The 72,089-nt window shown below is 36.0% G+C and overlaps 1 long non-coding RNA gene across 1 annotated transcript; it reads left to right on the plus strand.

The window, feature by feature from the left end:
- Window positions 1-15,532: 15,532 nt before the first annotated feature.
- On the plus strand, window positions 15,533-45,146 carry LOC125805040 (uncharacterized). Its single transcript, XR_007441315.1, has 2 exons — window positions 15,533-15,874; window positions 44,581-45,146. It is a non-coding gene; the product is annotated as an uncharacterized LOC125805040 (long non-coding RNA).
- Window positions 45,147-72,089: the final 26,943 nt, after the last annotated feature.

Raw genomic sequence — 72,089 nt, forward strand, 5'->3', positions numbered from 1 at the left:
ATGATGCTAGACAAATTGTCCCAGGCTGAATTACTGTATGGAGACAAATTGGTAACAGTTTTATAATAACTTTCATTAATATATGTTTAACTAATGATCAGTAGATGTGAACAAAGCAGTAGCTCATCAGAGTTTGAATATTAACCAATGCTTAGACATGACACTTATTTATCAGATTGGATATTTATATCCAATATATTGCAATACTGTAAGCAAGGTGATATATTGTAATTGTTGAAATTTGAGAAATTTTAGTAAAAGATATGTAAAAACTGTCATAGTGTAACAACACTAATATATTAGTAAAATCTGAATATGAAATGTTCATGAGGATGATAATTTTCAGGCTACAAGCCTCAGTAAAACTGCAGACTGATCAACACAGACTTTGTGTTGTCTGAGAGAAATACAGTTTCTCGCACCGTGTTGCTCCGAGAGGCGACGACGTGTTGCTTTGGTGATACGGACTGCAGGGATATCAGGCGTGCACGTCCAGCACTGCTGAGATAATGCCACCCCTGACACACATTTCCCTAAAGGGAGCAAAATACCACTTGTGTGTCTGTCAGGCTGGCTAATTGATGATTTGGGAGAGGAGATAAAAAAACAGCTTTTTTGGAGCAAAGCTTGTCATGGGCTCCGCAGTGGCCTGTCGCCGGTGGCAATTACCGTCCCCGACTCGTCCGTGCTCTACGTTCATCCCGCTTGTAGGTGTGGATATCATATCTACAATAACTTCAGTTGTGTGCAAAAGGCTAAATAAATGATACACTCTTATAATGCTTTATATCATTTAAAGCTTCAGTACATTATATATACACTAAACAAACCCATGAGGTGGAGTGGTAAGTCAAATGAGGAATCATAAATAATCCCTTGCTGTGAAAAAGTATCTTTTTTATCATACTTACATTTTTCAGATTATCAAACGAACTCTAATATTAGACAAAGAGAGTAAATATATATATAAAAAAAACACTTTTTAAATGATGATTTAATTTACTAAAGTAAAAAAAAAATCTATTAAAATCAACTTGGCCCAACTTGGTAAAAAAGTATTTGCCCCTAAACCTAATAACTTAGTTGTGCTACTCTTGGCAGCATCAACTGCAATCAAGCTTTACTGATAACTGGCAGTCAGTCTTTCACATCTAGAAATCTTGGCTCCACTTTTCTTGGCAGAATTGTTTTAATTCAGACACTTTGAAGGGTTTTTACAGCATGAACTGCTTGTTTAAGATCATGCCACAGCATTTCAATCAAATTTTAGACTGACTAGGCCACTTCAAAACCTTCATTTATTTATTTTTTTTTGCCATTAGGAGGCGTGCATTGGATCATTAACCTGCTGCAGAACCTAATTACGTCTGAGCCATAGACTGTGTATAGCTGGACAGAGCATCGTCTCTCAAAAGTGAAGCCACCACAGGTCGGGCGCCCCCTGCTGTTCGGTTTCAGAAAGCTGAGTAACCCCACCCATCCCCATAGGTTTCAATGGCAAAACAGACAACTTTCAATCACGTTTTTTTCCAATATACTGTAATTCTATTCTAAATGTGTATATCCTGACAGAATTAGTTTCTTAAAATGTTATTCAACTCTATTTAAAAAGGTGTGCTTATTGTAAAAGGGTTGGGTTACACCTAGCCGGGGTGGGACCAATGACTGTATGGGTACGACCATAGACTGTGTGAGCTCTGTAGAGGCAGCCCTCAGAGCGGGTTTATTTAAATGAGTAGGCTGTCTCTCCACAGTCTTTCTCCCTCCTCTGGTCTCTACTGCACAGAATCAGGATCGCCAACATGGCGGAAGATTTTGGCTTCATTTTCATTGAATGAATAGAAACGGCGACACGGCATCCATTTTTTTTACAGTCTCTGGTCTGAGCTTAAAATCATAAACTGTAAAATAGTCAAAATAGCAAAAAAGACACTTTCAGACCACAAATAATGCAAAGAATAATGTGATAATCACAGCAGCCCTGTAACACACCATGAGGGGAAAATGCTCCTATCCCTCCGAGCTTCTTAAACTGGCAGCCTTTTAATATTACGACTTTTCATGGTAGGCTACTTTATTATTTTTAACCAGCCATGTCGCAGCACTGTTTGCGGTATGTAACATTGTTTGTGCAATGAAAAGTGCAGCTTATAGTCAGGTGTGGCCTGTATATGTAAAAAAAAAAGTTGGTATGGCTTACATTCAGGTGGAAATAACGATATATATCATTAATAATAGGATCATTCTTGAATTTAAATTAATGGTTGTCACTGATGCCTGGTCTCCTCAACAAAGCCTCAACAAAATGTTCTTCTGTCCATATGGTCTACAGTATTCTTCAGTATAGACTTCACCAAAGCACATCCTACTTTCTGTAAATCACCCTGAGGATGAACTCCAATACCCATAATGCACTTCTCTGCCCTAGTTTCTCAAGATGACTTGCCTGCCTCGGGGCTGAGCCATTTGACTCAGTCCTCCTGTGCCCTGTCACCTGCAAAAACATGACTTATGAGACGCTAAACAAGCAATCTGGATCATCACATCACGTTTCAAGGCCAGCGGAACTGAAGGTGCCGGGGAGGGGGAATGTTGTGACGCATGGATGTAAACGGCATTACTAGACTTGTCTCTTCATTTTTCCTTTGTCGTGTTCCGTTGACATGTTGTCTCAACAAACCCTCGACTGTCGCCTGGGAAATTGTGCGCCTGGGAGATTGAACGACGTCAACAAAAAAATCTAAACTAAGTCGCTCGCAAATTCATAGGGCACGTTCATCAAGCCCCGGCCTGTCTGTGTGTGTTCGTTATCATCAAATACGGTTGAAACAAGGGCCGTCTGGAGTCTCCAACCCTCTGCCAGCCCTTCCGCTCCGACACCTAGAGTTCCTCTGGGTCATCCTCTGGAGGACTTGGCGTGCCACGTCACCTGACCCTGCTCCCCTACCCAGAGTGCTCTGCGTAAGGCCCTCCCTGTTGTGGTTCTGAACTAAGCCTTGGTCCTGCTCCGTTCAGGCGGAAGACCGCTTGATGGATGCAGTGCGACAGCACAGTGACCTACAACTCAACTCTCTTATGAGCTGCCGTCGCTTCCACGGGGACAGACGGGTGGAACTAGGTCCAAATGCCAGCGCCTGGTCAATTGGGATAGGTTTATTCACTTGATAGTTTTTAGAATAAGAAATAAAACCTTTTAAGGCAGTGTGTTTCATTCACACTCACTCCAGCTCTAAAGGTGAAGACCATCTTGTTTAAGATTCAACTGATTAGTTACTGATTAATCTGGTGTGTTGGAAGATGGTAAAACCATACATTTGCAGGGAATTCAGGATCGGAAAAACCTGCCTTAAGTTTTTTTTTTTTAACTTGATAGCGAAGGAGGCCAGCGTTTAAAAAAATGTGCCACAGAGAGTTCCTTGAGCAATTCCTTTTCCTAAGATTCCTAAAGTAGCAGTTCTCAAATCGTTCCTCAGAAACGAGTCCTCAGGAAGCTATGAACTAGGGTGGAACAAAAAAAATCATCATTTACCGTCTAGGCGAGCTCAAGTGAATCAGAGACAGCAGTGCTGCTGGAGTTTTTAAACACCCATGTCGTCAGGGTCGTGGTCCAATACACTACTTCTGCCCTGGCTAGTGAATTGGGACAAATTGGCTTGGAAAAAATGCCTTTATAAGGAGATAGGGAGCCCAAGAATAGGCAGCGGAAACTAAAGTCACAACAAGCGCGACAGAGGGAGGTATGTAAACAAAAGCTCGCCCGAGAACCATTTTATTTATTTAATTAGTTTTCATTATCAATCATTATAGTTCAAACAACCTCACGGACCAGATGTTTCATGCTTGTGGGCCACATCTGGCTCATAGGCTGCCTATTGCCAACCCTTGCTGTAGCCAATGCCTTAGCCCAATGTGCACCTCCCCAGAAATATAACTACATGTTGCGTGATGTGTGTGTGAACAGCAGCTATGATTGGTCCATTGAGCCGCCCACACATTCCTGCCTTTATGTGGTTAAAACTGAAGCGAAGGACAAAGACATGGACACAAACACAGAAGTATTGTAAACGCAAAGACGATGCATTGACTTGACGCAAAAGTAAAAATTGGACTTTTGTGTCAATGCAGTGCTGAGAATGACCCACCACCCAAGCAATAGCCGCTCTGTGGTGGTCCTGTTGGTTCCTGACCATTGAAGAACAGGGTGAAAAGGGGATTATAAAGTGTGCTGATATATAGTTCCTTACATGTAGCACATTGTTATAGCACTTGACCACGTGTATGGGCTTAAAGTGGACATGCCAACATTCCATTTTATAATTCTAAGGATGAATGAAGAAGCAGCTGTGCATGTAATTATGGACATGTGGTCAGGGATTTTTTGTACTGTGCACAGATGATAAACGCATTATTTTACTGGCTATATGGGAACGGCATGTGTGTTTGTGGACAGCTACCAGCAGTTGTGAGCTTCTTGTCCAACAGTAATCAACTTGCGTTGGACATACAAATGGAATATGGCCTCCCCCTTTAACTCATCCATGCTGTAAACACATATATACAGTGGTGGTAGCCTGATGAATATGGTTACCAAACCCATTTGTATGAATATGTACAGTATGTACAGGCTGTTCTGGACTCAGATGTGGCAGATGTGGATTTGGCACTATAGGGAGACCAATTATTACATGATAGACAGAGGCCACCTGGGTCAGAAGTACAGAACAGTCACATCAGTGCTGAACTTTAACCAGAACCTTAATTTTCAGGAAAAAATTTGTTCTTTTTGGTCATCTGTGGTTTTCACCATGGAACTTTCCCATGGATACCATTTTCGCCCAGTCTCTTCCTTATTATTAAATAATCAACACTGAACTGTACTGAGGCAAATGAGACCTGAAGTTCTTTAAATATGGTTCTGGGTTCTTTTGTGACCTCCTGGATGAGCTACTCATGTCCTTTTGGAGTTATTTTGGTAGAATGGTAAATTCTGGGAAGGATCACATGTGTTTCAGCTCGCACTGTGGTCCACTGGAGTCTTTAAGCCTTCACAACATCCCAGCATGCTCACTCACCAGACTTGCCTGACTCTCCTGATCGCCGAGCTTCTGATTGCTCACACCTGGACCGCCTTGTATATATGTTCCCTAGCTCTTCTACTAAGCATTTCTTTTGATTGTTTTTCCATTTCTGTAAGCCTTTCCCCTGTGTGAATAGATTGTTTGACTGGTATCTGCATTTGTCTGTCCCTGGTTTGGCTCATGTGACAGCTTCTAAATATATTTACACCAATGGACCTGGTAATCTCTGACATTTTGCTATCTTGACAACGAAAAACACAGGTGCACCACTGACTGAAATTAACCTAGATAGACATCTACAGTCATTAAGACGTTCATTGCTATCTTGCCAGTAAATTGTGAACACAGGCATAGCAGGTCAGTTTCCACTGTTGAGAAGCATTGGGCATGTCCAGGTAGCTGCACCACTGAAATAGCAATCTGCCAAAGTCAGAACACACCTGGTTCTTAAAGAGAATAGCAAGTGACACGCTGACTGGTTTATTTAATGCTATGCCCAAAACACACCCATGATCATTAAGAACGTTAGTACAGTATGCCTTTTGTGCATTTAAAGCTGCTCAAGTTGTACTTTTCCTGTTGTTATGATAGTAAAGACACCCTGACATGCCCTCCTAAATCATGCTGCATGGTGCGTGATCAATGGCTCGACTATTGATCGCTAAAATAGGGCCCTGAATTCTTAATAATGTATTATTCCTGGTAACCTTTATCTCTTTTAGAATAGATTCTTTGATGATACATGCATTTCTATACTCAATGTGGAGCTGCTCCCTGATCTGTAGTCTTTACAATAGCTGTTTGATCGGTAATTATGGGCTCAAGCAGATTTTCATCTGTTCTCAGAGAGAGAGAAAGAGAGAGAGGCCCAGTGTGGGGTGTTTTACTGCGCTGTGTCTACAGTAATTAGAGCAGGCCATAAAACTTTTACTGTAGACCGCTCCAACAATCATTATCCCAGTGCACTCAGCTCATGACCAGACAACACACACTCATATACATACACACAATATTTGTTTTTTTTTATACAGCTCTGTTTACATACAGCACTGGAAAAAATTAAGAGACCATTTCAGTTTCTGAATTAGATTCTCTGATCTATTTATAGGTATACGTTTGAGTAAAATGAACATTGTTAAGAACAACGTTTTTCCCAAATTCCAAATAAATTCCAAATAAAAATATTGCCATTTAGAGCATTTATTTGTAAAAAATGAGAAATGGCTGAAATAACAAAAAAAGATGCAGAGCTTTCAGACCTCAAATAATACAAAGAAAACAAGTTTATATTCATAAAGTTTTAGAGTTCAAAAATGAATTTTTGGTGGAATAACCCTGTTTTTTAATCACAGTTTTCATGCATCTTGGCATGTTCTCCTCCACCAGTCTTACACACTGCTTTTGGATAGCTTGTAGCTATGTTAATTCAACATGTTAGGGGGTTTTGTTTTCTTCGTTTCATCTACATCAAAGTTATCGAGTAATAAAGGATATATATTTTAAAAATAGAACTGAACGCATCAATCTCAGACATTTTTTTAACAGTACTGTATTTCATTATTTGACCTTTTCCTTTAAGCCGTTGTCCCTCACACCAACCATACACACTCCAACACTCACGCGACACACGATAAGTGCCACGATGAAAAAAAAGGAAAAACAGAAATACAGTAATAATAAAGTAAGACCACTGCTGGGACAGCTAAATGACAGCAACCAGTAGCAGCTCTTAAAAGCCAAGAGGGGGGTTTAATTATTTACAAAGTGCTTCTAAATTATTCCGAGTGAAATGTCAAGCAGCAGGACGCCAGCAGCGTCCTTCCCTCCGTCCACCTTTTCTCGGCAGCCGCACACGAGAAATCGCTTTAATTGGACCGGCTCGGCCCCCATACGCGGCGCGGGCGACACCGGCTCTGGAGCTCTGGGGAAAAACGAGGAGGGATGTTTATGGTCAAAGATGCACGAGGTTCTGAGAGATTCAACTCTGACTGAAAGAAAGTCAAAAACAGTGCTAATGAAAGGGTAAAATTCTGTTTCGGCAGGAAGATATGTTTGGTAGAGGCAGATTTGTACACTGATGGCAAGGTGCCAGTGGTGGCACTGGTTCTGAGTTTAATGTACAGAATAAAGAACCTTATATAAATCAAATTTTACTTGGACGATCTATTTTTGATTCTCATACCACAAGTGTTGAATCAACTTGAATCAGATACTGTAGGTCAAAATAATGCAGACTTCAGGATATGAAAATACAAAACTTAAATGTTGTTAACACGATTTAATAAAAGTTTACAAAAAAGTAGAAATATTTATTACACTATATATACTATTTTTTTAAATCATATTAAAACGACAGAATGGCACTGTTTATTAAATGTGTTTTGATTTTAATAGAAAATAGTCTGTATAAATCAAATATGTGAATTGCTTTTAAATGGCAGTTCTGACAAAAAGAAAAATAAATACATCAATAATACTTTCTGTAATTAATTTAATGTCATTTTTTGTAGTTAATTAAATTATGTTAATTCTGATATTTTACAGTCAAAATCAGTTAGGAAATAGATTAAAAATATTTTTTAGCGGGGGTGCTAAAAATGCATTTCTACATTTAAATTAGTTAACAGTAAACTGCTGGGCTATATACTATATACACTATATACACTATATTTTTTAAAATCATATTAAAATGACAGAAATGCACTCTTCAATAAATGTGTTTTAATTTTAAATATAATAAATGCATAAATAGAATATATTCATTTCTTTTAAAAATGCATGAATAACACTTTTTGTAGCTTTACGTAAATGTACTGTTTTAATGCTAATATTTTGCTTGATTAAATTATGTTAATTATGATATTTTACTGTCAAAATCAGTATCAGAAAATGCGTTAAAAGAACTGATAGCAGGGCTGCCTGAAAATAGTCATATTGTAAAGATATGTTCTTTTTACATTTTCTCTCTATTTTATTTGCTTATAATTGCATTACTACATTATACATTTCTACATTGACAATAGTTAACAGTAAACTGCTGGCCTTCTTTATATCATAGGTCCTGCTGGGTTGCACTGATCCAGCATCACTGAAATATATACATATATATATATATATATATATATATATATATATATATATATATATATACGTATATATATATATATATATATATATATATATATATATATATATATATATATATATATACGTATATATATATATATATATATATATATATATATACGTATATATATATATATATATATATATATATACGTATATATATATATATATATATACGTATATATATATATATATAGCCTAAAACAATGGATCTTCATTGTGACTCAGCACTGCGGTCTAAATAAAATCTGCTTAATCCAGTTTGTTTTCATCTGCTGTTAATTACCTCTGATGATGAAGCTGTTGGCTGGGTTGTTGCTGTGTAACAGTTACTAATCCAGCAAACGGACTACACTAAAAACACAGGGGAAATAACCAAGTACCGTATAGTATCTGAACAAGCTAATTAATGGACAAATAAAAGAAACAACATGTTACATTTATGTTACTGAGATTTTAAGTTACTTAATGAGATTTAATGATATATTATGCATACATAATATTATATATATATATATATATATATATATATATATATATATTTTTTTTTTTTTTATCGTTTTGGCTAGATAACTTAAAGCTAATGCAATGTGAGCGGGCATCAAACGATGCAAAGCAAAGACTCATACTTTTTTTGGCTTAATATTTATTAAGTATTGTGGGTAAAATAAACATTACAATAAAAAAAGTAGTCCTGATGAGGGCCAGTTTAATCATAGTGTTTTTGATAGTCTTTGCATATGATTTTTTTTGTGTGTTATTAGTTTAAGCAGACTGTGTTTGTCTATTGTTGTGATTAAGATGAAAATCAGAACACAATTAATGACCAATTTATGCAGTAATCCGAGTAATCCCAAAGGGTTCACATACTTTTTATTGCAACTGAACACAGTTCATTGTGTATATTTCAGTACAGACTGATTGGGTAATTGACAGGATTAGGGGTACAGTTCATTATTCCGACCGGTGCAGGAGTGAACAAGTGATTGGATTGGACAAATGGCCCAAGAAAATGCTCTCTGTTACGTATCGAGTAACACACACCGCCACAGCCGCTCATACGTGCAGAGGAAGTCCTGACACGTGGCCAACAAACGAGCTCACGTGTTCAATTACACACCACAGCATTTCACAGCTCAGATCTGCAGCAGCATCCCCAATATCAGTCCATTTACATCACAGTATAATCAGCGCATCTCATTACCACTCTACACTGAGTAAACGCTATACAGGCTGTGGATGGATGAATGATGAATGAGTTCATACAGGAACACTGTTTATTTTGTAATTAGTCTATATTTTGTATGAGCATAATTAAGCATTAGGAGTCAATTAACTTTGGCCTTTTTCTCCCACTCAAACTTCAGCGAAATGTTCCCAACATCCAAAGCGCTCGTCGTAAAAATCACCGGAATTAATGAGACCTACAACCTGGAAAGTAATGCACAATTTGCATCCACAAACCTCGCGAGCTAACATGCTAAAAACAAAATCCGACACATAGCATGCCTCGTAGTGCTCCGGGTTGCCACTTAAATTTAATTGAATCCTATTTCACAGGTGCTGAATGCTGTTCATTTGCATGTTTATGTATTGAAATGTATTCAGCTCTTCTAAGTTTTCTCTTTTTTATTTTCACAGCTTCTCGTTTATTCACAATTCTCCCCGTAATGCACCAATAAAAATGTCATATTTCCCTCATTTTTGTGGTGTGCGTACACACACACACATCACGCCAGTCACACATTTATTTTTCACACATTTCACAGGTGTGTAAATATCATTATCTAATAAAAAGAATAATAAAAAAAAATGATTTAGTTATAGTGTTGACAAAGCATTGAAATAATATATATATATATATATATATACTTGATAATAATAGTCACAATAAACTGTATTTACAAGTATTAAATGTCTCAACTAATTATAATTGACATTAGTTAAGACACGATTAATCATTACTACTTGTATTGCTTGAAAATGCATTAAATGATAATTAATTGAGGTATTAGTTTAAAACATGTTGTAATGAATAATTAGTATAATAGGTCTTAACTAGGGTTAATTAATAATTAGTTAAGACATTCTGTCATAAGCACTGTGTTTAATGCAGTAATGTACACTTATAGTAAATTGTTGGCCAAATATATGAAACAAACTCCACAGGTCATTGCTGCAATGCCCTTTATAATAAGTGTCTCTAATAACTGTGTAGTTATATGTTAACAATTCATGTAATAACAGAGTAATTACTGGTGAAGTATGCAATGTAACAGATTTACTACAGTCGTGCAGGTTATGTAATTACTCATACATATCTGTTAAGTATTGAATATCAATATCAATATATATATATATATATATATATATATATATATATATATATATATATATATATATTTTTTTTTTTTTATGAGAGGTGTAAAATAAAAAAAATGTACAGTCATTTGTAATGTTTTAAACCACAACTTTTATATAATGTCAACAAGACTTACTTTCCATTTTTACACAGTTACCATATTTCCATATTGAGGTCAGTTTGAGGCTGCAATAGTTTAATTCAGAATTTTGGATCAGGTTCTCTTTGAACAAACTAGCAGGAGGGAGCTTTTCAGTTAATTTAGTTATTTATATATTAATAAATGAATTAATCAAACATACATACTGTAAAACAAAATTTACATTTTTAAATAAATTAAATATATCAGTTATATTCATATTAATGTGTTCAACTTATAAACATAATTTTGTTTTTTAAAAATGCTACAATTATTAAGGTTATTTCCTTACTGAACATAAAGTAAGCATCCTCTTTTCCTGCATTGTACTTAGGTGTTTTGATATCATTATAATTATTTACATTATGTTAAAATGTCATGGTGCATGGACCAATACAAATGATAAAAAATGTATAAAATGAAATGTCATAATAAATAATACAATTAAATTAAATTCCCAATAAAAACACAAAACAAATCAACTAAAAAAGAAGACATTGATATAAAAATTGATACATTTTATTTTGAACATGTTATGTGTAGTTAACTGTATATAGCATATTTGTTTTTAGATATTTTTTACACCAGGCACTGAAAACACGCCTTGTCTCCTCCACACTTCGCTCTACCTGCGATTTCCAGCCACAAGACTACACTACCCAGAACAGACCACTCAGTGACTCTCACGATCATGTGACGGCTTCAGGAAGCTGTTCGCCTGAGTACTTACACCTGGTGAGCTGGGTATATAAAACCACCCTGAACACAGCCTCGTTGATAAGTATTGTTTTGGTTCGTTCTGCATTACAACGCATGTCCCTGCTACTGTTTTTGATCTTCATGAATGACCCTTTTTCCGTGTACCACAACTGTTTATTTGACCCTGGTATGTGTTTCCCTGTATGCTTTAGTTTACTGGTTTTGACTCTGCTTCGTCTGACTACTCTTTATTAATTAAAAACCTCTATTTACATTTTTACGTTTGTCTGAGCCCTGTCTGAGTATGATAATATTGTATTTTTAATGTAATCTTACAGGCTCTTGTGCTTCAGTTCAGTAGACCTGGTCTGACCATTTTAACTACACTATGTGAAATGATTTCACTATGTTTACAATGCTCCATATGTACATCCAGTCAAACTCTCTCTCTCTCTCTCTCTCTCTTTCCCTCTCTCTTTGTCTCTGTGTCTCTCGCTCTTTAATCTGGTCTGCGGGGTCCTAATCAGGTCTGTTTCACATAACGCCCGATTAGTCTAACACGCACATCCTGTTCCACCACTGGGTGGGGGAGTGAGCCAGACAGAGAGAGAGAGAGAGAGAGAGAGAGAGAGAGAGAGAGAAAGAGAGAGTGGGCAGAGCATCAGAGCATCACGGCTTTAGCAGAGTGACAGAGATGACAGGTCAGAGACTGGCCTGCAGACACTCCCATTTTAGCTACCGTTGTACCGTTAGCTACAATCCCTGACCACTGCACTCTGAATGAACCCAGGAACGGCACAGAGACACAGAGAGAGAGAGATATACTGAACATAAACTTCTATGTGTAAATATATATATATATATATATAGCTCTGGAAAAAAAGAGACCTCTGAAAGCCAAACCAAACTGCTTGAATTTTTGCACCAGGAGTGACATAAAGTTAACCAAAAGCAGTGTGTAAGACTGGTGGAGGAGAACATGCCAATATGCATTAAATTTTGATTTCAAAAACAGTGTTATTCCACTGGTTTCTGAACTCTTAAAACTTTATGAATATGAACTTGTTTTCTTTGCATTATTTGAGGTCTGAAAGCTCTGCATCTTTTTTGTTATTTCAGCCATTTTTCATTTTCTCTAAATAAATGCTCTAAATGACAATATTTATATTTGGAATTTGGGAAAAATGCTGTCCGTAGTTTGTAGAATAAAACATCATTGTTCATTTTACTCAAACATATACCTATAAATATAAAAAAAAAATCAGAGAAACTGATACAGAAACTCAAATATTTTATTTGTTCAGTTACAGTGCTGTACTGGCCCGACAAGCTGCTTCTTATTTTCTCTAGTTTCCAATAGTTTTTAATTCTCTAAAGGAGAGAAAACTTTAATAGTTCCATCACAACAGACAAATGCTTTGTAAATTTACATTTTCTTAATTGAATTCTTTATTTATAAGCATTTTTTTCCTTATATTGTACCATAATGTCATGATAAATTAAACAGTATAAATGGTAAAAAATGCTATGAAAATGAAATATTTTACATTGACTTTTCTTTGGATATCTTTAGAAGGGTTTTTTTCCATAAGTTTTTTTTTCTGTTACACCAGTGGTAATAATATTTATATGTATAATATACATACATCTAATGCTACTAATTTTAGTATATTAATAAAATAATAATAATAATAATACACACAAATATAGTTGAGCAGAATTCATAAAAAATCTAATAAATTGGCTTATTTCAAAAAGTAATTTGTCACTTTTTAACATACAGCAAATTGATCAAATACTGTATAGCCCTTTAAGACAAATTATACTTAGACTAAGCTTTTATACAGTAAATATGTACAGCTGTGGAAAAAATTTAGAGACCATTTTAATGTCTGGATCATTTTTTTTATTCTGCTATTTATAGGTATATGCGTTAAACGATCATTGTTGTTTTATTCTATTTTATTATTCTATAACTACGGACAACATTTCTCCCAAATTTGAAATGAAAAAAAATATATATATATTAGAAATGGCTGAAATGATGAAAAAAAGATGCAGAGCTATCAGACCTAAAATAATGCAAAGAAATCAAGTTCTTTTTTCAAGTTTTAAGAGTTCAGAAATCAATATTTGGTGGAATAACCCTGGTTTTTAATCACAGTTTTCATACATCTTGGCATGATCTCCTCCACCAGTCTTACACACTGCTTTTGGATAACTTGGTGCAAAAATTCAAGAAGTTCCATCTTCCTCTTGATTATATTTTAAATTTGAATTTAAACTTGGTAAAATCAAAGAAACTCATCATTTTAAGTGGTCTCTTCTTATTGTTTTTTTTTTCCAGATCTGTATGTACAATTATTATTAAAGCTTATGTTATAACAGATAAGGCCAATGTAATTTTTCTAAGCCCAACTCTAAATCGATTTTCAAATTTCACCTCAGAAACCAAAAACAACAAAGAGAAACTTCTTTTTCTTCTTCTTCAAACAAAAAATGCACCAAAAATACCCCTGGCCCTCCCCCGTTGGCCCAGTGCAGCACAGCTGGAAGTGGAATTGAAGATGATGGTATGTTTGTTTGGGCGAGCGGAGAAAGGGAAGCGACAGCAGGAGAGGGTAGACGACGGGATGGCACACGGCGGTCATTAGCACTGGGCTGCAAACAAGGCAGAACGTCACCTTTCACCCCTGTGTTTACTGCTTTCCGTTCGCCGCCGTCCCTCTGTCGGACCGCCGTGAGCCCCGCGCGGACCTGCTTTAATGAGAGTGTCTAGCAAAGGGCAAGTCAGACGATTGTCCTCAGTAGTCATCAAATAAAAATAGAAGAAAACAAAGGCAATCAGGGAGAAAGGAGGAGTGCAGAAACTTTCTTGTGCAGGTTGTTAGAGCGAGAGAGAGAGAGAGGTAGTGAACGCGAGAGCAAGAGAGAGAGAGAGAGAGCTAGAGAGGGTGGGTCGAAAAGAACTGCTTGCTTTAATAGTATGAGACAGACCCAGCATTTGCTTTCATCTCTCAGGGGAGACTCTGACAGAAACAATTCTCGTATCCCGTGGCCCCATTTTTTTTTTTTTTCGCCTTTTCTTTCCATTGCGCGAGAGGTTTTGCGTACATGTACGTTTCTCTTTTCAATTTGCTCTCGTCGTCTCCATTCACTGGCCTTAAATTGAACACGGGAGGAGAGCACGGTAAAGTTTCAAACAGTAAGAAAAAGAGGGAGAGGGAAGCAAAGCTTCTTAGTGCGAGAGTAATCCTTTCGCTGTTTGGGAATGCGGCCCTTTGTGTACGCCGTTAGAGATTTAGCCTTGAGTGGTTAATGAGTTGATTAGACAAGAGCGGCTTTTTACCTCGCTTTAATCAGGTCTACAAATACAGAGACCTTTGGGTCTTAGCAAATTTTAGGACCGTTAAAATCTGCGCAAAAAAAAAGATTGTTTAAGCAACTGCTAAGCCAGTGTAAGCATCTGCAGGCACGGCTGATCGCTAGTAACTCTAGCCTTAGCTATGCTGTCCATCGACTGCCAGCAGACCTTCCAGGGGCTGTAAATTAGGTTAAAGCAACCAGCGCGAGAAATGTGAGGTTTAAATGGGCTACAGCTGGCAGAGCCTGACAATAAATTACCGTGTTTACGTGGCCTGAAGAGAATTGTTAGGAAAATCATTAGCTTAGCCACACATGCCCGGGACTGAGCCGCAAGCCGGCACAGTTGGGCAGTATGGGGCAAAGCTGACCGCAAGAGCTTGTCCAGCCCAGGCAGGATGGAAGCTCTTTGCATAGGGACATGGCTCTTCTTCCGGAAGCTTGCTTGACCACCCTTTCCTTCACCGCCGTCCTCCACAGCCTTGCTCCCCCACCACCCCCCTAACCTCCCCAACCTCCCTTCCTCCCTCCCTCCCTTCGTCCACTCCTCTGTCAGACACACACACACACATCGACAGGACGTTTGCACCGCTGAGGAGAATGTGAGCTAATGAAAGCTAGAGGCTGTGCTCACTAGAGTATAAAATTCACATTTGGCTAGAGCAGGCTGTGCAATCCGATATTATGAGCCCCCCACCACACCACCACAACTCCCAACCCCCCCCCCCTTTACTTCTGTGTGCACACCACCTCTACCAACACACACACATATACTCGTTTAATGCACAGGCACACATTTTAGGATGTGTACACACTTCCAAGGTACAGAGCTAAAATAGCCTCCTGTTAAAAAAAAGAAAGCTCAGGGATCAGACCGCCAAACAGAATTCAGACGGAATTCACTCAGCTAAAGAAAGTAAGATGACAGTTGTCTGTCTTAGTGAACGAGCGAAAGCGCGACGACCAATCAGTGCAAACGGTGGACCTACTCCGCAGCCACGGCACGCGGCAGGAGTTTGGTTTCAAGATGGCCACTGGGGCTTGACTACGGCGTCTGTGTTGCCGAAGGAAGCTGCGGCATCGGAAAACAGCAGGCGAAAAAAGAAGGTATTATAAGCCGCCATCTTGTTTTGTTTTGTTTTTTTCTCTCTCTCTCCGTGTTGGCTTATCTTAGCTGGCTAGGCTTGCTCTAAGTGGAGGCGTTCTTTTTTTTTTTTCGGGTGAGGACAACAAACGAGGTCATTCGCAGGGCAACACAACTGACGTACCCGAGAGAAGCAAGGGAAACCGACCAATCGCGGCTCCGTGCTGCCGAGCTAGCCTGATTTGATGCTAAGCAGAGATGTAGGGTAAGAGTGCAGCGAGTTCTAAAAGGGTCGCTCTGAAACGACGCCAACAGATAGCGAGATGAGTAAGGGGAAAATATTTTATTATTTTCAGGATGAGCAATTTAGTTTACAACACATTAGCCTCAAGGATTCGTTCCCCTTCAATACCCATTCAAGCAACAACAACATGGCACATTGCCGCTGTTGTCTACTTGTCTACTCGTCTACTAAGACACTAAGTGCAGTTCTCTAATATGACATGTGCATTCATTATACGACTGTAGTCACTTTTGTTACTCACGTTATACTATACTGTTCCTTCAACCCAACCCAAACAACCTGCAGCAGCAACTCAACAGCTCAACTCAGCGGGAGAGCATACCTTCCACTCTGGAAGAGCCGTAAAATTACCGACGTTGCTCAGGCAATAAAACAGTAGATAGCAGGGGAGAAAATAAAAGAAATACAAGGGAGACAAGAGAGCAGGAGGGATAAATCTGAAAAACAAGAAGAAAAGAAGGCTCTTGATAAAGGACGGGTCTTCTAATGGGGCTCAGGAGCTGAGTGTCGGGACAATGGAGCCACTTTTGTTCAGTTCAAAAGTTCAGGCGCATTACGAGCGGTTGACCTATTTTCCGTGCTGCAAGTTGGGCATCCATCTTCCTCCATCCTCATCCGCCTCTTGCGTGGTACGTAACTTCTCGGCTGCACGAGAAGTCCCTATCAACTGGGCCATCTCTCTGCCATCGATTCCCATATATCACAGAATTCCACTGATCCCGAAAAGTGCCCATCGAAAAGATACTTAGGTTTTTCGGAGAGTGAGTCTTCGGTTGCTTTTGCATGCAACAACAACAAAAAAAACTAAATAAATGATGGCAGCAGCATTTCCAGAGCTATAAAGATTTCGGTAACACTTCCTATAAATCCTGTATTCATACGATTTATAACGCATTACGCAGTACGACATGCGTAATACCTTATAATGATTGTCATATGTAATATAAATGGCATGAACAGTAAGATATAGTATAAACATTAGAAAATATCCAAAAAATACAAATACTTAAAAAAAGAAAGTTTCCCTGCCTTTATAATGCCTCATGTAATGTATTTTCTCAACAACTAATCCTGATAAATACTATTAGGAATATAAGGAATTATAAAACCTCTATTTTTGTCTAAGAGACATACTTGTGTTTCAGAATGTATGTACATATAGTATGTGTATATGCTATTCCTTTGAATCCTGTATTACTAATGCATTACGAATGCATTATTATCGCATTGTATGACAGGTCTAATATCCTGTATAGCGACTGACATAAGCTTTCAAGCATGTGACTTTTTTATGAAAGAGAGATTTCATAATGATTTACATGTCTGTTTATAAGGCATTATGAATCCGTTAACCTGTATTTATGTCTTTATCAAGAGACACGCCATAGCAGTCGAACGTTTGGACACACCTCTTCTCATTCAATGTGTTTTCTTTTGTTTTCTTTTTATTATGTTTTTTTACAATGCAAAAATATAGAAATATTTCTAACGTGGAATTGTTATGCAAACTAAAAGTGTTAAACAAACCAGAATACGGTTTATATTTTAGATTCTTCTAAGTAGCACATTTATCGTTAAAGACAGATCTGCACACTCTTGGTATTTTAATCTCAGTGTCTTCATGAGGGAGAGTCACCTGGAATAGTTTTCTCAGCATCTTGAAGGAGTTCCTGGAGGTGCTGACCAAACGTTGCTCCTTTTCCTTCATGTTGTGAAGCTTATCTCATCTTAGCTCATCTCAAATCACCTTAAATCACCATCTCACTTTTTTGTTGAGTATTTAATTTTGTATGCGTCCCTTAACCATCCTGTTATGTTCATTTGTCAGGAACAGCAACAGTGTTCCTGAGTCAGTTTGAACCAGTGCATGTTTAATTATCCAAAAGATGTCTGAAACCAAAAAAAAAACCACTTCCTAACAATAAGTGTAAATATTTCTTTACTAACCCTTACTAATTTACTTAGTTACTAATTATTCTAGCAATATTTAGTGCAATGGTGTTCCTTACCTCTAACAGGTAATGGTTCAATTAGGATAATTCACTCGTTTTTCATAAAAAAAAAAAATACATGTTCAAACTTTCACTACTTTACTACTTTTGAAAGACCAACATATAAAAAGCAATAGTTTTACATACAATTAAAACATAACATTGGTATTTTGTTTTGGACTTTAGTTTTTGCAGGGGGTTGTGGCAAATATGTGAGATGCACCATCTTCAAAATATATGTTGATTACAGTAATTAAGGCAAGCAGGAGAAGTTTCATACTGAACAAAAAATACTTTTAACTGTTTCATTGTTTTGATGCATTTAATATCAATCTACCATGTGGAAAAAAAGAAAGAATGACAGAAAGAAAAAAAAAACCCTTTGAATAAGAAATTGTGGCCAAACTTTTTACTCGTACTGTCTCAGGATGCCACTCAGGTGCTTGTGCAGTCTCTTGTCATCTCAAGACTTGACTACTGCAACTCTCTACTGGCTGGTCTTCCACTGCGAGCCACCAAACCACTACAATTAATTCAGAACGCGGCAGCACGACTCGTCTTCAATCTTCCAAAGTTCAGTCATGTGACTCCTTTGCTGCGTTCCCTCCACTGGCTTCCTGTTGCCGCCCGCATCCGATTCAAAACCCTAACTCTGGCCTACAAGACAAAAAACGGACCAGCTCCTTCATACTTGATGGCAATGGTCAAAGCCAGATCTGCACCAAGAGCTCTTAGAGCTTCCAGTACAGCTCGGCTCGAACCTCCATCACTCAAAACACACAGAAAACAGACATCCAGACTCTTCTCTGTGCTGGCACCAAGGTGGTGGAATGAACTTCCACTGGATGTCAGAACAGCAGAGTCACTCACGGTCTTCAAACGTCGACTGAAGACACATCTTTTCAAAGAGTTCCTAAACTAATAATAAAAAAATAAATAAATAAAAAAAAGGTTCCTAGGGTTCTTAACATGATTAAGCTCTATGTATCTCTTGATCCTAGTCTACAAACTAGCTTTGGATATCTTAAGTAACTTTGAAGCACTGTTGTAAGTCGCTCTGGATAAGGGCGTCTGCTAAATACCATAAATGTAAATGTAAATGTAAATGTACTGTACTTATCCTTTAAATATACACACATTTTATGTACTGTATGTCTATATGCTGTAAGTACTAAGTTATTACTGAGTTTTTATATATCCTTAACACAGTGATTATAATGCATTTATGTCACTTATAACGATAGGATTCTTTCCTTTCCAAAAGGATAGTAGCCTGAATTCTTCAAACGACCAAAAATGAGACGTATTCCCGAAGATAAACAACAGCCATATTACAGCAACCATAATTAGAAGCCTTGAAATGTCAGAGCGCAGTGGTATCAGATACAGGATGCAGATCACTCGCCTGACATTTGGGCTTCTACGCAAAAAGACACCATCCCTCTTTCACTGCCTTTTTCCAAACATCGCTGCGAGTTGGCCGAGCTTGTGTCGGGCTCTGATGGGCTCGGACAACGTGGAATTAATAAACCCTGATAAAGATGTATAATCGTAGGAGGCGAATTTCCACATTACTCGCGCCATCAAAGGAATGGAATTCGTCATCGTGCTTCAGACTGTGGTTTTCGCTTTCAACATGAGGCCAGCACTCAGGATGTATACACACACGTATACACACACACACAGTGTGTGAGACTCTGCGAGACAGGGTGGGACTGATAAAAGCATGGGTCAGAGGATAGAAAACTTGACTGTCCAATCAGGGAGGTCAAAACGGGCGGTCACGCATTCTTTTCGGGAGGTAATTGAACGGCGGTCTAGGTGAATCAGTGGTTCTGTTCGCATGAGTCAGGCCGGCAATTACCATCAGGGCACGGCAGAAATTACCGCCATACCTTTATGATTGCGGCCCGTGCGGGTTGTACCCCGGCGGCCCCCGCGCCGGCACTACTGTTCAGGTTCCAGTTTCCTGGACGAGGAACAAGCGAACGCTCACTTCACGTACGCACTCCACGCTCCTAACCACACACGAGCAAGTGTCCTCTGAAAGAGGTTTTCAGTAAGTTCAATCAGACTGTATGTAGGTCAGCATGTGCCCAGTTGTATGAGATGGGCGAACAAGGCTGTAGCGTAATTACAAGCCCAAAGCTGCCCTTAATGTCTCCTGCTCTCATTCTCTCTCTCTCTCTCTCTCTCTCTCTCTCTCTCTCTCTCTCTCTCTCTCTCTCTCACTCTCTCACGCTCTTGCTCTCTCTCTCTCTCCTCGCGGTTGGGCGCCTCATGTGGGATGCTGGATGCTTTATGTAACGGGGTGAAAGACAGGCGAGTGTGTGCCTCAGGTGGAGGCAGTGCAGTCGAGCGCTACGCTAACACATCATGCTGCACTTCTCTCCTCACCAACTGTGATCCTGCCGCACTACTGCGGCCACCGCTCGCCCGCTTACTTGTGGAATGCAACGCCAAACATATATACACAGCTAATATTTATCATTAAAAAAAAAAAAACTGTAGTTCTGAGTTTAGAAATTCTGTAATAGTTTTATGTGTGGAGAAACTGCTGACCAATCATGTGTTTTTTTATGCTGAATATACACAAGAGACATTAGATTACATTAATAGAAAGCAACGCTGCTTTAACTACATTACAGTACATAACAGTATTATTTTTGTTTTTGGCAAAAAACAGTTGACATCAAATAACTGTATAAGATCTTTTAAATTCACGTTTTGTAACATATTTTAGAAAAGAAGCACTAAAACTTAAATATTTACATTACATTTACATTTATGGCATTTATCTGACACTTTTACCCAAAGTGACTTACAAGTTTGTTCTTATTACAAAGTTAGGCCAATGTAGTGTTAGGAGTCTAACCCAAGGACTCTTATTGGTGTATCACAGTATAGTCACCCAGACTGGGAATTGAACCCTGGTCTCCCACATAATGCGGTACTTCATAAGCAGACGGTGGGGTTATCCACTGTGCCACACCAACCAAATATATATATTTTTTATCTAAACCCATTCTAACATTTTAGTATTTTTAAAAGTATCATCTCATGTCTTATTATTTTAATTTTAATATGCACACTGTGGCAGTGGTATTTAAAAATATATATATATATATATTGATAATATCTATATAAAAAAAACAAAAATATAACATTAAAGCATGATTATAAAATGTATGAAATGTTTGCAGGAAAGCTGTTCTAATTTATATCCAAATATATGTATATTTTAAGTTATAGTTTATTAGAATTTAATATTTTTTTAAAATATTTGCACAATTTCACGTTTGGAACAAAAACCCATATTTACGCACAATGCATTGTATTCAGATATATATTTTAAAGCAAAACATATTTAGCAAATAAATATAAATATAAATTAAAATAAATTAATATAATACAATATAATACAAAAATATAGTAAATTGAATATAGCTATATTTTTGTTGCTGTTGTTTCTTTAACTATACAGATTACATAAATAATTTGCAGCATGTTTTCAATAAATGAGCACATGTCCAGTGTGATAAAATCATCAAGTGATTTGTCAGTTATGATGATTTTAATCAAACATCTATATGTTTTATCAAGATGAGAAATTTTTTTTGCACATTATGTGGTAGTTTTTATTTATGTGTGTGTGTTTATTATTATTATTTATTTCTTTTTTTACATCAACATCAATTAAAAGATAACATTTTTTTCCCTCTTATCACCTAGATGGCTGATGTGAAATATTACTGATTTTTATATTTAGTGATTTATATAAAATTTCTGCATTTTCTGTCACAAATGAATAAAGATAGTAAATTAATTTAGGTACTCATAGTTCATTTAGGTTTATTGTTCATTTATTGTTAATTATTCATTAATCCTTTCACATATTTTAATTTCAGTAACTACAAACGTCTGCATTTCTAATTGTAAATTCTAGTCTCCATATTTAAAATATTTTTTTACTTAATAATGTTTTTAAAAGATTATTTTTATCTGCTTTATATTTGTGCACTGTACATAAATCCTCTATAAATAGATATAATGATAAACACAGATTAGTAATAGTATACGCGTGTGTTATTGTATTTGTGGGTTATGTTTGACACTGTATTAGAGACGATGTCTGCATTACAGATTTATGAAGTTTTCCCACAGATACTATAAAGGCTATTAAAGCCATGTTTCAGAATGCTTCAGTTACACTGGGTCCCTGTGGGCAGCAGAACAGGGGAGGTTATTTACTAGCGCTGTAAATATTTAAGGTCAGATGTTATATTGTATGTCCTGATGCTCAGGCTTGGATTTGCAGTTATAGTTATGAGTAGTGTCTTTATTTTCATGCTGTGTATATTTATGGAGTTATAAAAAGTAAAGTTGCTATTGTATGTGAATGCAATCATAAATTAATGTATTTATTTATATATTTATTTATATTCTGTTCATTGTGAAATGTAAAATAATATTAATAGCTGCTTTATGCATTTACTGAATTTTCAATAAAAAAGGACATTAATTTTAGCATAGTTATTTAAAAAGTACATTTTAAATAATTTTGAACGCACATTCATAGATATTTTTTATGATGCACATATCTCTCTCTCTCTCATATATACACACACACATGCACACACATTTTATTTTATTTAAAGATCTATCTAATATATCTAGTATACTGTTGCATACATTATATTGATTACATATTTGTATTAAAATATTTGATTTTTTATTTAATTTTATTAAGAATTGAACAAATATATATATATATTTGTATTAATTACAGTATATCTGAATTTAAAATGTAACATTTGGATAATAACAAGTATATTACATTAACATTACATATTTATAGCCACTGTATAATTTAGAAAATACAAAAAAAAAATATGTGAAAAACATTGTGAACATAAAACTTATATTAACAACATTTTCACAAATTCTACATTAAAAAAAAGATACGTATAAAATAAACTGTCTTGTTTATTGTATTTATGTACTTTTTTGTAATTGGTTATATAAAATCAGTAAATAAAGAGTAGTTATAGCTTAAAAAATACAGAAGTGAGTCTCTGAGGATGTGACTTATTCACATCCTCAGATCTTAATCACATGCATCATCAAGTGCATATCTTTTGACCAGGACCAATAGAAATAATGGACTGCTAGAAAGGCTCCAATATGACTTGTATATATAAAATTACTTTGTTGTAAGAATGGCGTCATGGAGTTGTACATGTTTCAGTATTTCTGTTCCCTCCCTAAACATTTGTTCATTTATTATAAAGTGTTTAACCCTTTCATGCATAGAGGTCACTACAGTGTACAGCTGTTTAAAATTGTTTTTTCTTTAAATATGCTTGCAATTTTGGGCACTGCTGCATATAGTCCACTGTAGTGGAAGCTATTGCATCATCCTATACAAAAAAATCCCATTGGTTGGTCATTGTAATGGGAAAAAGAAGTCAATGAAATCAAGATGGCCGGCAGACAGGGAAAACCACCAAACACCTTGGCTATTTTTGTTTCTACCTTTTATAAAATTATATCACTGCAGGTAAAAAAATATATAATTACATCAAGTAACATCTAAGGTGACATATTATGTAAAGATTTTCGAAATTTTGATTTTATATTTGAGGGAATTGTAGATTAATCATCTGTCCACTTAATTGTACATCATGCATCATTAGCTATTTTTCAACTTTAATGCAATGTCAATTACTTCCAGTGTTGTTTTTAAAATAATTCATATTGTTTAATGTTTTGGCTGTAAATCAACTTCTTTAATTGAGGAATGTCTGCCAGTACAGACAGTTGCAAGCAGAGAAGTAGGGTCAAGCAGTGATAGTGAAGGTGAGTCTGGAAATGTTACTGAGGGAGTTGAGGCTGAGGAACGGAGATGAAGGAGATGAGGCTGTTGAAACTAAGGGCACCCCAATATCCAGTATGCCCCTGGAAACCACTGGCCCCAGCTCAAGAAAGTATAAAATGCCAGCACACGAAGAACCAAGTACATCTGCATGCAGTGTCTTGTAGCTTTGTGCCCTGTATGCTTTGGCAACCATCATAGAAAATAGTCTCAGAAATTAGCAACAAGCATGATTTGACAGGAAATATGATACATGCTATAAAATACTATAAGAGAATATGCTCACTTAACAGTCCAGAGACTTGACAAGAATACAGTATGATAATACCAGTCACAATCAAGATTCTATAAGGTTCTACGGTTCAGAGACATTTTCTTGTGTCACAATATCCTCCTCAGTTCCACTATTCCAACAGAATACCATATTACAACTGTATAACTGAATTACATTTGTGTTTTTTTTACAACAAAAAATGCATGAAGTACACTTGAGTGGACAGATAAATATTTCTTTATCGAATAAAGATAGAATATATATTTTTTTCAAACCTTGTTTTACATCCCTAAGGATGTATAAAAACACTTAGAAAAAAAATCCTGACTGAGTTTATTATAATTCATGCATGAGAGGGTTAAAGACCAGAGGAAAAAGTCAGTCATGTGGTGCTGCAGTGCTGAAGTTATGTACACTAATATGACAGTGGTGATATATATATTTACACTCACATTCACACTGTCTGCATGTTCTGTAGGGTGTGTGCGGTCGGCCTGCAGACATGCGAAATTATGGTGTAACCCGTTCAGCTCCTGTATTCCTCTACTCCTCCGCCGTCTCTGCTTTCATATGATTGCATGTGATGCCAGTGAAAGCCCCGCCGCACTCGGCCGTCCCAGAGGCCACGCTCCTCCGGGGCTGATTCCCAGACACCCAACCGAGGTCTGATTGCCCAATCATTCCCAATCATTCCGCCTGTTTATTTTAAATCTCCCAATCATGTAATTAAACAGGGGGCAGCCGGCTCTGAAGGAACTGTTGCTGTGTAGAGCAGGGAAACACTGCATGTCACACTGAGTGTTTTTCCCCATCCTCCTTCACACAAACTGACCTTTTCCTCCTGTCGCACTGCATTTGTGGAAAATTTGGTGAGAGCTGAGAAGTTGTCACAATGGTGAGTAAGAGAAGGAAAATAAAATAACACTTTATAATGCATTATTAGATATGCATAATACCTTTTTTATTGTCTTTTAAGGCAGGTAAAGAAATCCGGAGCATACTTTAGTCTAAACGGCAGACGCCCAAACTCACAAAAACCCCATCTAAAGTCCTAATGCACTGTTCTTTTCCATATCCAAAAATATAAAGTGATGTAAATAGCATCAGGGTGAATCAGTGAAAGTGATAAAGTGTCTACACTGAGATAAACACAGAAATACAACGTTTTATAAGTCAAATGTTCTGGAAAAGCAACTTGTGAGAGCTGAGAAGTTGTCAGAATTGTGAGTAAGAAAAATAAAATAAGATAACACTTTATAATGCATTATTAGATATGCATAATACCTTTTTTAATGCCATCTAATGTTCTAATGCACAGTTCTATTCCATATCCAAAAATATGAAGTGATGTAAATAAGATGAGAATATTTCAGTAAAGGCAAACAAGTGTCTACAATAAGATAAACACACAAATACCACATTTAAAAAGTTAAGTGTTCTCGAAAAGTAAAACTGTGAGAGCTGAAACGTTGTCAGAATGGTAGATATAATGTATAAGGTATAAGAAAACAAATAAAGCAACACTTTATAATGCATAATTTGATATGCATAATAACTTTTAATGCCTTTCAAAGCAGGTGAAGAAAACTGGAGCGTACTTTTGTCTAACGGCAGACAAAAAAAAAACAAAATTCTAGGTCCTCATCTAAATCTAAAAGGCTGTCGCCCAAACTCACAAAGTCCCCATTTAATGTCCTAATGCACAACTCATTTCCATATCCAAAAATATAAAGTAATGTAAATAAGATGAAAATGAATCAGTGAAGTGTCTACATTAAGATAAACACACAAATACAACGTTTTATAATTCAGATGTTCTGGAAAAACTAACTGTGAGAGCTAAAAAGTTGTCAGAATGGTGAGTAAGAGAAAGAGAATAAAATAACACTTTATAATGCAATATTAGATATGCATAATACCTTTTTTAATGTCTTTTAAGGCAGGTAAAGGAAACTGATTGTCTACACGAATGTCTACATTAGCATAAACACATAAATACAACGTCTTATAAGTCAAATGTTCTGAAAAAGGCAAACCGTGAGAGCAGAGAAGTTGTCAGAGTTTTAGGTAATAGAAAGAAAAAATGTAGCAGTATGTGCTATGTTTTTATATAATAACATATATTATAAGGCATTATGAAACCTCTCTTTATAAGTGAACTTATACTTATGCTTGTGCTTTATAATGTGTCATGCATAAGCTGTTATGCAAGCTTATGACAGTCATTGTAAGGTATCGTGTGTGCCGAATAATGTATTATTGAATAATGACTAATGCATGAATGCATTCATAAATGTATTCATAATGCATTATGAATATAGGATTCATAGGAAGTGTTGCTAGAAAAAAAAAAAAACACTTGGGCAACTGAGTGCCAACAATTGTGCACTTTAAATTCAGAATGAATCTGAAGGTGAAGTGGAAGTGCCAGATGTGATGGGACGAGAAACAATGTGAAAAAGGACAGAACATGTTATTTGTGCATTTGGAGCTTTTATTGGAATTGTACCGATGGACCGTAGTGTAGTGTGTCCCCAGTGGGAAGGTGAGGTAGACGGTTGGTGTGTGTGTGCTAAATGTGGGTTCACTCTCAGGCCACTAAGTATTTTTTCTTGTTTTATTTGTATGAAGGATATGATAGTGACAGGCTGTTTTACATATCCATAATTTTAGCATTCTCATTTAAAATCTGGATCGCGGTTTAAGACAAACGGCAAGCGACCAAACTCACAAAATCCCCATTTAATGTCCTGCTGCTCAGTTCTATCCCATAAACAAAAATATAAAGTGATATAAATGAGATAAGAATTATACCGTGAAAGTAATAAAGTGGCTACGTTAAGATAAACACAGAAAAATAACATTTTAAATGTCACTGTGTTTAAAAACAAATTATGTTTTATGGGTTATGACGCTGTGATGGGGTGACAGCTGTTTATTTATTTTACATGTATCCATGTATATTACATATTACCAGAGTGGGAATTAATTTTAAGTCATAAAAGTCTATGTTTAAAAATAAAATAGAATTAAATAAAATACCAGTCATTTTTTAACATTTTTGTTGGGCTTTTAATTTGTAAATTGTGACACAATGGAATTGAAATGTAAAAAATATATTATTATTATTATTATTATTATTATTATTATTATTATTAATTTTATTTTTTGTATTATTATTATTATTATTATTATTTATTTATTATTATTTATTATTATATAATTATAAATAATTAAGTTGGCTTGGAAAAGCCAACTTATTGTTCTTCGTAATCTTCTTATTTTTATTATTATTATTATTATTATTATTCTCGCCACGTTTTATAAACAACTACTCCTCCTAGAGCTTTCGAGCTAGAACCACGACACTTCACACGATGGTAGAACTTATAGCCGCGGGGTGTGCTTGTGCTTTTTGGAGCGATACATCGTACGATTTTCGTAAAAACTTCGTAAACGTACGCCCTTTTTTCCATAGACAATGAACTAGAAGAATTTTGAATGGCTGTGAGCGTCACAATTTTTGAGATACGAAGACGAAATTCGGATGGTCTATAGAACTTAGTGAGTTCTTTCCGAAAATATGCTTTACGAAACGATATGTCGTACGGATTTCGTACAAATGTCGTACGAAGTTGCCCCATAGAAATGAATGGGGGGCCCAGAGTTCCATCTCGCACACAAGCAGCTCTGCGCACGGAACCCCTTCTCTCCCCTGCTCCTCCAGTACTGTGGGTGTATGGAGGAGCTGCTGTATGGAGCAGCTATCAGTCAAAAGTTTGGACACCCCGGCACCCCAGCCAGGGCTTTGCAACCACCTATTAACTGCTTAGCAACCACCTTAGCAACCACCTGGAAAACTTTAGCAACTGCCTAGCAACCACTTAGCAACCACTTTAGAAATGATGGCAACTGCCTTGCAACACCTTAGCAACCACCTGGAAAATATTAGAAACTGCCTAGCAACCACGTAGCAACCATGTGGAATAAATTAGCAACTACCTAGCAACCAGTTAGCAACCACCTGGAAAACATTAGCAACTGCCTAGCAACTGCTTAGCAACCACTTTAGAAATGACAGCAACTGTCTAGCAACCACTTAGCAACCATGTGGAATATGTTGGCAACTGCCTAGCAACTACTTTAAATTGATAGCAACTGCCTAGCAACCAGTTAGCTGCTGCCTTAGCAACTGCCTTAGCAACCACCCGGAAAACGTTAGCAACTGCCTAGCAACCACTTAGCAACCACTTTAGAAATGATAGCAACTGTCTAGCAACCACTTAGCAACCATGTGGAATACGTTAGCAACTGCCTAGCAACTACTTTAAAAATAATAGCAGCTGCCTAGCAACCAGTTAGCTACACCTTAGCAACCACCTGGAAAATGTTAGCAACTGCCTAGCAACCATTTAGCAACCACTTTAGAAATGATGGCAACTGCCTAGCAACCAGTTAGCAACACCTTAGCAACCACCTGGAAAACGTTAGCAACTGCCTAGCAACCACTTAGCAACTACTTAGCAACCATGTGGAATACGTTAGCAACTGCCTAGCAATCAGTTAGCAACACCTTAGCAACCACCTGGAAAAGGTTAGCAACTGCCTAGCAACCGCTTAGCAACCACTTTAGAAATGATAGCAAACTGTCTAGCAACCACTTAGGAACTATGTGGAATGTGTTGGCAACTGCCTAGCAACTACTTTAAAAATGATAGCAACTGCCTAGCAACCACTTAGCAACCACTTTAGAAATGATAGCAACTGCCTAGCAACCACTTAGCAACACCTTAGCAACCACTAGGAAAACGTTAGCAACTGCCTAGCAACCACTTAGCAACACCTTAGCAACCACTAGGAAAACGTTAGTAACTGCATTGCAACCACTTAGCAACCACTTTAGTAATGATAGCAACTGCCTAGCAACCACTTAGCAACACCTTAGCAACCACTAGGAAAACGTTAGCAACTGCTTAGCAACCACATTAGTAATGATAGCAACTGCCTAGCAACCACTTAGCAACACCTTAGCAACCACTAGGGAAACGTTAGAAACTGCCTAGCAACCACTTTAGAAATTATAGCAACTGCCTAGCAACCACTTAACAACATCTTAGCAACCACCTGGAAAATGTTAGCAACTGCCTAGCAACCACTTAGCAACCATGTGGAATATGTTAGCAACTGCCTAGCAACTGCTTAGCAAACACTTTAGAACCGATAGCAACTGCCTAGCAACCACTTAGCAACACCTTAGCAACCACTAGGAAAACGTTAGCAACTGCCTAGCAACCACTTAGCAACCACTTTAGTAATGATAGCAACTGCCTAGCAACCACTTAGCAACACCTTAGCAACCACTAGGAAAACGTTAGCAACTGCCTAGCAACCACTTTAGAAATTATTGCAACTGCCTAGCAACCAGTTAGCTACACCTTAGCAACCACTTGGAAAACGTTAGCAACTGCCTAGCAACCACTTAGCAACCACTTTAGAAATGATAGCAACTGCCTAGCAACCACTTAGCAACACCTTAGCAACCACTAGGGAAACGTTAGAAACTGCCTAGCAACCACTTTAGAAATTATAGCAACTGCCTAGCAACCACTTAACAACATCTTAGCAACCACCTGGAAAATGTTAGCAACTGCCTAGCAACCACTTAGCAACCATGTGGAATATGTTGCCAACTGCCTAGCAACTGCTTAGCAACAACTTTAGATCCGATAGCAACTGCCTAGCAACCACTTAGCAACACCTTAGCAACCACTAGGAAAACGTTAGCAACTGCCTAGCAATCACTTAGCAACCACTTTAGTAATGATAGCAACTGCCTAGCAACCACTTAGCAACACCTTAGCAACCACTAGGAAAACGTTAGCAACTGCCTAGCAACCACTTTAGAAATTATAGCAACTGCCTAGCAACCACTTTAGAAATGATAGCAACTGCCTAGCAACCACTTAACAACATCTTATCAGCCACCTGGAAAATGTTAGCAACTGCCTAGCAACCACTTAGCAACCATGTGGAATATGTTAGCAACTGCCTAGCAACTGCTTAGCAACCACTTTAGAAATGATAGCAACTGCCTAGCAACCAGTTAGCTATACTTTAGCCACCACTTGGAAAACGTTAGCAACTGCTTAGCAACCGTGTGGAATACGTTAGCAACTGCCTAGCAACTGCCTAGCAACTGCTTAGCAACACCTAAGCAACCACCTGGAAAACGTTAGCAACTGCCTAGCAAACGCTTAGCAACCACTTTAGTAATGATCACAACTACCTAGCAACCACTTAGCAACCATTTTAACTTTTCAACGTTATTAGCGTACTTTTCCAAGCCAACTTAAAGTTCGTTCACGAACTTTGCCTTTTTAAGTTGGCTTGGAAAAGCCAACTTCTTGTTCTTCGTAATCTTCTTCTTCTTATTATTATTATTATTATTATTATTAAGTTGGCTTGGAAAAGCCAACTTCTTGTTCTTCGTAATCTTCTTCTTCTTATTATTATTATTCTTACGCCTTTTTTTCTGTACGCTACTCCTCCTAGAGCTTTCAACGTAGAATCACGAAACTTTCACGGATCGTAGGACCTATGCCAACTTAGCGTGCTTGTGCTTTTTGGAGCGATTTATCGTACGGTTTTCGTAAAAACTTCGTAAACGTACGCATTTTTTCCCCATAGGAATGAATGGGGCGAAATTTTAAACGTCCGTAACCGCCACAATTTTTGAGATACGAAGACCAAATTTGGCGAGCTTATAGATCTTACCGAGATCTTTAAATTAATAGCAGGTTGCGAAGCGATACGACGTACGGTTTTCGTACAATTTTCGTACGAAGTTTTCCCATAGAAATGAATGGGGGGCCCAGAGTTCCATCTCGCACACGAGCAGCTCTGCGCACGGAACCCCTTCTCTCCCCTGCTCCTCCAGTACTGTGAGTGTATGGAGGAGCTGCTGTATGGAGCAGCTATCAGTCAAAAGTTTGGACACCCCGGCACCCCAGCCAGGGTTTAGCAACCACCTATTAACTGCTTAGCAACCACCTTAGCAACCACCTGGAAAACGTTAGCAACTGCCTAGCAACCACTTAGCAACACCTTAGCAACCACCTGGAAAACGTTAGCAACTGCCTAGCAACCACTTAGCAACTGCCTAGCAACCACCTGGAAAACGTTAGCAACTGCCTAGCAACCACTTAGCAACCACCTGGAAAACGTTAGCAACTGCCTAGCAACCACTTAGCAACTGCCTAGCAACCACTTGGAAAACGTTAGCAACTGCCTAGCAACCACTTAGCAACTGCCTAGCAACCACCTGGAATACGTTAGCAACTGCCTAGCAACCACTTAGCAACCACCTGGAAAACGTTAGCAACTGCCTAGCAACCACTGAGCAACCACCTGGAAAACGTTAGCAACTGCCTAGCAACCACTTAGCAACTGCCTAGCAACCACCTGGAAAACGTTAGCAACTGCCTAGCAACCACTTAGCAACCACCTGGAAAACCTTAGCAACTGCCTAGCAACCACTTAGCAACTGCCTAGCAACCACTTGGAAAACGTTAGCAACTGCCTAGCAACCACTTAGCAACTGCCTAGCAACCACCTGGAAAACGTTAGCAACTGCCTAGCAACCACTTAGCAGCTGCCTAGCAACCACCTGGAATATGTTAGCAACTACCTAGCAACCACTTAGCAACCACCTGGAAAATGTTAGCAACTGCCTAGCAACCACTTAGCAACTGCCTAGCAACCACTTGGAAAACGTTAGCAACTGCCTAGCAACCACTTAGCAACCACTTTAGAAATGATAGCAACTGCCTAGCAACCACTTAGCAACCACATGGAAAACGTTAGCAACTGCCTAGCAACCGCTTTAGAAATGATAGCAACTGCCTAGCAACCACTTAGCAACACCTTAACAACCACTAGGAAAACGTTAGCAACTGCCTAGCAACCACTTAGCAACCACTTTAGAAATGATAGCAACTGCCTAGCAACCACTTAGCAACCACATGGAAAACGTTAGCAACTGCCTAGCAACCACTTTAGAAACGATAGCAACTGCCTAGCAACCACTTAGCAACACCTTAGCAACCACCTGGAAAACGTTAGCAACTGCCTAGCAACCACTTAGCAACACCTTAGCAACCACCTGGAAAACGTTAGCAACTGCCTAGCAACACCGTAGAAACCACCCCAGATACCATAGCAACACCTTAGCAACCGCATAGCAACACCTTAGCAACCACCTAGCAACATCTTAGCAACCACCCCGGATACCATAGCAACACCTTAGCAACCACCTAGCAACCACCTAGAAACACCTTAGCAACCACCCCAGATACCATAGCAACACCTTAGCAACAACCTAGCAACACCCTAGCAACCACCTAGCAACACCTTAGCAACTACCTGGTATATGTTAGCAATTGCCTAGCAACCAGTTAGCAATAGCTTAACAACCACCTGGAAAACATAAGCAACTGCCTAGCAACAGCTTAGCAACCTTTTCAGAAATGATAGCAACTGCCTAGCAACACATTAGCAATCAAAAGTTTAACCAAAAGTTTTACGATTTCAGCATTTAAACAAGCGTTTTTAGATTTCAGTGTTTAATCAAACGTTTTTAGATTTCAGCGTTTAACCAAACGTTTTTAGATTTCAGCGTTTAACTAAATGTTTTTAGATTTCAGCGTTTAACCAAACGTTTTTAGATTTCAGCGTTTAACCAAATGTTTTTAGATTTCAGCGTTTTTAGCATTTAGTGTTTAGCCAAAAGTTAACAGCATATCAATGACTCTTCACACTCTTCAGACGGAAAAAGCTTAGCAACCATTTCAACTTTTTAACGTTATTAGCGTTCTTTTCCAAGCCAACTTAAAGTTCGTTCACGAACTTTACCTTTTCTAGTTAAGTTTATTATTGTTAGAAACTCCTGCTTATTCTAATAAATAAATATTATATTGAGCATAAAACTAGTGCTAATAATTATGTAACAATTACACGTACAAATATATACTGATTTAAATACATATATGTTATAGTTTATATTTTATTCTATATTATAATGTAAATACTGCATATAAACCAATATAAAATTATTATAACAGTTAATGCACATTAATGAGCTTCAGGTCTTTGAAATCAATTAAAATGTTTCCAGTATGCTCATTTTATCTATAAAAAATTGTTTACAACATATTTTAAGATAATGAACAAACAAAAGAATGCATATTTTATATTAACAAAGATAAATGACTTTACACTATTGTGTAAAAAATTTATTTAATGTGCATGTAAATGACAGCTATATTCAGTATTATATTAGTTATATTAGCAATTATTTTAGCAATGATAATGTATAAATATGTACGTATAAAATGTTTTTTATCGTACGTTTTTATATTTTGAGTGTGCGGGAGTGTTTGGAGGGAGGTGCGGGTAAAGTTCAGGGTTTGTACAGTAGACGGCACACTCAGCCCACATTAGGCGCCGCAGCCTCTAATAACAGAAGTGCATCGTGACACACTGCAAAATCTAGGATGCACAGACGAGTCTCTGACCGAGCACTGACCCTGCACACACACTCTACTGTTTGTTCAGCACACTCTGTGCTCCATACACACACACACACACATATATACACACACACACACACACACACACACACACACACACTCCAGTCGCCATCCCGTCAAAGACTTTTTTATTCGTTGGCTTAGCCCCATGGCTCGGAGCTCTATCAGCGCAGCTAACCTACATAACAGCTTGATGCTCCGTCAAGTCCGAGCCAGGCCCGCTGATACAGATAGCACCGGGCTGATCCTAGCGCTGTGTGTGTGTGTGTGGGAGTGTGTCTGTGTGTTTTACTGTTTTTTGCAGATTTGCAGGGCAAACATTTCCTGACTTTCCTTAACAAAAAATGGGGACATTCTGTACAGCATTAACCTGTAACTGTGTCTTCAAAAACATTTTAGTTTTAATTTAACCCTCCTGTAATGTTCATTTGTCAGGAACAGCAATGGTGTTTCCGGGTCATATTTGATTATCCAAAAGATAAAAATTCATAACATGCATATATAAATATATTTAACTACTAACTCCATTACTAATTATTCTATCAATATTTAGTCCAATGGTGTTCCTTACCTTTAACAGGTAATGCTTCTATTAGGATAATTTACTTGTTTTTTTTATTTAAAAATATATGTTAAAACTTTTTTAACGTTTCACTACTTCATTACTTTTGAAAGACCAACGTATAAAACACAATAGCTTTTTGTAACATTGAAATATAACATAGCAAATTTGTTTTTGAGGTTTTTTGTTTGTTTGTTTTTTTTTTGCTTGGGGTGGTTGTTGCAAATATGTGAGATGAACCGTTTTCAAATTATATGTTGATTACACTAAAAAAGGCAAGCAGGAAAAAAAATCATAGTGAAAAAAAATATGTTTAACTATTTTTACTAGATCTTCAGCTTTAAAACGGGTCAATTTGACCCAAAACATAACAGAAGGGGTTCATTAAAAAAAAAAAAAAACTTTTAACAAAATAAATGTATGGTTAGGCTTCGTTTTTTATTATATGTACACTCTTTAACCCCTTAACTGGCCCATAACAGGATCACCGATGATCCACTAGTGCCTTTTCACATCTACACTTCTATAACAAGATTAGTCTGAACCAAACTAAGACACAGAGTTGCCTGTAGTTACTAAATAATAAGTCACTTTATGTGTATGAGTCTGTAGAAATAAATACAGGTATTTGTGTGTGGAGGGTTGGTTAGGGGTTAAAATATAAGTGCCTAATACAGTTTTCAAGAACTACAACAATTCAAACAAACATTTTTACATACAATGTGTTTACTTACATAATACATTGGACATATTGGACTTACAAACACTGCCAAACTTACTTAGAAATGACTAAATACTTTTTTTTTTTTTACGTATACATATGGAGGGGGGAGGGGGAGGTGATTACATGTACTATATATTACATTTACTAATACATTAAAACAAAGAAGCCAAGCCAAACCAAAATATATAAATTAATAAGTAAATAACCAGAATCCTTTAGCACAGGGTACAAGGTACCAGTTCAAGTATTGGTACTTAATGGTACTATATTACTTAATATTGTCTGCAAAATGTTCTTTACAAGTCAGTACTTTATTGTATTTAAAGTGTTTATTTGCAAAAACTATATTTCAAGGATAGCACTTATCAATGTTTTCTAAATATGTATTATTACATACTACATGTTTTATTTAAATGTATTTAATACATATGTACTTATATTTAAAGGCCAAGTAGGTCTGCACATTTGTTTAATACAACTGAAACACCTCTAGACTTATGTTTACATTGTTTAAAAACAAGTGCATGAAGGACCAGTCAAAAGTTTGGACTCGCCTCTTTTCGTTTTTATGTTATTTCTTCTTTTATGATTTTTTACATTATAAATTTAATATTAAGCAATATAATAAAGCTATACAAGCACACAAAAAGAGTGTAAAACAAGCCAGGCATTTTTTTTATACTTTATATTCTTCTAAGTAGCCACATCTGTCACAGCTTTGAGGACAGATCTGCACACTCTTGGTATTTTAATCTCAGAGTCTTCATGAGGGAAAGTCACGTGGAAAACCTTTCTCAGCATCTTGAAGGAGTTTCTGGAGGTGCTGAACAATAGTTGCTGCTTTTCCTTCATGCTGTGAAGCTCCAGCTCATCCTAAATCACCTCAAATCACCATCTCAGTTGATAAGATCAGGTTTAGGTCAGGGGATTGTGGAGGACAAACACTTTTTTATGTTTTTTACATAATTCCATATGTGTCCCTAAATTGTCTTCATGTCTTTAATATTCATCTACAATGTATAAAATACATTAAATAAAGAAATAAAGAAAAAAAACCATTATTAAACATTATTAATAACAAACTTATTGGTACTGAGATAACACCTATGGATTAAAATAGTGTTACATACAAGTCCATCCATATATTGCATGGAATGCAATTTCTGATATAAATATTATTTATGGGCTGAGTTGGTCCTCAAGTTCATGTAATACAACTGTAGCATTTAGAAATTTACTGTAAGTCCTGAGATTGTCTAAAAACAAGTGTGTGTGTTTGGTATGAAGGAGGGCCGCTGGCCTCACAATGCTGCTTTGAATCATGTCTGTGCGGTGGGCTGGATCGTTATTGAAATAACGTGCTCCTTTTGATTGAGATGTATTTAGTTTAGCCACTGATGCATGATGCGCTATATTGAACCGCTCTAATCAAAACGAAATTATTTCCATATCATAAACACGAGGGCCACTGCAGACAATGGAGCCAGTAATTCCTCATTGGGCCGTTTCTGTGTGTGTGTGTGTGTGTGTGTGTGTGTGAGCAGTTTAGCGAGTGGGGTAAGGAATTATTTTTTATTGTTTTGAGCGTGAATCATTCGTGGCACTGTGGGTGTTCCCGTGGGTTCGGGTGGCTTGTTTGTTTTTGCATGGGGTCCGCATGATACCCTCACAGGGGAAGAAGAGCCTGATGATACTAAATACTAATAGAGAGAGAGAGAGAGAGAGAGAGAGAGACTATTATGCTACGTTCACACACCCAAATCAAAGACACGACAAAAACACTCTAAATCGGACATTTTTTAAATTCTGATTTGGGCCACTTGGGTCAAAATACATGGTATTGAAATCCAATACATATCCAGTTTGCAGCAATGTGACTCTAGTAACACTTTACAATAGAGTTACATTAATAAACAGTACTTACATCAGAATGCCTTAACTAATTATTACTTGACACTAATTACCATTTTTTGTCTAATTCCTAAAATTATTATTATTTCTTAACTGAAAAGTGTTGACATTCATTACTCAGGTATAAATATAGATAGAGAAGTGTTTTGCCAGAGTAAAATTTGGTTAACTAGAGTTTAAAATACTTCTGTAGGAGTTGAAGTATAAACTCAAGCTTTTTACTCAAGTAAAAGTGTAAAAGTACTGCTTTTAAAACTACTTAAAGTATAAAACTAAAAGAAATGTAAACAGAAAAATGCTATTAAGAACAAAAGCTGCCTTTCATGCTCACTGTAAATTTATGTATTTTAGTACAATGCAAATATATCAAAGAAGCTTATTTGGGACATTTGAGTTGTTTCTTGAGAGTCTCTTGAGCCACAGATCATCTTCTTACTAGCCTACATACGTCTGCTGTGTACTTACTGGAGTGTAAAGGCGTGATGTTTGCTAAATACAGTCCTAAACACAGCTCTGAGACCACTTTAGTCACCTTAAATAATGCAAAGAGAACAAGTTCATATTCATAAAGTTTTAAGAGTTCAGAAATCAATATTTGGTGGAACATTCCTGGTTTTATCCCAGTTTTGTTCTACTTTGTTCTACTCCACCAGTCTTACTCACTGCCTTTAGATAACTTTATGCAACTCCTAGTGCAAAAAATTAAGCAGTTTAACTTGTTTTGATGCTTGGAATCATCCATCTTCCTCTTAATAATTTTTTGAGGTTTTCAATTTGGTAAAATAAAAAAAAACTCATTTTTAAGAAGTCTCTTTTTTTCCCCAGAGCTGTATGTCTCTGTTCCAATAATATTAAAAGACTTGGGTTGCAATCTTTTAGTGTTTCTAATGAAATGAACAAACATGTTGAGTCAGCAGCATCAAAGAAAAGTTGCAAAGCTTAAAAGCAAAGTTTATTGAAAGACATAAGAGAATAATGTGTTTTTATCTCTGTGATGAGCCCAGTTACAGCCTGATAGCTCCTGTAATTTTGACTGAAATTATGAAACTGAAACTTCACGTGAAGCGATGCTGTTTTTTTTTTGCGCTTGCACATCATTTACACAGCATGAACTCTTTAGAGAATGGTCAGATATGGGTCACATTAAAACAGTAGCGTGAACAGCCTAAAATAAAAATTGGATTTGGTGAGAAATTTGAATTTGGTCCACTTTCATGCACAATAGCTTTAGTCTCTGTTTATAGATAGGTAATATATGGTCTTTATCCGTTATCTACACTATAATTTATGATATATAAAGAAAGGGATACAATTTCTTGATGGAAAGTCATTCAATCCCACACTTTCTCCACTTATTTGATTTGAATCACAGTCTCCCTCTCGCTACTGCTCTCACGCTCGCTCTATCTGTGTCTCAGGATGGATGGATGGATGGATGGTGTGTATGTGTGTGTGTGCAGGGTCAATCGGTTACTGGTGCACTGTTTCTCTGTGGGCCACGAACCCGGAGGTATTATCAACTCTAATGTGCAATCACAGAGAGGAGAGGGAAGGAGGGGGGCGGGGGGAGGACACACAGGGTCTACAGGGACTGTCCTCATTCTATAACACAAATAGCTATACACAAGATTCACTTTCTGTAATTAAAAGAACGTTAAATGCATTAATTTGCTCAAAATAGCGGCATATATAAAGCATAAGCTAATTGCTAATTATTCAATCATCTTTATATAGATCTAGTTCTATAAATTAATAATTTACCATTACAATTTCTGAATCAGTTTCTCTGAGTTTATTATTTAAAGGTATATAATTGAGTTAAATGAACATTTCAGTTTAATACTATAAACTACAGACAACATTTCTCCCAAATTCCAAATAAAAATATTGTCATTTAGAGCATTTATTTGCAGAAAATGAGAAATGATGCAAAGAAAACAGGTTCATATTCATAAAGTTCAGAAATCAATATTTGGTGGAATAACCCTGGTTTTTAATCACAGTTTTCATGCATCTTGGCATGTTCTCCTCCACCAGTCTTACACACTGCTTTTGGATAACGTTATGTTACTCCTGGTGCACAAATTGAAGCAGTTCAGTTTGGTTTGTTGGCTTGTGATCATACATCTTCATCTTGATTATATTCCAGAGGTTTTCAGTTTGGTAAAATCAAAGGAACTTATACTTTTTTAAAATTGTCTCTTCTTTTTTATTTGATTAGATTTGGCCCACTTTGTTAATACACATCCATTACTGCATTTTATCTTAAAAAAAAGTTTAGATGGAAACAATTTAGGGTTAGTTATAATGTGCAAAAGTGTGAAAAAAATGTTTAAAAACAATATTCCTTGAAGAAAGATCTGAAGGGATTTTCTCCCTCTACAGCCCATAAAATCATAAAACCATTCAAGGATCACTTTTTCGAATCCCAGTCATACAGCTTGCCATCAGCTCCCAGAGCCCTGAGAGAGCACAATTGGTCTTGTTCTTTCTGGGTGGGTAGATAGCCATCTTTACTCTCATTTGGGAGAAAAATGGGAGATAGCAAGTAATGGAATAGTCTTAAGTCAAATAATAATTAGTCTTAAAATTAAACTCAATATAAGTCGAGGCTAAATAAACCTTTTTAAAGCCAGTATTTTGAAATATTTCTGAGACAAGACAGCTACAAAAACCATTTAAATTCCTTAATAATTCTTTATCTGGTTGGATGTTTCTTTTTATGATGGAAAATCATTGGACATTTGAGAAGGAATTTTACAATTGTTTCAAAAGCTCTAAAACCTTTATCTGTTAATTCAAATTCACTTGATTTACATTCCAAAACCACAAGTGAAACTACCACCACCATGTTTATACATAATGTTGGTTCAGAAAATCTGATTAAAAACTAATATTCTTCTGGGGTTTTATTTTTTTACCTGCATATATACATTGAATACTATGAATGTATTTAAACATTTATTTTAGGCCAAAACCTCAATAGAAAATCTGGCATCAGTGCAGTGCATTCATAAAAATATCATATCCTGTAATAACTTTCTGTGGCGGAGTTTTTAGAGGAATTCAAACCATCCAGGCATCTGTTTCCATTCAGCAGCACTGTGAACAATTTTGAATGGGTTTGTTTATATCTTAATGATTTATTTATACAGACGTTTAGGAAAAATCGTTGGAATTTCCTTTTTAATAGAAGTGAACCATCAGAATTTTAGTTCAATCTCTCTCTCTCTCTCTCTCTGTATCACAGCATCGAGAATGCCATACTGGGTTAATATCAATTAACATACCTTCTGTTTCCTCAGCGTAGTTGTTTGAATTTCATACAAACACTGTGGAACAATACATTTTTACAGATTCTCTGATTGAAGACATTATTGTACATTATTCTACATTAAATAACCTTTTGCACATTTTTTTGTACAGCTCTCTTTGCTGTGGAGGTTGTTTTTACTCATGTCTGCAGTGCTGCCTGGTTAGGTTTAATTTTTATTTTAAATAGTTAAATGACACTAACATTAACTATAAGCATGTTTGCTTAACGTTTTCTTAACGTTTTTTTTTTTTAGACTTTTATTGATTTACATTCACATTAATCAGTTAGAAAAAAAAGTCAAGCTTTTTATTCATGTACAAGAATTCCCTGTCCATCCTATCATCTCATCTGAGATAACTCCGCCTCTTTAAATCTTTAAAAAAGTAACCTATGACATCAGTGACATCACAATATTCATATAGTTTACTTTCCATGGTAAAGAAAGTACTTACTGAATTTTCAGGTAATAATAATAATCCTAATTTCATTTTATATTTCTCATACTGTCCCTATAAACTGTAAGTCTGGATAAATTGAGTTTGCTTAGCCCTATCCGGATGGAATTGGTTTCTCAGGGGGTCCTGGGCTAATTCTTTTTTCTTTTATAGGGGGTTCCCTGTGATTTTAATTCTGTCTGGAGGAAACTGACCTACTCATTCACGCTCATTCATTCTGTTTATTGCTGGTGTAAAAGTTTGCATAATTAACAAGTGACAATTCACTGCCAAGATTGCAATGAACATCTCACTGTTGACATGTGTCTAGGACCATTTCGGTCAGTGGCACACCTGTGTTTTCCATTGCCAAGATAGCAATACACAAGAAATGTACTTTACATTTACATTACATTTAGTAGACTCTTTTATCCAAAGCGACCTACGAATAATGATGTTAATTTGTTTTACTTTTTGCAATAGAGGACATAGAAGTCCATGGTAAACAGGATTTTTGACAGGGCCTAAAGGAGGCCAGAGGGAAATAGTTGGATAGAGTTAGAAGTAGTTAGTGTGTTAGAGGTGTTAGGAGAGTAAGTGCTCTTTGAAGAGCTCTGTCTTCAGGAGTTTCTTAAAGATAGTGAGAGATTCTCCTGATCTGGTAGTAGAAGGTAGTTAGTTAGAGGTGTTTGGAGAGTAAGTACTCTTTGAAGAGCTCTGTCTTCAGGAGTTTATTAAAGATAGTGAGAGATTCTCCTGATCTGGTAGTGGAAGGAAGTTTGTTCCACCATTGGGGAACTCTGTCTGAGAACAGTCTGGATTGTTTGGTCTGTAAAAGTTTGGTAAAGCGAGGCGACGTTCATTGAAGGAGCACAATGGCTGGGAAGTAACATAAGCTTTAAGGAGTGAATGTAGGTAGGAAGGAGCCTGTTCTGTCATCACCTTGTAGGCAATCATAAGAGCTTTTTACTTTTAATTTAATGCAAGCAGCTCAATGAGTAGTGGTTGACATGTGCCCATTCTGTTGGATTCTGGACTATCTGAAGTGGTTTTATAACACAGGCTTGGAGGCTTATTAAAATGGTCTTGCAGTAGTCAAGGCATGAGATGACCACTGCTTTTATCAAGAGTTGTATTTCTGATGTTTTTCAGATTTTTTTTATGATGTATTACAGCGCTAAGCGGCAGGACTGAGCAAGTATGGCAACATTGAGTGTAAAGGAAAGTTGGTCATCAAGCACAACACCCAGGTTCCTAGAAATCTTTGTTGGGGAGACTTAAAGTGAGTCAATGGTTGTGTTGAATGGATTGTTTCGCTGGTAGAACCAGACGTTCAGTATTGGAAAGGATTTTTTGAAGGCAGGAATGATAGACAGAGCTGGGTGTCATCAGCAAAGCAATGGTAGGAGAAGCCATTCAAGGGAATTACCTGACCTAGAGAGGTGGTATAGACGGAGAAGAGAAGTGGTCCCAGTACTGAGCCCTGGGGAACCCCAGTAGATAGCTTTTTACTAGCCATGACACCTTGAATGAACGCCCAGTGAACACTACTTCCATCTTTATAGATGTTTTCACAAGCACCATTGCTATTTACAGTAAATGTAGCAGGCACAAGGCGTAAAAGTAAAAGAGTGTTGACAGGGTCTAAGATAGCAATGAGCATCATGTTACTTTTTGCACAGGGTGTACACTAGGGCCCTAAGACGGAAATGCATTGGTGGTCCCTGTAGACCCTGTAGATGTTGTAGACATTGTGGATTTTGGAATTACGGAGTCTGTTCAGTCCTGTGGATGGCAGTAGAGTCTTATTCTAGTCAAGAAGACCCCCATCCACCCCCTCACTCCCACCAGCAGGACGTTACAGGATTATTTGATCATTACCGCTCATATGTGGGTTACCGGGTTATTTTCCTAAGCGTGATCTTGGACTCTGTGTAAACTCTGGCTGATTAGAATGTATAATAGGGCGGTGGTAATAAGCCCCTACTGTAGGTAAGTGCTGGCTGAATTATGATTATGTACGCTGAAGTGGCGGCTGATGAGTGATGGTATGTATTAACAGAGTTAAAGCACTGGATCACATGGCTGCGCCAATAAGCCCGGGTGACCCGATCCAGCTCGGCACCGCCGGGTGTTTATTGAGTCTCGCCGAATGAAAACAGAAAACGCGGGGAGGAAAAAGGGGGTCATTAGAGAAGCTGCTGAAAATTCAGACTGGAGGCTGCCGTAAAAAAAGATCCCGCAGATAAATATAGAATAAATATAGAATCTGTGGCTTTATAGATCAGGTGGGATTAATGGATAAGTGCAGCTGGTTTATTTTCCTTTATTCAGGGAGGCAGGATGTATATACTGTGTGTTATACAACTTTTAATATTTAAAAATAAACAGTGCTGTAATATAACAGATGGGAGTCATGAAAATGTGGGGTAGAGTGGGTACAATTTAATTTATTTATTTATTACACATATGCTTGTTTTAATGTCATACATTTTGTATACATTTTGTATAATTGTCATACTGTCATATTGTGTGTTAACATTGTGTGAAATATTATTTTACATACCTTTATATATCTTGCTGTAACATTGGTATTGTTAATGATAGAATTGTAGTCAATAAAAGATAAAAAAAAATACTTAAATTAAACTATTATTACATGACTACACACACATGGATGTAAATATTTGTCTTTTAATCTGTTTATAATTAAAAGTTATTTAATGTTGAATTTAAATCAACATTACTGTTCATAAAATTGTTTTATTATTATTATTATTATTATTATTATTATTATTATTATTATTATTATTTTTATATTTCTAGAATTGCAGTCCAGTAAACTATCATGCATATTAATAAACTAGAAATTATATCTTATGTAAATCATATTTATTTATGTAGTTTAATGAAAATATATTACTACAGTATGTTTACGATATATTACTTATCAGTATTAACATTTTAATTACACCGTGTAACATTATTATTATTATTATTATTATTATTATTATTATTATTATTATTGTTATTATTATTATTGTTACTATTATTATTATTACAGCCCAGTAAACTATTAATCATTGATCATCAATAAACTAGAAATTATATATTATTTAAATTTTATTTATTTATATAGTTTAATGAAAATATATTACTACACTACTGTTATAATATATTGCTTGTCAATATAAACATTTAAATTATACTGTATAACATTATTATTATTATTATTATTATTATTATTATTATTATTATTATTATTATTATTATTATTATTATTAAAGCTAGTTTATTGTGATCATTATTAACTATAAACTTTATGTAGTTTAATAATAATATTACTGCATTATTATAACAATACATTGCTTATCAATATTATCATTCAAATTGCATTGTTGTAATGCCTTTTATTATTATTATTATTATTATTATTATTATTATTATTATTATTATTATTATTATTATTATTATTAAAGCTAAACTATTGTGATCATTATTAACTATAAATTTTATTTATGTAGTTTAATAATAATATTACTGCATTATTATAACAATACATTACTTATCAATATTATCATTCAAATTGCATTGTTGTAATGCCTTTTATTATTATTATTATTATTATTATTATTATTATTATTATTATTATTATCACAGTAAATATAATACTAATATAATTCTTAATTTTTTTTTTATAGAATTTTAGAGGTCAGTGATGTGTTTATTTACAGAGTCATGTTTTCCGCAGGTTCAAAGCTCTGTGTGGATTTTGTGTTTCTGTCTGAGAACATCACTCCAAACTTCAGCTTCAGGCAGAGCAGAGCCCACCATCTCCCCCCCGTCCCCCCACAGCCCCCCAGCACAGACCCGCTCACCACGGCAGCCATCATGAACTCCAGCTGAACCCGCGGGCCGGAACCGTGGGAGACGGGGCTGATATTTAGAGATTATGTGGCATTTGGGATTTTTTTGTTTTTTTTGTTTTTAGAGATTCCATCTGGATGCTGCCGCCGTCGTCTCTGCCCGGAATATCTTACTGGATTTCTTCATCAGACCTCAACTCATCCTGTACATCACTGTGTGTGAGGGTCACACACTTTAACTTAGTGTTTAAATCTGAAGGAATTATTAACAAATTAATTAAACAGAAGATTAAAAATGTTTTTTTTTTTTTGCTGATTTTACATGTAAAATTCAATTCAATTAAATTTCCCTTTAAATAATTATTTTATAATACAGTATAAACATCTAATTCTATTAACCAACATTCTGCATTGAATAATTTAATATGCAAATAAATGTACATTTAATGAACAGCAGCTTTAAATTGTGTGTTTTGTGTATTCCAAATTTGGTAACACAGAATCAGTCTGAACTGATTATTAATTAACACAAATTAAAACATCTTTACGACATTTTTTTAAAATAATGCATCAATTTATAATTATTTACAGCATTTTTAAGCATTAAAATGTAGTAATGTTTAATATCTGACTGGATTTCAATTAAACAGAAGATTAAAAATGTTATTTTGTTTATTTTGCTGCATTTACATGTGAAATTCATACAATTTGCCTTTAAATATTAATTTTATAATACAGTATAAAACATCTAATTCTATTAACCAACATTCTGCACTGAAAAATATTATTATCAAATAATAATAATAATAATAATAATAATAATAATAATAATAATAATAATAATAATGAACAGCAGCTTTTAATTATGTGTGTTTTATGTATTTTATATTTGGTAACACAGAATGTCTCAACTAATTATTAATTAACACAAATTAAAACATCTTTATCTTTATTTTTTTTAAGTAATGCATCAATTTATTATTATTTAAAAAAAATTAACCATTAAAATGTAGTAATGTTTAATTAATGTCTTAACGACTGTTAATAATTAGTAGAGAAATTTACTACATTTTAATACCATTAAGCAATATTTATTACTGTTGTGATAACTGTAATTTATCGTTTCTGTAAACTTTAATCTTGTATTTAAATTTAAGGCAATAAAAATAGTTTCAGGTATGAAATGGTCTTTATTAAAGATCAGGTGCAGGAGTGTGTAATGATTTCTTGTATTATTTAATGTAATAAAGCTCATTAGAGCTGGGTGCGCTGGAGTGGCCGCTGATGTACAGCTATGCAGATCCACTGTTAAACACTGGAGTGCAGCCAGGTGTTCCGGTGTAAAACCAGTGAAAGTCTCTCTACGGGTTTCCACATCACTGAACACACACACACACACACACACATTAACACACTGATGATATGAAGAGACCAGGTTGGGACTAACTGTGTACAATATATAATATTAGATTAGATATTCATACTATAAAAACAATAATATCTGCCAAAAGGTGAATCAAAAACAATACATACTGTGTCAAATTAAAATGTGTATTTTTTAGCTTATGTGACAGTAACAAAAAACTAAAATATAAAATGTATCTGATGCAATATAATTATAAAGGAAATGATTTTAGCATTTCTGTTGATGTATGTTTTATTTATTAAGAATGGAACAACAATAAATGTGGGAAAAATAAGCTTATTTATTTGATTAAAAACAGTGGCCAAAACATCACATTTTTGTCTCGACACAGAGTAAGGGTTGCATCATTCTTAATCAATATTTATTTTTGATTTTGCACCTCATCAAACTGTTAGTTGTAGCATTTGCCCCTTGTTTTCTTTATATGAATATATTGAGGAATATATATGGAATATATATATATATATATATATATATATATATATATATATATACACTAAGAGACCACTTTAATATGATTTTACCAAATTGAAAACCTCTGGAATATAATCAAGAGGAAGATGGATGATTGAAAACCATTTTTGCACCAGGAGTAAAGGCATAAAGTTGTCCAAAAGCAGTGTGTAAGACTGGTGGAGGAGAACATGCCAACATACATTAAAAAAACTGTGGGTTATTCCACCAAATACTGATTCCTGAACTCTTCATGAATATGAACTTGTTTTCTTTGCATTATTTAAGATTTAAAAGCTTTGCATATTTTTGGTTTTGTTATTTCAGTCATTTCTCATTTTCTGCAAATAAATGCTTTAAATGACAATTATTTTTATTTTGAATTTGGGAGAAATGTTGTCTGTAGTTTATAGAATAAAAAAGGAACGTTCATTTTACTCAAACAAACATAAATAAATAGCAAAATCAGAGAAACTGATTCAGAAACTGAAGTGGTCTCTTAATTTTTACACAGAACAGAAACACAGATAACTCTGTAACCAGAGAAATAGATACAGGAAGAGGTCTGGCTGATCCACATGGCAACAGCTTTAGCCTTTATCTCAACTTAATATTAGACTAAGTCTCAGTTTCAGCAGAGAGGAGAATTAGAGGTCTTAAAGGTGTAGTGCAGTAATAATGAGGAAATAAAGAAGCTTGTATCTATTTTTTTTTTGCCAATTGTACTACAAAACACTAGTGATTAATTCAGCTTTCAATTAATTAAAGCTATTACTGAATGTTTAATATATTTCAGTGCTTGATAATTCATAATCACCTGCCAGTGTGCACCGTCTCATTAATGAGCAAACACTGCCACATTCATTAGTCCTAATTACCATTCGCAAATCATTATCTTTCACATATACAGTCTGGCAACACTGCAAAGATTTTCATCCCAACTGGAAATGAATATTGATTGCTGGAATTGTTCAGGAATTATACACAGGCATGAGAGGCATGATAATAAGTCCCACTTGCAAAAACACAAATGCTTCAAATTGGACATGAAAAATAAAAGTTGACAATTTGGAGATACAAGGTTTTGTGTGACATAAACATCATCATCATGCAGTCTTAGGAAAGCCCACACTTGTATACGTTTAGAGATTTTATCTTGTAAATTAGGTTGAAAAACAAATGAGCTAAAAAATATATATATATATATATATATATATATATATATATATATTTGTGTTGTAAAAAAGTGCATTGTAAAAGTGCATTGTAAAAAAAAAATAGGGTATAATTGTTAACAAACAATGTACAGTAGTAGTACAGTAGTAGTAAGTAGCAATAGAAATAAACTGAGCTTTGGACATGTATTTTAAGAAATGTCAATGTACAAAGCCTACACTTTCAAAAGTTTCTTGAAAACTGGAGAAAACTGGTAGAGGAAGAGTAAGGTCTGGCTGATCCACATGGCAACAGCACCTTTACCTTAGCTTAACATTGAACTAAGTCTAAGTTTTCACAGAAAAGAGAGGAATTAGAGGACTGAGAGATGAAGTGCAGTAATAAAATCATTGCTATGATGAGAAAATAAAAAAGCAGCTTGTCTGGGCCATACACACTACAAAATATGGACATTATAAAACTTTCAATATGCCACAGTTATTTCCAATCCTGCAATGTGATTGGCTCAGAGGCGTTTTATAAGAGCTGTTATCAGCCGGTAATGCACTGTAACCGAAGCTCTCCACGAAGTACTCCGCCACATACAGGTAACTTAGCAACGATGCAGCGCTTACAAGCCAAACAAAGCAATAAAGAGCGCAGCAATGGAACTTTTTTTAAAGCTCGCAGAGTGTTTATAACCAAACAGATCCTATTTTTTTCCTCATCTTTAACTCAAAATCGTTTAATAAACAAGGATAATGGAACTGTGGTATAAACGCAATAATACACTTCATGGTATTCAAGGTTCATGTTATAAAGTTCAATATTGGTTCTACTAAACAAACAAAAAAATGACGTGGCCTCCATAGTCACCGGACCTGAACCCAATCCAGCTGGACCACAGAGTGAAGGCAAAGGGGCAACAAGTGCTAAACACCTCTGGGAACTCCTTCCTTCAAGATTGTTGGAAAATCATTTCAGGTGGCCACCTCTTGAAGTTCATTGAGAGAATGATGCCAAGAGTGTGCAAAGCAGTAATCAGAGCAAAGGGTGGCTGTTTTGAAGAAACTAGAATATATATATATATATATTTTTTTAGTTATTTCACCTTTTTTTGTTAAGTACATAACTTCACGTGTGTGTCCAAACTTTTGGCCTGTACTGTATTTAGAACAATGATCTGAATCTGATTAAAACAGTTTTAAATGTTTAATTTGCTGTAAAATTACATCGATTTGTATTAGTGCGGCTCTAAACAAAGCTCACAGTGTTCGCCTCTGTTTTTCGTGACGGCAGACTGAAAGGACTTTAATGTTTAATAACAGGGCTGGCGCTGAGGGCGACGAAGCCAAGCAAGCTGTCGCTGTAGCGGGGTGATGTTGTGTGAGGATGAGGAGTGAAGGTGAAGTGCGGTACCCAACCGCCTGTCTGCCCACCCTCGCTGCCCGGATAGGATTATGCTGGGAAACAGCAAGGACAAAAACAGCAACAACCAAAAAAAAAAAAAAAAAAAAAGCTGATATAAAATCCCTCAATCTCCCATCATGTAATTGACAGCTTTATCAGGGTTCATTTGGAGGGCATGCTGATGATGGTGGCGATGATGATGATGATGGTGGCGCTGGTTGGTGCAATGCCCACATCCTGCACCATCAAGCATTCCTGTCACACTGCCCTGCCGTTGACCCTACATCTTCATCACCAGCGGCCATATTCGTCACCTAAAACTGTGGGGCCCGACCGCCCGCTGTGATCTTCCCCCAAGCAGACCCCTCGCCCTGCTTATTATAGTGCTTTATATTCCACCATTCGGCCTGTCTTTCACCAGGATTCAGCCTTTTTTGTGGGCTGGATTGACCCATAGCGGTGTCTGGGTAAAATTTGATTCAAATGAACCCTCTGAACTTCTGGTATCCTGTTTATATTGTAGATTCATAACTGTAATGACTTGAAATTTATTTAAAAGCAGTTCAATCGCAAAGACGGATTCATAGCTGCATATAATCTGAGAAATATATCTATAAAATCTTTTTAATTAATATTTTCCGGCAGCTGGAGCAGCAGAAAATGTCTGTAAAAATGTTCTGCTGGTTTGTTGTTAAGCGGCAGAAATGTTGCTAAGTTATACCCAATTTACACCCTGTGCAAGGTGCGTCACAATGCTCATTGCTATCTTACAACTTGTGAACAGTCTATTTTCATGCCTTGCACCTGTATCGTTTAAATAGCAACAGCACTTGTGAATATATCTACACTAATAGGCATAGTGGTCAGGAAGTGAGTTTTTCGCAATTTCTGTTGTATTGCTACCTTAGCAACAAAAAACACAGTGCACCACTCACAGAAATTAACCTAGACAAATTTATCTAAATTAAGAGAATTACTACATGTCTTTCCATACTTTCCTCACCGTTTTGATAGCAAAGACACATTGATACACCCTAAATCAAGCTGTGCAGTGGGCGGTTGACAACTTGACGGCCTATAAATCACAAAAATAGAGCCCTAAAACTTTAAAAGTCAGTCAGAGTGCCATTACTGAGCAATACTGGCACTCAGAGAGAATCTCTCAGCCAATCAATACTGTGGGTTTCAATCTACCTGTGGTATAATAAGCAATTTAGCTCCAAATAAATAATAGTTAAAGTTAATAAGTTTAAACTACAGTATAACATCCATGCTTTTTGACTGAGGAACATTTGAAGTCAACCTATACAAATTAAAATCTAGAACAATTTAGCTCCACGCACAAAGAGTGTTCTTACAATTTTATTTAGAGTGTTTTAACCCAAAGCTTAATGAAAGAGGCCTAAAAAAACAGGGCAGCCAGTCAGAACAGAGCTCATTTAAATACTGTATACACACCTTGTACAAGCCACAGTAACTAAAGCAGCCTGTTTTTTTTTTTTTTTTAAAGGGTACTGATATGTCAGATGATGATAATGTTGGATGAATCATGAATCATGAATTATGAAATATGAATTATGAAGACAGTGTTTGGTTTACTAAGCCACGTAAATGTCAATGCTCCAGAGGGTATAATACATATGTAAATAAATAAAAATAAAAATGATAATTAAGACAAGATAATGTAATATGTCATCACTGTCCAATGAAAAACACTTATCTCCAAAACAGCAACTTTACAGAAGAGAGAAAAAACCTTGTAAACGTTCAATGTACGTCAATGTAAAAAGAGTTTATTTCAGGTCATTTTGAAGAGTTTCTATTGGTCGGTTCATCAAGAAATTTTGGCACAGTGTAAGGGACAGTTTGTCTGTTCAAATTATGTATTAAACTATGAATCGACAAAAATGGAGAAGTGTTTTTTATAAGACAGCAATGATATGGGCCCTTTAAGTCATGGTGGGTGACTTGTTTTAGTGTGTTTAGTATAGGCCTATTGCTTTGGGGCCTTAGGGTGGCATAGATTTAAAGCTGTGTGTATGTGTGTGTGTGTGTGTGTGTGTGTGTGTGTGTGTGCGTGTTCATGGCAGCAGCGCAGCAATAATCTCATAACCTCGTCATCTGCCAGGCCCTTTTAGATCCGTTTCCCCTTAGTCTGCTTAAGCACAGGCCAACAGCTGTTGCAGCCTAGCGCCGGGAGAGGAGAGAGGGAGGAGGTTAAGAGAGAAGGAGGGAGGGAGGGGGGAAAAAAGAGAGAGAGGGAGGGAGGGAAAGGATGACAAGTGCTAACCCCCCGTGCCATCCCACCCCCCTCTCCCCCATCCTCCCCCCTTCGAATTAATCCTGACACCTTGACCCCTGCCTAAATTCCCAGCGCCGCGCCGCGGTCTGCAGCAGGGATTGGGCGCATGAAATTACGGCCGAAAAGCGGGATAATGCGTCCCTCGCCAATCACTCCTCTCCCGTCACTCCGGATTACCCCAAACTTTCCTTACAGGAGGGAAAAAGTTCAAAGCGTCACCTTATAGAAACTAGGCCGCCCCCCTCCCGTCCCCACAGAAGAGAAAAAAGACAGAAAGGGAGGAAAGAAAGGTAGGATGGAAAAAGAAGTAAAAAAAAAATTCAAACGGATCTGACAGAGATCTGATATTCGTAAATAAAAAAATATATATTTTTTTTAATGTCACAAAGCGCCGGCTCTCCACCACTCCAGAAGTTTCCAACTGTTACCATTATATATATATATATATATATATATATATTTAAAAAAAGCTATGATGCCAGTCAGAGTTGGCACAAGGCATCTAAGCACACACATTACCCACACCGCACAATTACAATCAAATTTAATGTGACATTGTTATTGCATTATACATCTGGAAAAGTAATACGAGAATATACCGTACGTATTCCTGGTGACATTACTGGGCCGGCACTCGTGCCAACCCTGAGCAACAGTGACTAAAAAATGAAAAAAAGAAGAGACAAAAAAAATTGAACTAAAGATTACTATTATATATAAATACAAGAAAGTCAATAACCTCACATTTCTGATTGTGTTTTTTTTCTGAGCTTTGCTGAATTTTTTAAATGATGAATTTAATATTAACAAAATTAAAGCTATACAGTAGCTTTCTACACATGTAGAATTATTTTGTAAAAAAAAAATATATATATATATATGTTTTATAATTTTGATGACAGAACAAAAAATAGGTAAGAAAAATTTCTTCTGGTTCATTTATCATTGAATTTGAATACAATATAAAGAACAACTGCCACTGTTTTTGCCAATAAATAAGAATATAATTATAACATTATTTTTTTTAAATATAAATTTAAGTGAAAATATTCAAATACATATAAAAATAATTAAATAAATGTAAGTAGAAGCACAGAAAAAAAAACTTCTAAAACACAAGAATGTGTGAGAGAACAAATTTCAGCAAAAAATACAAATTACCTACTCCGGCGTTTCTCTTGTGTGTTACATTGCTAAATCAAATAGCTTATTCATCAGCAACCTGAATAATGTCACTAAAATAATTCTGCAAAAAGGGCATCTATGCATATGTATTTATTTAATAATGTTTATGTCCAAAACAGCATGTATCTCCAAAATACAATGGAATATAGAATGAAAAACTTAACATATTAACTTTAAATAAAAAGTAAAGTTAAAAATATTTTAATCCCCCCGAAAAAAACAACAAAAAAACTATTAAAAAAAGATTTTTTAAAACAAGTGCAGTGTGCTATTTTTGTTTTGTTTGTGCTAAAGTTTCAATTGTTCGAACTTGTTTTATAAAGATGTTTGAACTTGAAAGACTAAGTCGACACTTAACGTTTAACTGATGAGCTTGACTTGGTTTTGCAGCCGATAAATTAAAATTTAAGCACAGGAAAAAAAAAACTGCTAAAACTCAAATTGACTGTTCTGCAGTGTTTACAGTTCAGCAGGGGCAAATACTCCAGACCTCAAGACCAGCAGGAATGTTCTGAAAACTCTGAAGAACCAGAGGAACAGACTGCTGCTCATCGCAAGACTACGTATATCAACTCAGATCACATAGATAAAGGTACGGTCATGTATGAGTTCTTTACCTAGTTCTTTAACCATATAGTCTGAGCTACACTACAAAATTACAATCAGTAGAGTTCATGACCTGAGGAAAGGTCAGGAGGGGGTCTGGAGATTCTAATGAAGAGTTTGCTTGGATAACTGTGATAAATTTAATTTTGTGCTCCGGACAATGTAAAGCTATTGGTCTTAACTGTACTGTATTATGAACATTGTTCGCACATATATAAAATATGTAGTGTTGTTAATTGATAAAAAAAAAAAGATCTGATGCATCAAATTCAACAGAATTTAGAGATTATTCATAATTTTGTACATTTTTTCTTTGTCGTGAGACTAAGCTTTTAATATCTTTGGGTTATTTAAATGTAAATGCAATAATCAGTGTAAGATTGGCAAAATTAAACTATATTTAAATAAAATACTAACCATATGATTCAATATGATTCAACTGGTCAACTGGCATTTTTGTGTGAGATAGACAGCACTAATAGTGAGGTGTTGTTCACACCAGGCAGACTGCAGCATTTCTTTTTTTAACTGTAATATAATTTCTCAGAGTAGAAAAACATCTTCAAAATAGAAAGGAAAATACAATGAAAAACCTTCTAAACTTTCCTTAAAATGTAAAGGTAAAAAAGGTTAACACTTTCTATGAATGTCATCTCTATTAGACTCTATATACACACATTCATAACATATTATAATGCATTCATTAGGCATTATAAACATGGCTATACATATTTATAAACATAGCCATGTTTATTAAGCATTATGACTTAAACTGTGCTTATAATGTATATGTTAAAATAGTTTATATATCCATCATTAATAATATAGTCCCACAAAGAAAGTATGTCACTTTACTTGGAGCGCACAAAGACCTGTTATAATCCATTATAATGCACTATAACTAATAATATATTTAGGACAAGTATAATTCATGAGCGGTACAAATATATTTAGAGTTTTATTGAGGATGTGTTTTTAAGATGGAAGCTTAAGCAGGGATTGAGTTTCTTTGTGTTGACGTATAACATGTTATAAATGCAGCTATTAATGCATTATGATGACAATGTATGATGCATAATAAACATGGCTATGGTGGATTATACTTTAATACATACAAATATGTATAGCCTTGTTTATAATGCCGTATGAATGCATTATAATGTGCTATAAGTATGTTTATAGGTTTTATAGAGATGACATTAGTAGAAAGTGTTACCAAAAAAAAAATAAATTATAATAAATTGTGCTGTTTTTGTTTTGTCTGCGCTGAATTGTTGTTTTCACTGTTAGAACTTTCAGAAAGATGTTTGAACTGAAGGACTAAGCTGACGCTTAACGTTTATCTGAAGAGCTTGACTTGGTTTTGTTGTGGCTGAGCTGAAGAAGCTCAGCAGTGTGTTGTTTTTGGGATCAAAGGCTTGAGGAATTGTTATTCTTTTTGAGATGCTCAGTGCAGACGCATCATTATTAGCTGGGTTTAGAAGATGTGATGACCTGAAGAAAGGTCATTGGGGGGTCTTGAGATGTTTATGATGCAAGAATTCAACTTTTGTTAAGCCTCTGTCTGGGAGAACTTGTAACAACACTTCCTATGATTCCTGACTTCATAATGCATTATGAATGTATCATACATGATCCAATGTATTGTATAACAACTCATAAGCACTTACAGTGACATATATAACAAGTATGTCTTTTCATGAAGACAGGTTTCATAATACCATATAATGTTGCATATACAATGTTTTTTTTGTGACCAGACATTATAATGCATTATTATAACTCTCTTTATTAAGTCACAAACTTTTTGTAATATTTTATAATGTATTATGCATGTCACTGTTAGTATATACAAGTTATTATAGAAGCTTATGACAGTCATTATAAGGATGTTACTGAGTTAGATTATTTTAATGTTAAATGCCATGACCTTTGTGAAGCTATTGGTTTTATCTGTACTGTGTGTATTATATATTAATTTTGCTTAATTTCATCAATGTCTAAAGAAAAAAACATATATCTCTAAAATACTAAAGTTATAGGAGAAGGGAAAATAATTTGAATAAAACTTAACTTGAATAAAAAAGTACATGTAAAAATACTTTTATATTTCAAGCAACGTTTTAACATTTTTGAAGGATGACTGCTCTGTTTAAACAATTTACTAAACTAAAACTAAACTAAAAATATTTATATATCTATATATCTATATATCTATTGTGATATTTTTATATTTTTTGATAATATTGTTTTTTTTATAAATTGGATTTAACTGAACTTTCATTTAACTTTCAGTGGAAGTCAATCTAAAAAGATTTTAAGAGTAATTTTGAAATATTTATTCAATTTAGTAAAAAAAAAAGGACTATATAAATTAAATTAAATCAATACATTTCATGAAATTCTATTTTCTATTATTTATATATTAGTTTATTCTTGGTTATCTGTATAATCTGAGAAATCTGAAACATAGAAATGTGTGCATTTGTAAATCTATAAATAGAATAAAATAAAATAAGATAAAATAAGATGCAATAAAATGAAATAAATAAATAAACACATAAGCACGTAAATAAATGATTTCTCTTCTTGAAAATACTGTTCGACTCTGTTCTGACCTAATGTTCACTGTTCATCCATTATTTACTCAACAAAGTAGCGTTCAATAAAATATCAGTGTTAAAATACATCTTTCTGTCTGTGTGTTATTTATTCCTGTCCGACTGTATTTTTGGTTGGCTTTTATTCCCTCTTATTATTTTACTCCATTGCAAATAAAGTGCGGCCCTGAGCTTTTAAAAGGGGTCCCGGCACAGTGACATGAAAACGACTAATCCATTTCCACTTCCCAAAGACTAACCCACCAGCGAAACGCATTTACAGACAAACGGAATGTTTTAAGGACTGCTGTTTTTTCCATTTCCAACTTTTATTTCAGCCGCCTGACAGCCGAGGAGCTGCCGTACAAATGGGAGCATCACAACAAACCGCGCATGAATAGTTTATACGCTGCAATGTTGCTCATGTGTCCATTTTCGTGGTTCAGGAGATATCTAAATGAAGGGATGCTCCTCTACCCCAGAGGTCAGCCACTGCTCGGGGAAATGGGGTTTCACTTCCCATTTTTATCTCCATTTTTCCCCACTAGAGGCCAAATATGTGTAAATACCTACAGTGCAGTCATGACCTAGGATGGGTCATCAGTTTACTTTAAACCAGTGTTTTCAGCCCTGAAATACCTAAAAGAAAAAAAAAAAAAGCTCTGGAAAATAAATAAATAAAGAAAGAAATAAAGAAATGAGACCACTTCAGTTTCTGAATCAGTTATTGCTTGATATTGCTTATATTTAAGTTAAATGAACATTGTTATTTTATTCTATAAACTACCGGCAACATTTCTCCTAAATTATTAAAAGTAAAAATATTGTCATTTAGAGCATTTATTTGCAGAAAATGAGAAATGACTGAGATACTGAGATAACAAAAAAGATGCAGAGCTTTTAGACCTCAAATAATAATAAAAAAAGTTCATTTTCATAAAGGTTTAAGAGTTCAGAAATCAATTTTTGGTGGAATAACCCTGTTTTTAAATCACAGTTTTCATGTATCTTGGCATGTTCTCCTCCACCAGTCTTACATACTGCTTTTGGATAACTTTATGCCTTTACACTCCTGGTGCAAAGATTCCAGCAGTTCAGTTTGGTTTGATGGCTTGTGATCATCCATCTTCCTCTTGATTATATTCCAAAGGTTTTCAATTAGGTAAAATCAAAGAAACTCATAATTTTTAAGTGGTCCCTTATTTTATTTAATTTTTTTATTGGTGCTGTATATTTAATAAAATGAAAAAAAAAATACATATATTTTTAGCTTAATCACTTTTATATATACTGTTTCACATATTTTCTCTCGTGCATGCATCCAAGCACTGGAAAACTGGAAAATATCAGGGCGAAAAAAAAAAAAAGAAGTAAATACCTGGTATTAAATGAAAGCATGGTTGATATTATACAAGCTTATGATGGTCATTATAAGGTACAGTATTATGTATGACATTTAATACACTTCTATAACAGGAGTTTAAATGTTATAAGAAATTCTAAAAATATATATAAATATAACTTTGAATGGAAATAAATGTAAAAAGATTTTTTGTTTAAGTAGTTTTTTTAGAATGTTATTGTTGCTGTGTTCAAAAGATGTTATGGTACCACTTCAAAATAAGATTACCTCTATAAAGGGTTTATAAATGGTTTACAATTAGTTTATTAATGGTTACTAATTAGGTTGTAAATGCCTTAAAAATCATTAATAATCAGTTATAACACATACGTAGAAAGGGCAACAATGACCTTTTGTTTGTCAAATAGTGAACCCACAGCCGTCTATATTGTTGCTCTTTCTACATATGTGTTATAACTGATTATTAAATATTTTTGAGGCATTTACAACCTAATTAGTAACAATAATAAACTAGATGTAAACCATTTATAAACCCTTTATAAAGGTAGCCTTATTTTAAAGTGGTACAGATGTTATAAACTTGAAAATGCATGTTTTACTCTGGAGATTGATAAAACTTTTTTTTGCTTTTCAAAACCTACAAACCTAATTTTACCTACAGAAGTGATTTAATTTATTTCCTCTCAATGGTTTTAGAGTCAGATTCAACAATTAAAAACAAATCCACTGCTATGCCTATGATTATTAAATTAATCTGACTCAATGTATCAATCCACAATGATCCTATTATGGTATGGATACCCTACTGTTACTTAAAGTAAACGAGGCAAAGATTACTCCTAATATAGCATTGAATAGTTGAACATTAATTTTACATGGCCTAAGTTAATTTTGAAGGCATAAATAAAGAGCCTGTATAATAATATAATGTAGTGGTTTCACAGACTCTGAAACCTCTGAAAGCTCTTCATCAGTCACGTCTCATTTCTAAAACTGCTTCTTTAAACATTAAGTAGTTCCGATGGGAATGAAAAGTGGTTCTTCTATGTTTTTTTCTCCAGCAGACCCTTAAGGCAACTTGAAGGCAGTAAAGCATGAGTTTCCAAATGTTTTAAAACCTTCAGTATTTTTTTTTTGTTGCAGCTTTCAAATTTCTCAGACCTTCATTAGCTACAGTGATGACAGTAATGATACTAAAACTGACCTCAAGTGCTAGCATGGTTTTGACGCTCAGCTAGACATGCCTCCTAGGTCTTGTATTTAGGTGTGAAAGCAGTGTTGGGTAGCAAGCTGGGTTCAACCTGTCAGTAATTTACAAAAGAGGGAAAGCAGGGGTCATGTAATAGAGGTGTGGATATGGAGCTGGCACTACTTTCTGACCTTTAGGCAACTTTACTTTTCTATTATAATAATGTTTTTTTAAGGTAATTAATACAACACAAAGTCAGTGTATACTGTAGCTTTGAAAACAGTACTTCAATACTTCAATACTCATGAAATGTTATGCAATTTTGAAGTTTCTGAATTGGATTTATGTTTAAAACATAAAGTTTTACAAAAGCTTTAACTGGTGTAGAACCTATACAATCTACAGAAGCTTCATATAAATCTAAATAGAGAGGTTTTAATGCATTTTTCCTACAGAGTTCCTATTAAGAGTCAACAATTCAATAAAATTCCTCTTTCAACAAGTCAATATATTGATTAGTTTGTTTCTAAACCCACTGCTACGCCTACGATAATGTAATTACACTAAGAAAAAATGTATTTAGTTAGAATCTAACATTTTGATTTTAAATCAATCAATTTATTATGTTATATATATATATATATATATATATATATATATTACATACCAAAAAGTTCTTTAAAACTAAGAAAAAAGGATGATTTAAAATTTTAAACTTTTTTTACACTTTTTTTATCTATTAAAGCTATGTAATAAATCATTTTAATTGTTAGTTAATTTTATGACCTTTACTTCATTTCCCTTTTTATATGTTTGTTCATATTTATATAATACATTTGTTTTTTACATGTTCTATAGTCACAAGTATGAACCCTAATTAAATGATGTTAGAATAACTCAAAATGACTCAATATTCTAATATTAAGTAACAATTGAAGCTGAAGAAACTTTTAAAGTTTCTAATCAGGTTTTCATTCCTTAATTGACCATATAAAGACAGTATACCTGTGCAGAAACAACTGTTAACACTTCAACACTTGCTCTTACAGCCTACAACACTGCATAAAAGTCCCTTCAGTAGCTAATGGAAGATACCTTGAACAACTTCACAATGATGGTGAGGGAGGCCACGGCCTTTATGTGTAATAGTGGTAACGGGCACCAATGGGAAGAGTGTGAGAATGACTGACAGAAAAACTTCAGGAGATCTAAATATAATCTAATGTCATAACCTCTGAAACGAAGTTAAAAAATAAATAAATAATAATAATAATAATAATAATAATAATAATAATAATAATAATAATAATAATAATAATAATAATAATAATATTTTTTTTTCACTTGTTTTAATAGGGAATGGGTTTGCTTTCAGGCAAACTGAGAAAAACTGTTTTTTTTCATTAGCCCAACATGAAAATGCACTTATAATATAATAATATACTATATATAATATATAATATACTAATTAAAATGTTTTAAATTACATTTTCAGTCACCATTAATCTTTTTTAATCTAAATCAATCAATGTAAATGTTCCATATCGGCATAAAAGGGGTCTATTAATGCTTTTTTACATAATAAGAGCTTTCTAAAACCTCTTTTTGTGAGAATGTACACTAAATATATTGACTGTACTACAGTAATATCCACTTTAACAGGCATGCTGTACCAGCGTCGGCCATTAGGAGGAGCACTGAGGACGAGGAAAGGAACGGAAAGCAGAAATTGGAGGGGAATGAATGTGACCGGGACACAATGGGGGCGTTGTCTGACCCAAGACGTTAAGCACCTACCGGCCTGGGTCCTGGGGAGAGATGGAGAGGGATTCCACCAGAGAGGCTTTTAATAAGAGCAGATTAGGGACGTGCTGGGTTTACACAAAGTAGCCCACAATTCTCTCTCTCTCTCTCTCTCTCTCTCTCTCTCTCGCTTTCTCTCACTCACACACACACACATCGTTCAGTAGCCTCCCTACCTCACAGAGTCTCTAAGCTTTAGGACTGTCTCGGTCTCCCATTGAGCTACAAGTCAAACACTCGCTCTGAACCCAAGAGAGAACACTGAGGAGAACCAAAGAAGCATCAGGCTGACAGAACAACAAAAAAAAAAAAAAACGGTCACAAAAAAATAAAACCTGGGCCTCCCGCAGGTTCGGTTTTAGCCGAGATCTCTGAGAAGCTCTTGACTTCTCTCCCACGCACCCTCAGCAATGCACCTTCCCTTTGCTCCTTCTCCAGGAAGGCTAAACTCCACATCAATGCCTCGGCGGGGAGGTGGCACCAGCCACATGTAAACAGAGAGGTCATCCTCAACCCTCTGGCCTCCTCCTTCTTCCCCCCCCCCCCCCATCCCCCCCCCCCCATCCCCCATCGCCCAGGAAAAGAGCACGGCTTTCACATGGGACCAACGTGGAGGGAGGAAGAAGAAGAAGAAGAAGGTGAAGCAAAACACTCAAGTTTGGGGTTCAGATTTCAAAGAAAGCGTGAAAGAGAGAAAGAAAGAGAAAGAAATAACAAGAAAGGGACTGATGCTTTTTGTTGTCATACAGTACCCATCAAAAATTGCCTTTTCTACAATGTAGATTAATATTAAGGACATGAAAACAATTAACAGACATATATTAAATTAAACAAGTAGTAAACAAGTAAGAAAATGCACTTGTCCTCCACAATTCCTCCACAAGTCCTCCACTAAACCTGATTAACTGAGATGGTGTTTGAGCTGGAGCTTCACAGCATGAAGGAAACTCAACAACTGTTGTTCAGAACCTCCAAGAACTCTTTCAAGATGCTGAAAAAACTATTCCAGGTGATTCTACCTCATGAAGACACTGATAAAATACATAAAAATCTAAAGTATAAAACATATTCTGGCTTGTTTATTGTCTGGCCTCTATAGCTTACATATAGCCCTTCAAAATTAAATTTACAATAAAATAAAAAAATCATAAAATAAAGAAAACACATTGAATGGGAATTATGGGAGAAGCTCGGGGCTAAATTTGGTCAAATTAATTTACCTCAAGGTACTGTGTGTATGAATAGTATCTTTAATAAACTATTTGTGCACCTTAAAAGTTCTCAGTGCCTTGTTTTAAATGTCAGAGCCCTCAGAAAAAGTGAGGAACTACTTTGAGCTTGTTAATGGTGTAAATAGTAAATAGTGATTTATTTACATGGCCAGCACCATGCCCCAATCACTAGTGTGCAAACCTGTTGGGAGCATCGGCTAAAAGTGCTAAATTTCTGAATGCTGGATGCGAATGGAGGTTGGCTCTTACACAAAAGATTGAACTCATTATCATGTTTCACTACAATCCAAGTCCATTTCACATTGGATTTCTCCTTTAATGTAAGTAATGCATCAATATCACATCTTTACAATATTTAGCTCAATGTATTCAGATGCTTTACTATGGCTACTTTCCTGAAATGTTGATAATGTGTTACTGATACTCTGTTAAGAATGTATTAAACAGTTACAATGGACCAATCAAAAATAAAGTGTTACAATAAACACCCAGAATTGGGTTTTTATTTAAAGTGTGAAAGAGAGAGAGAGAGAGAGAGAGAGAGAGAGAGAGAGATTGGCAATGAGAGAGAGAGAGACATACGTTGTAAGAGATATAAAGAGAGACAGTTAAAGAGACTTGAAGTGATTTCTTGGAAAAGGTTAGCAATCAGACGGAGTAAAGAGGGAGCTGATAGAATGATGGAGGGGTAGAAGATGGGGTCTGTTGATGAGCTTTTGGATCACAATTGTGGAAGGTAATAGAATCAGAATGAAAGACAAAGATAGTTAGCTAGAAATTGGAAATTAAAAAAGTGGAAAGTCTTTCGGAATTTAAAGGTCCAATCAACACCAACATATTGCAGCAACATGAGCAGACCAAGCATGGAAACCACAACGGTTGGAATGGGTGGGGGATAGATCAGTGGTCACCAGCTTGCTTTACTGGGTCAAACTTGGCTAAAGATTTACATTTTTAGACTTCGACATCCAGTGTTTAGTCAATGATGGCTTACCCTATTTATGTAGAAAGCGGTTATTGACTTGGAAGTATGGAGTAGCTTGGATGATTGGTTCTTGAGAAGAACATATGGTTCTGGTTAACCCTTAATGGCTATAGAACCTTCATTAAACTCTGACAGAACCAACAAATTAGTTTCCAGTCCTGTTTTGTCCACATTTTGCTAGCCTAGAACGTTTATCACATTTTACAGTTCAAGTATGCTACTGGACTATAATTTTTTAAATAGCTGCAGGTACAATATTTACACTTACATACTCACCTGTGCTCTTGTGTTCCCTTCCTGGTTTGGCAAAGGGCCCAAGCTCACTTTTAGCTGCCCTTAAATAGAGCCTGAGCAAAATGAGACATGCTCAGCAGGCCTCATTTTGGGCCATACCATTTAGAGGGGAGTTTTTGGGGGTGTTTATAAGATTTTAATAATTCTTTTCTTTGTTTATGTTTATTTTATTTCAGGTTGGGGCCTATAGTGTGTACAGCAACTATTTTTAATATATATTTTTATCCATTCTGTGTTTATTTGATGTATTGTTTGTTTGTTTATTAGTGTATTCCACTGCAAAATACATTGGAAAATACATTGGTTTTGGCCGGGTTGGATAGACCAGTGGTGGCCTATGTTCCCAATTTTCTATGAGTATTTCTATGCATATTTCTATGAGTATTTCAGCTTTTATTTCCAGGTATTTACATCTGGATCGGATGCATAGTTTAAAAAATAGTACCTTCTTTTCTGTCCCCATTTCTGTCCCCTACAAATGTTAAGTGATGTTTAGTGGGTCACAGGTTTGATATAGTTATTAATATTTAGTCTTGTTCACTTTAATTTTAAGAAACTTTAAGTTTCTCTTTCTCAAAACTCATATGAAAAAATGGGTGGGTTTAAACAGAAGGTGCTATCTTCTGAACTGTGTATCAGATCCAGATCTAAATAACTGGAATCTGGATCTTTTGTCTCACATTTTTTAAATGTCAAACCAAAATGTTTCTAGTCTACAGCAGAAATAAATGGATTGGCCTCACTGTTCTAATATTTTTAGAGTTGTCTGTAGTACCAAAAATTGATGGACTATTTTTACTGCTGCACACAATCCATTCTTGTGGAGTTGAACCGTTCAAAGACCAATTTAAACCTCATATTGCATAAAAAGCTTCAAGCACAATTATTTTTTTTTTCATAAAGAACAACCCTAAAAGAAGCAGCTTTTGTTCAGACATTACTTTTGGACTGGGATCCAAGGCCACCACAGAGGCGCAAAAAAAGGTCACATTCACAAATTCTACAGCTACTGTTTCAGAGCGTTTGATTCAGACGGCGGGGAATAAATTGGCTTGATCTTATTGCAAGCCCGGACCAATTAACAGCAGGTTCGAAAGGATTTTAATGTGGTTTCTGCCCTTTGTGGTCCGTTCACCATTAGCAACATTAGAGAAAACTGCAACACATAATAGTTTCATTACGGCAATGGCTTTTTTAGCGGGGAGCTTGTTAGACTGATGTTTTGGGTTAATGCAGCCCCTATTGATCCATTTATTTACGCGTCCCGCAAGCCTGCAACTCGCTGCTAATGCACCAGCTGAGACTCTCGCAGGAGGACAAAATACAGAATGAGCTCTCACTTGGCTTTCAGTGCCTGCAAAAAAAAAAAAAAAACGCACAGATAGTACATTTAATACATTGTATGTATACATAAACAAACAAAATTATACACATTAACACCCATCTACAAATGTGAAATAAGGGCTCCTCATCTGAGCAGTAGCATTTATTTTCTCAATTTAGCAATTCTGTACGATGGCAGATCACCTTTATTCTTAATTACTGGCACTTTGCCAACCCAACATTATGGTAATGAGGTCCTGCAACCTGTATCCCTACTGGCCTTTTCAAACTTAAGTGTGGAAGTGTGGATTGTATTGTTTAGTCCCTGGTGTCTATCCATCATAGGGGGGTGATATCAAAATGTGAGACATCACACACAGATAAACACTACACACACACACAAACATACACTTGAGACTAGAGGACAATAATTGGATTTTAAAGTTGAGGAAAAGCTTGAAACTTTAAACAGTAAATAAATAGTTTCCTAGCCAAAGGAGAGAGAGAGAGAGAGAGAGAGAGAGAGAGAGAGAGAGAGAGAGAGAGAGAGAGAAAGAAAGAGAGAGAGTGAATGTGGATGAAATGATAGGCAGTTGGTATCGACCGGCCGATGTCCAGACTATGGTAATTGGCCTTCTTTCTTTCTTTTTTAATTGTCAGCGGAGAGAGTTTGGATACGCTTGATGAATAAATGCATTATGCTGTCTTTCTGACTTTTAAAGCTGGACGATATGCGTGCCTGTGTTCTGCTGTTACCTGCTAATCATTCCTCTGAAGGTGCTCAATTAGAGGGAGAGAGGGATAAAGAAAGATAGAGAGAGAGAATGAGAAAAATAAGAGAGAGAAAAAAAATGACTGCATTAAAGTTTAAGAAAATGTGTGTTTGAGTGTGTGTTTGTATTGAAGCTGATTTAATGTATAGTGAACTAAAGTTGAAGATCACTCAACTCAATTTTGGAATGATGTTTTGGAATCAGAACAACCTGAAAATAAAGGTGAGCTAAACTGCTGTTCAGGTGCAGTTTAATCTGATTTATTAGCCAGATATTTACGTTAGCTATGAACAAACACTGCCTGTGTTGTTACTTCTTGCTAAAATGTTCTCTAAACACCTAAGCACCAAACCTTCTTGCCGTATTTGCTTTCTTGCTCTCGCGCCAGACTCCTCTGAGCACCAATCAGAGAAGACTTTGTGATCGCATGGTGTGTTGTTTAAATGTCTGGTAAATGGGTAGAGGTTTCTATACAGCATCAGAAAGCAACAAAAAGATTCAACAAGAACAATTCCGATCTTTAAATTGCACTGATTTTCAAGGATTTATTTGGATGTACCCACTTAACTACTCAATTAAAGGGTTCTTCACCTTGATGAAAAACCTATGGTAGATGATTCTATGTAGCAGGAAAAAAGAACCAACTGGTGACAAAATGCCCAGTTAAAGGGTTTCCATGCACTCTAAAAAGTGATTTGGGGTCACAAAAAAAGTCACATGCTTTAACCAACCATGGACAGCTCCCATGCTCTTTGTCACCTGACTTTTAATTACTTTCACCTGTGCTTGATTACATATGTACTGTATATAAGGCCTGTTTGTTTCATTGCCTGTTGCGAATTATTGCCGAAACTTCCGTTCAGCATACTAAGCATTTATTTCTGTATTTGACTTTTGTGTATTTTTGACCCTTTTCTGTTTTTTATATATTTTTATTTACTCTATTGATTTGCCCCTTTGCTGTGATTGCTGGATTGTTGCTTGCTTGATTTTTTTACTTTTTGCCTGATTGTTTGACCTTGTCTCTGCCTGTTCCCTATGTGCATGTTTTTGCTGTTTGTGTTTTTGACCTGGCCTGGCTTTTCGACCATTCTTCTGGATTACTTTTTTTAATATTAAACCTGTTTGCTGGTTTGCTGCAAATTACCATTTTAGAGATGGTTCTATATAGCCTATAGGGCCATTTTTTTGCTTGCTTAAACATGTGGTTAAAGGGTTCTTCACCTTAGTAGACAACATTTGGTAGAGGGTTTTATGTACAGTGAAGGTAATAATTATTTGATCCCTTGCTGATTTTGTTAGTTTGCCTAGTTTTCTTACTATTCCACCAACAGTTGTCTCCTTCTCACCCAACGTCTTACTTATGGTTTCGTAGCTCATTCCAGCCTTGTGTAGATCTATGGTCTTGTCCCTGACTTCCTTAGAAAGCTTTTTGGTCTTGCCCATGTTGTAGAGGTTAGAGTCTGACTGATTAATTGAGTCTGTGGATAGTAGTCTTTTATACAGGTGATAATTTAACCATATTTAATGCAGGTAACGAGTTGATTAGGAGCGTCTAACTGGTCTGTAGGGGTAGGGGACCAAATATACTTATTTCTCTCAGCAAAATGCAAATAAATGTAAATACTTTATACATATATGATATATATATATTTTTTTTCTAGAATTTATATTAGGTATTCCATCTCTCTCACTGTTAAAATTAACCTACCCTTATATCAATTATAGAGTGTTTGTTTCTTTGTCAGTGGGCAAACTTACAAAGGAATTAAATAATGATTCCCTTCACTGTATAATCTTTAATAAAAATTACTTTTTCACATTTTTGGGTTAAACTAAAAGCCTCAAATGCCAAAAAAGGTGTAAACAGCTGTTCCTGATCAGGAATTGTATCAAAATAATCCAATTTTGAGATTTCATGATTCAATAAGTCATTTCCTAAACCATCATAAATGAATCATATCATTGTGAGATCGGAGTTTTATACCCTCAATATGTCTGTGTGTTTGATAGAGTGTGTGTTTGAGGATGTGTGTGTATGTGTTGCGTGTCCATATGTGAACGCCATGTGTTAATGCCTAAATGAACGTCTGGGCAGAACTGGCCCAGCTTAGTTCCATCATCTAAAGCTCAGTCTTATTCACTCTGTATTATGAGGGCAGCCTATCAAATATGATCCGGCACTTTCTCTCTTATAACCTGATCTCTGCAGTTTAATGTGGAAATGGCTCTGATGAAATACATATGTCCTTAACAAGTGACATACGAGCGTGCGGTCACACACACACACACACAGACACACACACACACACACAAATGCATACTTCTCTTGGTATTTTTAAAATTGCTCCTTTCAATACGATAATTTTCACTCAGCAGAGGGCCTCTTTTTAGCACAGCAGACACGCCGGCATCACCGAATGGAAACTAAACTGTCATCACACTATCTTTCTCTCTCTCTCTCTTGCTTTTTTTTCTCTCTTTCTCTCATTCTCTCCATCTTTACACATTTCACACTTTATCTTAGTTAATTTTGTGCCAAATTTTTTGCACAAAAACATTTAAACTGCAATCAAAATTCCAAAAACTACAACAAAAAAAAACATTATACTAAAATGTATTTATTTAATGATGTATTTGGAGACCCACAATAGAGATGGTTTGAGTGGGCTATGTTAAAATGGCACATTTGCTAGGAAGAGACAGAGGAGTGTTTTGTAGTTTTATATAGTATATATTGAACTGAAATCATGTCTCAGCCAATAATTATTAATCTTATATAGCCAATTATTTTTATTTTTTTATCATGTACAGCTCTGTAAAAAAAATAAGAGACCACTTAATGACAATGTTTTTTCTTGATTTTACAAAATTGAAAACCTCTGGAATATAATCAAGAGGAAGATGGATGATCACAAGCCATCAAACCAAGCTGAACTGCTTGCATTTTTGGAATAAAGTTATCCAAAAGCAGTGGGAAAGACTGGTAGAGGAGAACATGCCAAGATGGATGAAAACTGTGATTAAAAACCAGGATTATTGCACCAAATATTAATTTCTGAACTCTTTGAAACTTTATGAATATGAACTTGTTTTCTTTATATTATTTGAGGTCTGAAAGCTCTGCATCTTTTTTGTTATTGCAGCCATTTCTCTTTTTCTGCAAAAAATGCTGTAAATGACAATATTTTAATTTGGAATTCGTGAAAAATGTTGTCCGTAGTTTATATAATAAAACAACAATGTTCATTTCACTCAAACATACACCAATACATATCAAAATCAGAGAAACTGATTTAATATGTATATATATTTGAATGCAGCTACAGATGCACTAGTAAAGGGAGGTGAATGATGCATCTGTAGGTCTGGTCTATAGTGGAAGGCAAGTTGGTTCCTACCAATCAAAAAGGACTTTTAGAAGAGTGGAGGTAGTTACTCCAGCGCCCATACTAATAGCCATGTATTTGGAGTGAGGTACTGTATATAGTATATTGAGATACTGTATATTACCACAGTGTCTATAACTGTCTCAAATTCTTACACACACACACACACACTCTTTCTCCGTATTTTCCACCAGACCCATCTGTGTTGGACGCTAACTTTCACCATGCTCACCAGGCCAAGCTTCTTCCATGCTGACTCCAGCCTTTTCTTACCCAGCCTGCTAAAATAAACCGTAGCGGTCCCGGGACCCTGTACAAATAAGCAGCGCTCTACCTCCCGCCCCCCACTGCATCCCAAAAATCCAAACCCCACCCTACCAACGCGACTGATGTAAGTAATTGGGCTTTTACCTCTCTGATTAAAAGAGAAGGCCGCTGTATGTCGTACGACTGGCAGTCCGGCCTACCCGAATAAAGCCAACTCCTAATCCTTTGAAAAAATAAGTAGTGGAACATTTTGGTTGGCAGGGAGCCAGGAAGTAAAAAGAAGAAGGAGGAAGATTTGTATTATCGATCACTTTAAAAGAACCCCATATATAGGATTATTTAGTCATCAGCTAAGGCATTTAGAGAACATTGAATGTGTATTGAATATAGAATAGAATATATACAGTATTTAGGTGAACATCCAAAAGCATCTACAGGGTGTCCATCAAACTAAAGTGTTTATAATGTATAACAGCCTAGATTCAGCAACAGGGAAGCTCCTGGTTGTAGGGTTGTGGGATGTACCTAGTCAACAGTGTAGAACTACAATCAATGGTCTAAGGAAAGGAAAACCATTCATCAAAAGCAGAACATTGGTGTCAGATGGAGTTTTATTTAATTCTAACTATTATAATGGAAATAACAGTATGGAAATGTTGGTTCCAGGCTTGAATGAATGTCTTCTGGTTTTCAGAAAGAATCTGATGATGACAAGAACATAAAAAAGGAAACTGCTGAAGGTAAACCCACCCACACACACACACACACAAACGTGCACATACACACGCATGCAACAGCACAGCAGGGTGTGTGAAATGTGCTACACTGCACATGGACCGTAGTAGTTGCCGAGGGACACTGAAGGGGACCAAGGTGACCATGGCAACCACCCATCATCACTGCACTCTCCACATTCAAACTCCTCTGCCCACCTGTCCTGAGTGTGCTTTTAACACACACACACACACACACACACACACATAGAAACACAAAGGAGTAAGGACTCTTCTTATAGACGGTTGTGAATTGTATGATGGCCACTTTGAAACACTTAGTCTTCAGGTGTAAATGTGCAGTGTGTGTGTGTGTGTGTGTGTGTGAGAGAGAGAGAGAGTAGAGACAGGTGTGTCCAAAGGTTAAGACAAAAGGAGAAAAGTACTATTAAAGATTGAGGCACAGAAAAAGTGAGCAGATGGAGAGACAGACCCGAGAAAATACCAGAAAAGGGTCTGGGAGGAAAGAAAGACATGAGAATGAGATGGATGGAGAAATGCAGAGATGGCGAGGGAAAGAAAGAGAGGAGAGAGGCAATAAGAAAGGGTTGACTTAAAGGTAAAATAAGAGATAAAAAGGTATAGATAGTGTAAAGAAAGATAGAAAGAATGAGGAATAGAGAGAAAGAAAGGGGTGGAATGGGTAGAGATAGAGAATACAATCAGATGTAGAACAAAGCAAAAGATGGGAGAAAGAGAGAGAGAGGGCACATAGGGATAGGGTGGTCCGGGGGTTAATATATAGAAAGAGATGAAGAGATGAAAATATATTGATAGAGAGAAATAAAGGGATGGAAATAGAGAAAGACATGGAGATGTGATAATAATTAAAGCAAAGAGAAAAAGTAAACTATATTGACATTGGGAGATAGAAAGGGAGAGAAAGAGAGACTACCAGAGAAAGGAATATGAAAGAGGAAATAGAGAAAGATAGGAAAAGAGGGCCAAAAGAAAATATAAGAAAATAAGAAAAAGAGTAGTGGAGATATAATAACATTCAGACAGAAGGATAGAAAATAGAAATAAGGAGAAAAAAAGGGAAGTGAAATGATATGGGATATGAAATGGTTGAGAAATTAAAAGACAATAGATAAACAGAATATGTCTAAATTAGATAGATAGTAGAGATAAATAGATAGAGAAAAAGAAAGGAGGATCAAAGGCTGAAAAGTAGTTAAGAAAGAGAAAAAGAGAAAAAACAGAAAGAGAGACAATTTAAATGTACTGTAGATGCGTGGATGTAGTGAAACAGGTGAAGAGATAGACTAAGAGATAGAATGTCATGAAATAGGAGATAGAGAGACAGTAGGAATGGGGAAGAAAAGGAATAGACACTGGCATACAAAGAAAGAGAGTGAGACATTAAAAGGTTGAGATAGAAGGAGAGAAGGATGGATATAGTCAAAGAAAAAGGGCACATAAGATAGGAAAACAAAATGTGAGTGAGGGATATAGAAAACATCTAGTCTAGAAGAAAGAAAGGTGTTTTGTATGAAGCATCTCTCCATCTCTCTCTCTTTCTCTCTCTCTTTTTGAAATTAAACTCAACAGGTTGTGTTTGAATCTGATGCGATGGGGAACAGATGCCCGTCGGATATCACCGCTTTCTTTTTCCACTCCTCTTTTCCCTTCTTTCGTATTTCCATCCATCTTTCCTCCTCTGCTTCCTTCTTTCCCTTACCGTAATTATCCCGTCCCTGATCTCAGACCTGAGCACTTTAATCTATTCTCACGGCTCACAGTAACTCGGTATAGGTCGGAGGCAGCTGAAAGTAAAACCCCACCGGTGTTGGCCCGTATCCAGCAGCGAGGCCTGCGTCTTTAAGATAGTTTACTGTTCCCGATTTCGGGCACCTCCTCAAGGCTTTTGGCTTCATTATGCATGCATTGTGTGCATGGTTAAATAATAAGCATGGCTCTCATTTGCATGCTGTTGACTTAAGCATCCACTCGTCTTGCGAAGAATTAGCATGGAGCCGCCCACTGTGGCATGACCTCTTGAGCACACTGTAGTGCCTAGATCTGTGTATGTGTGGGTTTGTTTTTGTACCTACTCAGGACCAGCGTTGGGGCTATGGGGAAGTCAGAGGAAAACAGAAATGAAAGAGTGGAACTAATTACTGCTCACAGATGAAGCGAGTGAAGTTCAAAATGCTGAGCAGGGTACCTGAGCAGCCTGAGCTCGTTTTCAGCTTGTTGATTGTGGAAAAAAATGGGTAGTTTGACAAAAGCCAGGCAACTGGAACAAGGTAGTTCCAAAAGGGCTTTGGGGGGCTTCTGGTCAGCAGTGGTGAGTACTGACTATGGTCAATGGTTGGAAAAACCATGAACCAGTGACAAGTTTTGAGTTTTGGGATGCTCCTCGTCAGCAGTTTGGAGCTACCAAAAATGGTTCAAGGCTGGACAAGTCAAAGAAAAAAATCATTGACAGATTGATTGTTGGGTTCTTGAATGGTCTTGGTCAGCAGTGTGGAGCTACAAAAATGGTTCAAAGGCAAGCCATAACCCAGTGATATGTTGTTGGGTTCTTGGATGCTCCTGGTTAGCAGTGTGGACCAACACAAATGGTTATAAAATGGGGAAAACATGAACCAATGACAGGTTGTTGAGTTCTCTGATACTTCTGGTCAGCAGTTTGGAGTTACCAAATAATGGCTCAATTCAAGGCTGGACAAGTAAAAAAAATAATTGACAGATTATTGGTTTCTTTGATGCTCTTGGTCAACAGTGAAGAGATACAAAAATGGCCCAAAGATGGGCACACCATTAGGTGGTTGGGCTGTGGGATGCTTCTAGTCAACTGTGTGGAGCTACCAAAGAATTGTTCAAGGCTAGGCAAACCATAAACCATTGGCAGGTTGTTAGG

The sequence above is a fragment of the Astyanax mexicanus genome, chromosome 11, assembly GCF_023375975.1.
Source record: "Astyanax mexicanus isolate ESR-SI-001 chromosome 11, AstMex3_surface, whole genome shotgun sequence".
In the NCBI taxonomy this organism is placed as follows: domain Eukaryota; kingdom Metazoa; phylum Chordata; class Actinopteri; order Characiformes; family Acestrorhamphidae; genus Astyanax; species Astyanax mexicanus.